This window comes from Scyliorhinus torazame, chromosome 5 (genome assembly GCF_047496885.1).
Source record: "Scyliorhinus torazame isolate Kashiwa2021f chromosome 5, sScyTor2.1, whole genome shotgun sequence".
Lineage (NCBI taxonomy): Eukaryota > Metazoa > Chordata > Chondrichthyes > Carcharhiniformes > Scyliorhinidae > Scyliorhinus > Scyliorhinus torazame.
In genome coordinates, this window is record NC_092711.1 from 144924181 (window position 1) to 144995663 (window position 71483).

The 71483-nt window shown below is 47.9% G+C and overlaps 2 protein-coding genes and 3 long non-coding RNA genes across 8 annotated transcripts in view; 2 read left to right on the forward strand and 3 right to left on the reverse strand.

The window, feature by feature from the left end:
- Nucleotides 1–24105: 24105 nt before the first annotated feature.
- Nucleotides 24106–28260, reverse strand: LOC140420012 (uncharacterized). The gene is made up of 2 exons (XR_011946133.1): nucleotides 28144–28260; nucleotides 24106–27254 (listed from the first exon to the last, which is right to left on the reverse strand). It is a non-coding gene; the product is annotated as an uncharacterized lncRNA (long non-coding RNA).
- On the forward strand, nucleotides 27971–36395 carry LOC140420011 (uncharacterized). 3 transcript variants are annotated; one of them, XM_072504037.1, is made up of 3 exons: nucleotides 27971–28447; nucleotides 30871–31903; nucleotides 34361–36395. In XM_072504037.1, the coding sequence occupies exon 3, from the start codon at nucleotides 34707–34709 to the stop codon at nucleotides 35799–35801; it is 1095 nt and encodes a 364-aa protein (XP_072360138.1). In that variant the 5' UTR covers nucleotides 27971–28447; nucleotides 30871–31903; nucleotides 34361–34706; the 3' UTR covers nucleotides 35802–36395. The 3 variants fall into 3 exon arrangements, with proteins under 3 accessions (XP_072360138.1, XP_072360140.1, XP_072360141.1); XM_072504039.1 differs by having other exon boundaries at nucleotides 30871–31195; XM_072504040.1 differs by lacking the exon at nucleotides 30871–31903.
- A 4491-nt stretch (nucleotides 36396–40886) lies between these two features.
- LOC140420013 (uncharacterized) lies at nucleotides 40887–45538 on the reverse strand. Its single transcript, XM_072504041.1, has 2 exons — nucleotides 45348–45538; nucleotides 40887–42747 (listed from the first exon to the last, which is right to left on the reverse strand). Exon 2 carries the CDS (start codon nucleotides 42385–42387, stop codon nucleotides 41464–41466), a length of 924 nt encoding a protein of 307 aa, XP_072360142.1. The 5' UTR covers nucleotides 42388–42747; nucleotides 45348–45538; the 3' UTR covers nucleotides 40887–41463.
- On the forward strand, nucleotides 45527–47319 carry LOC140420014 (uncharacterized). Its single transcript, XR_011946134.1, has 2 exons — nucleotides 45527–45673; nucleotides 46953–47319. It is a non-coding gene; the product is annotated as an uncharacterized lncRNA (long non-coding RNA).
- An 11457-nt stretch (nucleotides 47320–58776) lies between these two features.
- The window catches only part of LOC140420015 (uncharacterized), a 12975-nt gene continuing 268 nt past the window's right edge, over nucleotides 58777–71483 (reverse strand). For both annotated transcript variants that reach the window (XR_011946136.1, XR_011946135.1), the window contains exon 2: nucleotides 58777–70839. This is a non-coding gene — a long non-coding RNA (uncharacterized lncRNA). The remainder of the gene's footprint in view (nucleotides 70840–71483) is intronic.

Genomic DNA, 71483 nt, shown 5'->3' on the forward strand with positions numbered 1-71483 from the left:
TACAGGCCCCAATATTCTGGAGAACTTTTTATAGAACTCGATTGGGTACCCGTCCGGTCCCGGGGCCTTACCCGACTGCATGCCCTTCAAACCCTCCACTATCTCCTCCAGCCCTTCTACCAGCTCCCCATCCACCTTCGGGGAAGTCAACCCATCCAAACAGTGCCTCATCCCGTCCAGCCCCGCAGGGGGTTCCGACCTATACAACCTACTATAAAAGTCCCGAAAGGTCTTGCTCACTCCTGCCGAGTCCCCGAGTTCCCATCCCCGTCAACAACTTTCCCTATTTCCCTAGCTGCCTCTCTCTTTCTGAGCTGCTGTGCAAGCATCCTACTGGCCTTCTCCCTATGCTCGTAAATCGCCCCCTTCGCCTTTCTGATCTGCTCCACTGCCCTTCCTGTGGTTAACAAACCAAATTCCGCCTGCAGCCTCCGGCGTTCCCTTAACAGCCCTGCCTCTGGAGCCTCCGCATGCCTCCTATCCACTCGCAGAATCTCTTTTACCAGTCGGTCCGTTTCTGCCCTATCCGTCCTGTCCCTGTGAGCCCAGATCGAGATCAGCTCTCCTCTCACCACTGTCTTCAGCGCTTCCCAGACCACCGCTGCTGAGACCTCCCCCGTGTCGTTTACCTGCAGGTAGTTCAGCATGCACTTCCTCAGCCTCTCGCACACCAACAGCCCCACATCCAACCTCCATTGCGGGCGCTGCTTGCTATCCATAGTGACCTGTCCATCCAGCGCAGAGCATGGTCCGAGATCGTAATCGCCGAATAACCCGTGTCCACCACCCCCGCCATCAGAGCCCTGCCCACAACAAAGAAATCTATTCGGGAATACACCCCGTGTACGTGGGAGAAAGAAGAAAATTCCTTGGCCCTCAATTGCCTAAATCTCCATGCCCCCCCCCCCCATCTGCTCCATGAACCCTTTCAGCTCCTTTGCCATTGCTGGCACCTTGCCCGTTCTCGAGCATGACCGGTCCAGGCCTGGATCAATAACCGTGTTGAAATCCCCACCCCTAATCAGCCTGTGCGATTCCAGGTCTGGAATCTTCCCCAGCACCCTCTTTATAAAATCCCCATCGTCCCAATTTGGTGCGTATACGTTGACCAGCACTACCTTCATCCCCTGCAGCTTGCCACTAACCATGATATATCGACCTCCCACATCCGAGACTATCCTCCCGCCTCAAATGCCACCCGCTTGTTAATCAGAATCGCAGCCCCTCTTGTCTTTGAATCCAGCCCCGAGTGGAAAACCTGATAACCCAACCTTTCCTCAACCTGACCTGATCCACTACTTTAAGATGTGTCTCCTGCAGCATCACATCCACCTTCAGTCTCCTCAGGTGCGCAAACACACGTGCCCTCTTTACCGGCCCATTTAGCCCCTGGACATTCCAGGTGACCAGCCTAGTTGGGGGGCAAAGGGCCCCCCCCCACAAAGGGGCAAAGGCCCAACCACCTCCCGCCGGTCAGCCATCCCCTTTCTTGGGCCCGCCTCTAGCCCATGCGCCACACCAGCTATAAGCCTTCTTAACACCTGTTTCAACCTGCCTTGCCACCTTCAGAGAATTATGGACTAGAATGAGCTGGAAGCTCATTCTTCCAGCGGAGCGGGCAGAGAGTGTTAGGGAACTGGAGCTGGATGAACTGAGGTTCATTCGGGAAGCTGAGGGGATGATAGATAGAAGCAACAGGGACATAGTTACACCTGAGAACAAAGGTAACTGGGTAACTGTTCGAGGTGGGAAGAGGAGGATGCAGTCAGTGCAGGGATCCACCGTGGTCGTTCCTCTCAACAATTAGTATACCACTTTGGATACTGTTGGGGGGTATTACCTAGCAGGGGTAGGCTGCAGTGACCGGGTCTCTGGCACGAGGTCCGGTTCTGGGGCTCAGAAGGGAAGAGGAGAGATTAGGAGAGCAGTAGTTATAGGGGACTCAATAGTTAGAGGTACAGACAGGCGGTTCTGTGGGCACGAGCGAGACTCTTGGATGGTTTGTTGCCTCCCGGGTGCCAGGGTCCATGACGTCTCGGATCGTGCCTTCAGGATCCTTAAGGGGGAGGGGGAGCAGCCAGAAGTCGTGGTGCACATTGGTACCAACGACGAAGGTAGGAAAAGGGGTGTGGATGTAACAAACAACTTTAGGGAGTTATGCTGGAAGTTAAAAGCCAGGACAGACAGAGTTGTCATCTCTGGTTTGTTGCCGGTGCCACGTGATAGCGAGGCTAGGAATAGGGAGAGAGTGCAGTTGAACACATGGCTGCAGGAATGGTGTAAGAGGGAGGGCTTCAGGTATTTGGATAATTGGAGTGCATTCTGGGGAAGGTGGGACCTGTACAAGCAGCACGGGTTGCATCTGAACCAGAGGGGCACCAATATCTTGGGATGGAGGTTTTCTAGTACTCTTCGGGAGGGTTTAAACTAATTTGGCAGGGGAATGGGAACCGGATTTGTAGTCCAGCAACTAAGGTAGCCAATGTTCAGGACGCCAAAGTATGTAGTGAGGCAGTGGGGAAGGTAACACTGACAAAGGAGAGTACTTGCAAACACGGAGATGGGTTGAAGTATGTATACTTCAACGCAAGAAGCATCAGGAATAAGGTGGGTGAACTTAAGGCATGGATAGGTACTTGGGACTACGATGTGGTGGCCATCACGGAAACTTGGATAGAAGAGGGGCAGAAATGGTTGTTGGAGGTTCCTGATTATAGATGTTTCAATAAGATTAGGGGGGTGGCATTGTTAATTAGAGATAGTATAACAGCTGCAGAAAGGCAGTTCGAGGAGGATCTGCCTACTGAGGTAGTATGGGTTGAAGTCAGAAATAGGAAAGGAGCAGTCACCTTGTTGGGAGTTTTCTATAGGCCCCCCCAATAGCAGCAGAGATGTGGAGGAACAGATTGGGAAACAGATTTTGGAAAGGTGCAGAAGTCACAGGGTAGTAGTCATGGGTGACTTCAACTTCCCAAAAATTGAGTGCAAACTCTTTAGATCAAATAATTTGGATGTGGTGGTGTTTGTGCAGTGTGTCCAGGGAGCTTTCCTGACACAGTATGTAGATTCTCCGACCAGAGGAGAGGCCATATTGGATTTGGTACTTTGAAATGAACCGGGGCAAGTGATAGATTTGTTAGTGGGGGAGCATTTTGGCGATAATGGCCACAATTCTGTGACTTTCCCTTTAGTAATGGAGAGGGATAGGTGTGTGCAACAGGGCAAGGTTTACAATTGCGGGAAGGGTAAATACGATGCTATCAGACAAGAACTGAAGTGCATAAGTTGGGAACATGGGCTGTCAGGGAAGCACACAATTGAAATGTGGAACTTGTTCAAGGAACAGATACTACGTGTCCTTGATATGTATGTCCCTGTCAGGCAGGGAAGAGATGGTCGAGTGAGGGAACCATGGTTGACAAGAGAGGTTGAATGTCTTGTTAAGTGGAAGAAGGATACTTATGTAAGGCTGAGGAAACAAGGTTCAGACAGGGCGCTGGAGGGATACAAGATAGCCAGGAGAGAACTGAAGAAAGGGATTAGGAGAGCTAAGAGAGGGCATGAAAAATCTTTGGCGGGTAGGATCAAGGAAAACCCCAAGGCCTTTTACACATATGTGAGAAATATGAGAATGACTAGAGCGAGGATAGGTCCGATCAAGGACAGTAGCGGGAGATTGTGTATTGAGTCTGAAGAGAGGTCTTGAACGAGTACTTTTCTTCAGTATTTACAAATGAGAGGGGCCATATTGTTGGAGAGGAGACACTTGTTAGGAAGGAAGATGTGTTGGGCATTTTGAAAAACTTGAGGATAGACAAGACCCCCGGGCCTGACGGGATATATCCAAGGATTCTATGGGAAGCAAGAGATGAAATTGCAGAGCCGTTGGCAATGATCTTTTCAGCCTGACTGTCAACAGGGGTGGTACCAGGGGATTGGAGAGTGGCAAATGTCGTGCCCCTGTTCAAAAAAGGGAATAGGGATAACCCTGGGAATTACAGGCCAGTTAGTCTTACTTCGGCGGTAGGCAAAGTAATGGAAAGGGTACGGAGGGATAGGACTTCTGAGCATCTGGACACTGCTTCATTAGGGATAGTCAGCACGGATTTGTGAGGGGTAGGTCTTGCCTCACAAGTCTGATTGAATTCTTTGAGAAGGTGACCAAGCACGTGGATGAAGGTAAAGCAGTGGATGTAGTGTACATGGATTTTAGTAAGGCATTTGATAAGGTTCCCCATGGGAGGCTTATGCAGAAAGTAAGGAGGCATGGGATAGTGGGAAATTTGACCAGTTGGATAACGAACTGGTTAACTGATAGAAGTCAGAGAGTGGTGGTGGATGGCAAATATTCAGCCTGGAGCCCAGTTACCAGTGGCGTACCGCAGGGATCAGTTTTGGGTCCTCTGCTGTTTGTGATTTTCATTAATGACTTGGATGAGGGAGTTGAAGGGTGGGTCAGTAAATTTGCAGACGATACGAAGATTGGTGGAGTTGTGGATAGTGAGGAGGGCTGTTGTCGGCTGCAACGAGACATAGATAAGATGCAGAGCTGGGCTGAGAAGTGGCAGATGGAGTTTAACTCTGAAAAGTGTGAGGTTGTCCATTTTGGAAGGACAAATATGAATGCGGAATACAGGGTTAATGGTAGGGTTCTTGGCAATGTGGAGGAGCAGAGAGGTCTTGGGGTCTATGTTCATAGATCTTTGAAAGTTGCCACTCAAGTGGATAGAGCTGTAAAGAAGGCCTATGGTGTGCTAGTGTTCATTAGCAGAGGAATTGAATTTAAGAGCCGTGAGATGATGATGCAGCTGTACAAAACGTTGGTAAGGCCACATTTGGAGTACTGTGTGCAGTTCTGGTCGCCTCATTTTAGGAAGGATGTGGAAGCTTTGGAAAAGGTGCAAAGGAGATTTACCAGGATGTTGCCTGGAATGGAGAGTAGGTCTTACGAGGAAAGGTTGAGGATGATAGGCCTTTTCTCATTAGAACGGAGAAGGATGAGGGACGACTTGATAGAGGTTTATAAGATGATCAGGGGAATAGACAGAGTCGACAGTCAGAGACTTTTTCCCCAGGTGGAACAAACCATTACAAGGGGACATAAATTTAAGCTGAATGGTGGAAGATATAGGGGGGATGTCAGAGGTAGGTTCTTTACCCAGAGAGTAGTGGGGGCATGGAATGCATTGCCTGTGGAAGTAGTTGTGTCGGAAACTTTAAGGACCTTCAAACGGCTACTGGATAGGTACATGGATTACGGTAGAATGAGGGGGTGTAGATTAATTTGTTCTTAATCTAGGACAAAAGTTCGGCACAACATCGTGGGCCGAAGGGCCTGTTCTGTGCTGTATTTTCCCATGTTCTATGTTCTAACCCCAAGGTCCCTCTGCTCCTGCACTCCCCTCAAAGTTGTACCATTGACCTTATATTGTCTCCCCATGTTTCTTCGACCAAAATGCATTACCTCACATTTTACTGCATTGAAGTTCTACTGCCAGGTGTCTGCCCATTTGGCCAACTTATCAATGTCCCTCTGAAGTCGCTCAGCGTCATCCTCACAATTCACTATTCTCCTTAGCTTAGTATCATCTGCCCACTATAGGCCCAATATACACTCAGACTCGCATCACAAGGACCAATTTATTGACACTTTGCTGGTGAGCTAAGTATAATGAGAAAATCCATAAGATTCACACCACCCTCAGTGAATCCAAGTAAAATTCACTTAGATAGCACAGGGTTCAGTTTTACAAGATCCAAGTATAATGAGAACATCTTTTCCCCCGCAGAGAGTAGGTCTAAAATGCATTGTCTGAGAATGTGGTGATGCAGGTTCAAACGATGCAACCAAAAGGATTGTTATTTGAAAAGCAGCAATTTGCCAAGTTATGGGGAGAAGGCAGGAGAATGGCATTAATTGAAATGTCCATTCTGAGAGATAGTACTGACATAATGGCCCAAATAGCCTTCTTCTGTGTTGTATCAATGATGTGATTGGATGATATGGTCTCCAATGCAAATACACACTTTCTTAAATGTGCAATCTAATACTGCACCCAGTACTCCAGATGTGATCTATAAAAGTCCTGCACATCTTTATTCCTGTACTCCAATTCCCTTGCAACAAAGGCCAACATGCCATTTGCCTTTCGAATTGTTTGCTGTATTTTCACGCTAACTTTCTGTGTTCCTTGTCCCAGCATTCCCCAGTCCTAATGAACATCAAAACATACAAATTTCTCATCTCTTCACAAATATATTACTGTTCTTTTCTGACAACCAAAGTAAATAACTTCACACTTTCCTAAATGATACTCCATCTGCTATCTTGTTGCCCACTCCATTTACCTGTCCATGTCTCTTTGCAGTTTCCATACCCACCCACAGCTTACCTTTCCACTGAGCTTTGTATCATCAGAAAACTTGCACATTGTAATAATTCCAGGATGAGCGGAGTGAAAGGCCAAACGGGTTTATTTTAAACTGAAAATAAAACCGCTATCGCAGCACAAAACAAACGTCACAGCCCTGGACTATCGGCAACTGTCGGTCTGGTTCTGGGGGCTACATTTAAAGATCTGAACGAACCCCAGTGGGGCCAGCCTCCGCCCACTCACTACGGGAACTTGAATTCTACAAATCAGCGATCCCCCGTGGTCCTCGTGAGGTTTATCACACATACGTTACTCTGTCTCTTTTTCTAAGTAATAATATAAATGTAAATAGCCGAGACCCAGCACTGATTCTTGTGGTACGGAACGTTTACTGTCTGCCAACTTGGAAATGCTCTCCATATGCCCAGTTTCTGATTACTATTCTAACCAATCCTCAAACCATCTTGCCCCCAACTCCGTGAGCCCTTATTATGCCTTTTTACCATTTCTGTGCCACTTTATCAAATGCAGTTTGGAAATACAGTAGATTACATCTACTGTTCTTTATCTCACCTGTTATTTACATCCTCTAAAGAACTCGAATAACGTTGACTTACAGGGTTTCCTTTGGTAAAACCGTGTTGACTTGTTCTAATCATACAATACAAATTGCACTGTTAAGACTTCCTTAATAATTGATTCCAGAATTGTAACAACAACTGATGACATTTAGCAAGGACAGGAGGTAGGAAACATTGGCTGGGTGGCTCTGTTAATCAATGGTGGTATTAGCACAGTAGAGAGGGAAGACAACGTACAGGAAAAGGGTTTTGTGTAGCGATCAGAAATGATGAATGCCAGAAGTCATTGTGGGAGTGGTGGCCAGGCCGCCTAACAGGACCCAAACCATACACGGAGTATAAAGGAAGAAATACTGGGAGCTTGACAAGAAGGTTACAGACATTGGGCGGTATTAAGAGACCGAAGACAGTTACTGGGATGGAGAGGGGTTTATGGCTATTGGGGATTTCAGACAAAGGGGAGCATTTGAAAGCAATTGAGGAGATACAACAATAGTGAGTATTTTTAGAGGCTGGGGAAGATTACAGCTCTGTGGGCAACGTGGGGAAACAGAGGATTTTACGGGAGATAGGGAAGGTTGGAGGGGCTGGAGGAGATTACAGAGGTAGGTAGGGTTGTCGGGACTGTAGGGTTATAGGATTTGAAGGAGATTGCTGAGATAGGATGTGCTATCTCAGAGGAGAGCTACAAGAGAATACACATAGCAGGCAGGAAGAGCTTAAAACTGGGGGTGTTCTTACAGTATTGCAGATGTTGTACCGGTTGTAGGAGGTGCAGAATATTACAAAGATAGAGAGGGTTATAGTCTCTGAATGAGATTACAGAAATAGGGACAGTTATAGGGATTGGTGGATTTTACAGAGCTAGGAAGGGTTGTAGGAGCTGGAGGATATAGGTTGTAGCCATGAATGATGAACGCAGATCAGAAGGGCCGTAGGTTTGGAGAATCTTAAAGAGAAATGGAGGGATCAAGGGGTGAAAATGTTAATTGATTGGGAGGGTTGTAGTGGTTGGAGTTGGGAACAGAGATCGATGGTCTGGAGGTGGTAATAGAGATAGGGGGCGGAGTTCTCCATTCCTGAGGCTAAGTGCCGGTGCCAACGGAGGATCTGCAGATTTTTGACGATGGAAAAATTGGCACGAACCCCTCAACGATTCCGGTCCCGGGGAGAGGCTAGCACCAGCATCACGTGGAGCACCCATGGATCGTGCAAGAGTAAAAACAACAGGGTTGTGGTGATGGGAGACTTCAACTTCCCCAATATTGACTGGGACTCACTTAGTGCCAGGGGCTTAGACGGGGCAGAGTTTGTAAGGAGCATCCAGGAGGGCTTCTTAAAACAATATGTAAACAGTCCAACTAGGGAAGGGGCGGTACTGGACCTGGTATTGGGGAATGAGCCCGGCCAGGTGGTAGATGTTTCAGTAGGGGAGCATTTCGGTAACAGTGACCACAATTCAGTAAGTTTTAAAGTACTGGTGGACAAGGATAAGAGTGGTCCGAGGATGAATGTGCTAAATTGGGGGAAGGCTAATTATAACAATATTAGGCGGGAACTGAAGAACATAGATTGGGGGCGGATGTTTGAGGGCAAATCAACATCTGACATGTGGGAGGCTTTTAAGTGTCAGTTGAAAGGAATACAGGACAGGCATGTTCCTGTGAGGAAGAAAGATAAATACGGCAATTTTCGGGAACCTTGGATGACGAGTGATATTGTAGGCCTCGTCAAAAAGAAAAAGGAGGCATTTGTCAGGGCTAAAAGGCTGGGAACAGACGAAGCCTGTGTGGCATATAAGGAAAGTAGGAAGGAACTTAAGCAAGGAGTCAGGAGGGCTAGAAGGGGTCATGAAAAGGCATTGGCAAATAGGGTTAAGGAAAATCCCAAGGCTTTTTACACTTACATAAAAAGCAAGAGGGTAGCCAGGGAAAGGGTTGGCCCACTGAAGGATAGGCAAGGGAATCTATGTGTGGAGCCAGAGGAAATGGGCGAGGTACTAAATGAATACTTTGCATCAGTATTCACCAAAGAGAAGGAATTGGTAGATGTTGAGTCTGGAGAAGGGGGTGTAGATAGCCTGGGTCACATTGTGATCCAAAAAGACGAGGTGTTGGGTGTCTTAAAAAATATTAAGGTAGATAAGTCCCCAGGGCCGGATGGGATCTACCCCAGAATACTGAAGGAGGCTGGAGAGGAAATTGCTGAGGCCTTGACAGAAATCTTTGGATCCTCGCTGTCTTCAGGGGATGTCCCGGAGGACTGGAGAATAGCCAATGTTGTTCCTCTGTTTAAGAAGGGTGGCAGGGATAATCCCGGGAACTACAGGCCGGTGAGCCTTACTTCAGTGGTAGGGAAATTACTGGAGAGAATTCTTCGAGACAGGATCTACTCCCATTTGGAAGCAAATGGACGTATTAGTGAGAGGCAGCACGGTTTTGTGAAGGGGAGGTCGTGTCTCACTAACTTGATAGAGTTTTTCGAGGAGGTCACTAAGATGATTGATGCAGGTAGGGCAGTAGATGTTGTCTATATGGACTTCAGTAAGGCCTTTGACAAGGTCCCTCATGGTAGACTAGTACAAAAGGTGAAGTCACACGGGATCAGGGGTGAACTGGCAAGGTGGATACAGAACTGGCTAGGCCATAGAAGGCAGAGGGTAGCAATGGAGGGATGCTTTTCTAATTGGAGGGCTGTGACCAGTGGTGTTCCACAGGGATCAGTGCTGGGACCTTTGCTCTTTGTAGTATATATAAATGATTTGGAGGAAAATGTAACTGGTCTGATTAGTAAGTTTGCAGACGACACAAAGGTTGGTGGAATTGCGGATAGCGATGAGGACTGTCTGAGGATACAGCAGGATTTAGATTGTCTGGAGACTTGGGCGGAGAGATGGCAGATGGAGTTTAACCTGGACAAATGTGAGGTAATGCATTTTGGAAGGGCTAATGCAGGTAGGGAATATACAGTGAATGGTAGAACCCTCAAGAGTATTGAAAGTCAAAGAGATCTAGGAGTACAGGTCCACAGATCACTGAAAGGGGCGACACAGGTGGAGAAGGTAGTCAAGAAGGCATACGGCATGCTTGCCTTCATTGGCCGGGGCATTGAGTATAAGAATTGGCAAGTCATGTTGCAGCTGTATAGAACCTTAGTTAGGCCACACTTGGAGTATAGTGTTCAATTCTGGTCGCCACACTACCAGAAGGATGTGGAGGCTTTAGAGAGGGTGCAGAAGAGATTTACCAGAATGTTGCCTGGTATGGAGGGCATAAGCTATGAGGAGCGGTTGAATAAACTCGGTTTGTTCTCACTGGAACGAAGGAGGTTGAGGGGCGACCTGATAGAGGTATACAAAATTATGAGGGGCATTGACAGAGTGGATAGTCAGAGGCTTTTCCCCAGGGTAGAGGGGTCAATTACTAGGGGGCATAGGTTTAAGGTGAGAGGGGCAAAGTTTAGAGTAGATGTACGAGGCAAGTTTTTTACGCAGAGGGTAGTGGGTGCCTGGAACTCACTACCGGAGGAGGTAGTGGAGGCAGGGACGATAGGGACATTTAAGGGGCATCTTGACAAATATATGAATAGGATGGGAATAGAAGGATACGGACCCAGGAAGTGTAGAAGATTGTAGTTTAGTCGGGCAGTATGGTCGGCACGGGCTTGGAGGGCCGAAGGGCCTGTTCCTGTGCTGTACATTTCTTTGTTCTTTGTTCTTTGTTCTTTGTGCAGAAACCGGCTGGAGAATGGCCGGGTCCCGGTCCGCCCATGCGCAGGGCTGACAAGCTGCACCGGTCGTGCTGGAAAACATGCCGCCGGCCGTGCTGGACTGCATACCCACCCACCTCAACCCCACAGCCCACCCCCTGGCCACCCCCCACCACTCCCTCCAGCCCTAGCAGACGCCCCCGGCCAGAGGCACGGATCCTGGCCCAATGTGGCGGCGCAGGACACTGCTCGCAGCCGGCACACCAGGTTCACGACCGCTGGGACCACACGTGGCCCGTGCCGTTTGGAACTGGGCCCATCGGAGACGGATCATCGCGGGTGGGCCGGCTGATGATGTGGCAACGGCCTTGCGACTGTGCGTGCCATGCATCCCAATGACGCCAATTTGGAGGGGGCGAAGCATCGTGAACCAGCGTCAAACCGGCGCCTGCCCCGACTCTGGCGTCGGAAGCCATTCTCCACCCGATAGCGAATCCCAATTTTGGCGTCGGGCTATAGAGAATTCCGCCCAGGGAGTGTAATAAGGGCTGAAGAAGCTGACGCAGTTGTTGAGGATCGTTGGCTCTGTATCAAGTTACAGTTATGGGGAGGGTTGCAAGAGCTGAGGATAAAATCAGGGGTTGGAGAATATTAGAGAGACATTAAAAAACATCCACTAAAGAGGCAATTGAGCGCGGCCAATCCACCTGCCCTGCACAGCTTTTAGTTGTGGGGATGAGACCCACACTGACACGGGGAGAATGTGCAAACCCCACACAGGTAGTGACCCGGGGCCAGGATCGAACCCAGGTCCTTGGCTCTGTGAGGCAGCAGCAGTGTGTTAGAGAGAATTGGTCATTAGGACAGGAGGCAGCTTGTCCAGATCTGACAGAGGGAGGGGCACAAGTGTTCAGAAGTGGGAGCACACTGAGAACAGTCACACTGCCACAGGCCATTACTCCATTTTCATCATCGGACCTGGCTGCACTTCCTCGCAAGTCAAGACTGGGATGTGATTGGATATATTTCAGTGCGGTGTTGAACCATCAAGGTGAGGCTTTGCTCAATCCACTGCAAAGTGGTAATCTAATTGTGAGGGTCATTGGTCTCGATACACTCGGGGGGGTGGGGAGGGGGTACCACCCTGGATGGCCGGCACTGTCAGATGAGGAGCCTGCAGGAGAATGGACATATGTGGTCAGTGGGAGGGATGGGTCAGGCTGTATGGCATTAACAACTCACGTGTGACAGGTCATCTGGGTGAGGGCCGGTGGAACGGAGATCTCTGCGGCAACCTCTACGTCGATGACAGATCTGTCCACAGCAGCCCCGGCGACCTCCGGGGCCTGTTCCTCGTAGGAGGTGAGGACTCTGATATCCGACACCCCACCGCCTGTCTGGGAATTCTCCCATCTGTTGTGGGCCAACTTCTCCTGCCTCATACTGTGGGTGACAACCTCCTTCCCACCTCAGGGAACAGCGTGTCCTACCTCTCCTCCATGGCATCCAGTAAAAGCTCGAGCTCTGTATCCGTGAATCTTGGGGCCTGCTTTGGCATTGCACTAGTGCCACGTGGTGTGAGTGCTGCCACATTAGCATGTCCTAAATGGCTCCGGCAGTCACGCCCCCATCAGGACCGGGGAACACCTCCCATTCAGTCCTGGTGTCTACACTTAGCCTCTCAAACAGAGAATTCTGCCCCTTGTTCTTTGCTTCCTGACTTGATTCTCTAAATTGGGGAATTGTGGTCCCTGTGACATCACACTGTCGGGTATGATGCTATTGTGACAGAGTTCTGTGATGTCACGGTACCCACCATGTTTGTTTACGTCATTCCGCATCACCTCTTTCCATAGTTACCCAGTTTAACTCACTGTTGACAGAATCTTTACCATTGAGCCAACTGCTCATACAGAAAACTATTGCTAAGAGTGAACATTATATCCAAGCACTCAGAACAATGATCGTGACTACGTGGATTATATATTGTTGGGCAAATGGTAAAATACACGGAGCAGTTTGTTCCGTTTCTACCGCAAAGATTGATGAAGTGAATACTGTTGAAATTGAAGAAATTATCCCCGGTGGAGATCAGGCACAACGTGTCAACAGTCAAAATACCTCAGCTGCTGTTGTGTCTGCAGAGGAGATCGAAGTTGGAACCTAACAGCCAGAAGAGGAGCTGAGCCTCTAGGCCCTCGTGTCAGAGATCAAAGGTCAGCTGTTGTGGAGGAGGGTGATCCTGGTACCGAGCGGCCAGAATGACCAGCAGGATCTGGGAGTTTCCCTGGAGATCAGCGAAGGTGTGAGAGACTGTAAAATGATCGACGTGGACAAGCAGCGCACCTGAACCAATGGTTGAATCTCTTACTCCAGCTGTTAATCTTGATGACATTGAATGCCCCATTGAACGGCAGGAAAATAGCGTCAATGGCAGTAGTGATGTGGAAGACAGATCTGCCGGTGAGGTCTCCTCTGTTGCCATCGATCACCATCCAGAGGACCAAACCTCACTGCTCAGCAACACTGAGGGAGCCACTGTGGACAATACCCCAGTTGGAGCCGTTGCAAATTTTATAGATGATGAAGAAATGGACAGTATCGATCTAGAATCTTCGTCGGACGCTGGGAGCTTCAGGTCCACCGGATTTTTATTCGTGCAATTCCCGAGCAGCGGTGAGAATGACTCACTGCTGAGCAACATTGAGGGAGCCATAATGGACAATACCACAGCGAGAGGAATGGACGACAACATCGACCTGGAATCATTATTGGACTCAGAGACCTACAATTTCACCGGACATTTACGTTTGCAGTTCCCGAGTGACACTGAGAGTGAGCAGTCTACTCGGAGACCATTACTGACACATTCTGTTGAGAGAATGCAGTCTTGGTTGGCTGACAAATCAGCTCAAGTGAAGAAAGGACTGAAAAAAAGTCAAGTCGCTTCAGACACCAGGAACATCGTTGAATGCTCGGCAGTTTGCGTCAGAAGGTGGAAGGCTGAAGTTGAAGAGAGGATCCGAGGGCGGCTGGGAAGAGGACCGAAGAATTAAACTCGTCAGAGGCCCAGACTGGAATGGGGAAATGCCCAACAGGAAAGTGAATTTTAACTTTGAATATTATTGTTTCAGTGCATTTGTAGAAAAATATTGATCATTGAGAATAGTAATAGGTTGTGTTGTTTTGGCGTTGGCGAGTTTCTCCCCAGTCTTGCCCACATGTCTAATTTGCTGCAGCCGGTGCCGATCAGTGCTGGTCCACACAAACGTGGACCAGGCGGAGTGGCCCCTGCGGGGGCCACCGGAGACCCCTGGGAGGTCAGGTAAGTACAGGTGAATCCCTGGCCCTCCCCTGGAACGTGGGCACATTCGCACTGCCCAGCTGGCACCTTGGCACTGCCACCCTGCAGAAACCGTTCAAGGGTGCCCGAGTGTGAGAGTGGCACTGCCAAGGGTCAGGGGGCGAGGGGCCATGCCCATGAAATGAGGGTGGAGGGCGGTTTGAAGGGTGGAGGAGTGCAGGGCAGGTACATAGGGGCTGATGGGTGGGGGTCACGGAAGGGAAGGGATGTTCTAAGGGGGCTTGGGGGGACCTGAGCAGGGGAGACCCCCAGCACCACAGAGTGGGGTGTTTTCACTTGGGGGGTTTGGGGTATTGTCCATGTGTGTGGGGTTGACATTGCCAATGAGTGGGGGTGTGGTGAACCTCCAGCTCTCTTGGAGTTCAGGGCACCTCTTTAAAATGGCAGCCCGATCTCGGAGTTCAGCTCCCCAGTGCTAAAAACATTCTGCACAGGATTCTCCGTCCGCCAGCCAGCCAACGGGATTTCCCAGTGTGGGCAACCCCACGCCGTCAGGAACTGCCCGGGCACGGGAGCGCTTCCGGCGGAACGGAGAATCCCGCCCTCGAAGGGCAGGACTCTCTGGCTACGTCCGCCCAGCGACTGGAGCATCCCGCCTGAGGACAATGGACTTTTCCATTGTACCCGGCCCGCCCGTGGCATTCGTGGCCCTAAGTGTGGGCTAAACCGGTGAGAAACTCCCCAGCACACGAAAAAGTGTCTAAGTGTCATTGAATAGCAGTGGGGAACACGCTGGCAGAGCCGGAGGGAAATTCCCTGAAAAACCTGCCACAAATTAACTTAGGGCACGATATTCCGCCCTCGTTATGCTCTCGCTCAAGCCTAACATGGCCGGTGAATAGCGGGTGAGGTGAAAAAGGGGATCCATGCCAGGCACCAAACAGTTTGTGATGCAGGGCCTGCTCCCGTAGGTGGATTTAGAATCTCGCCGGAGTGTGGCAGAAACCAATTATCACCACTTCAGGCCCATTTCCACACAATTAACGAGAGCCACCTGTCATCCAACGGCCTCCTGTCATTCACCGGCAAGTGGTCACGCTGGTCCGATTGGTACTCCTTTTTTAAAATGGGAGCCCAACGGAGGGCTTTTGTTGGGCGCCGAGGAGGGGAGTAGCAATCTTTGTGCCAAGGCAAAGTGACCGGGGGTGCTTGCCTTACCACCCCAGTGCTCGGCGGGGGGTGGGGGACGCCATGGGAGGGGGCACGAGGGGTGCAATCACTCACGGCACCACCATGCCAACCCTTAGATCCCAACCGCATGCCGGGCGCAGCCCCTGTCCCTGTCCGGCTGCCCCACTGATCACCCATAACCCCCACCGACTGGTGAGGCCTCTGGCTGTGTAGCTGAAGGCTGTCAATAATAGGGAACTGGCAATTGTGGTTAAGTGAGCACTTGACACATGCCAAGTGGGTTCACGTGGGTAGGCGGCCATGTAGCATGTGGGAGTCATTGCCCAGCATTCCAATCAAATCTTGATGCCTGGAGACTGTGTGGGGGTCAACACCACTCACGCAGCAGCCAACATCCGAACACCCAGGGGCTGGGACACAGCTCCCGGGAGATGATCACGGCCGGAGGGTGGTTTGGTGCCAGGGGGAGGGGGGTTTGTCTGGAGAGACGGGCAAAGTGTCCGGGGGTCAGCCCGCATTGCGGAGGAAAGTGACAGAGGCATCAAAATGTTTGTGCAGAGAGTTGTTTAATGTGCTGCACAATATCCCATTTCCGAGAGTGCTTTCCGCCCCGAATGCCGGCTCGCCAGTTGATTCGCCGAGGTAGAGCTCGGAGGGCCAGGCACGTTGAGGATCAGAGGGCACTGGGGTATGGGGGAGGGGCCAGGTAGAGGGTGATGAGGGAGTGGGGTCGGGGGTCGGGAGGGTTGGGTGGGGGGGGGGGGGGGGGGGGGTGCTCTCTCGGAAATGGGATATTGTGCAGCAAATTAAACAACTCTCTGCACAAACATTTTGATGCCCCTGTCACTTTCCTCCACAATGCGGGCTGACCCCCGGACACTTTGCCTGTCTCTCCAGACAATCCCCCCGCCCCCTGGCACCAACCCACCCTCCGGCCGTGATCATCTCCCGGGAGCTGTGTCCCAGCCCCTGGGTGTTCGGATGTTGGCTGCTGCGTGTGTGGTGTTGACCCCCACACAGTCTCCAGGCATCAAGGTTCGATTGGAATACGAGGCAATGACTCCCACATGCTACATGGCCCCACTTGGCATGACACATGGGATTGGGATTCAAGGGTTGGCATGGGATTGGGATTCAAGGGTTGGCATGGTGGTGCCTCAAGGGATTGTCCCCCCCAGTTTCCCCTCTACCCTCCCATCATGGCCCACCCCTGCGGAGAGTCCCCACACCCCGCCGAGCACTGGGGTGGCAAGACCAGCCCCCCAGTCTCTTTCCTGTGCACAAAGATTGCTGCTCCCCTTCTCGGCTCCCCACGGAAACCCTTCCGCCAGGTTCACGTTTTGAAAAAGGAGTATCAATGGGCGCCGGCGTGACCACTTGCTGGGGAGGCCGGGAAATGACAGGAGGCCGTTGGATGACAGGTGGCTCTCATAAATTGTATGGAAATGGGCCTTAAATCAGTGATAGTTGGTTTCTGCCACGCTACGGCGGGATTCCGAATTCACCGACGGGAGCAGGCCGGTTGCATCGCAAACTGTTTGGCACAGAGCGGGGTTACCGTTTTTGGCCTTTCCCGCTATCTCTCGGCCTTGTTACGCTTGAGCACAGGTGTAATGAGGCCGGACGATTAGGCCCAGAATTTCTGTTGGCACTGGGGAGCTGAACTCAGAGATCAGGCCGCCATTTTGAAGAGCATCGTCTCCCTTTCAGGACCCCCACCCATCACCCACTCCCAACTTCCCGTAGGCCCCTACTTACCTGCCCTGTACTCCCCCTCCCTCCGCCCTCATATTATGGGCAAGGCCCCCTTGCCCCCTGGCAGTGCCACCCTGGGGTGGACCAGGCAGAATGGCACCCAGGGGGTCTCGCGGGTCATCAGAGACCCCAGGGTGGTCAGGGTAGCTGCAGGGTCGCTCAGCGAGGAGGATAACGGAGCAGTGAGAGCAGCGATCGCTGGATCAGGGAGGAGGATAACGGAGCGGTGAGAGCAGCGATCGCTAGATCAGTGAGGAGGCTAACGGAGCGGTGAGAGCAGCGATCGCTCGATCAGCGAGGAGGATAACGGAGCAGTGAGACAGCGAGCGGGAGACCAGCAGCGTGGATAAACGCTCCACTGAAACAGATTATTTGCTCAAATTCAACTTGTGTTTAATCCAATTTCTTCATACAAATGTAGTTGTATGTAGACAAACTCAAAATGTTTACTGATATAATTTGCCTTTGTTCATAGATATACAATGTGTAAAATAGAAATTTTAATGTTATGTATTTAATTAAGTTTACTTTTTAATTAGGTTTACATTTTTGTTTTTAATTAATTAATTGATCGAGCTTGCATTAGCGTTGTTTATATTAAATTCAATGTTTACAGATTTAACCCTACAAGCCTCCTTGTGTTGTGATGATCGATGTGAATGTTTCTTCCAGCTCCAATCACACACTCACAGAGAGAAAAATGAGAAAGAGAAGGAGAGAGAGTGAGAGTGTGGGAGAAAGACTCAAGGCCTCGGGCCCTGTTGACAGAACTCTGCTCACAGCCTGCTCAGTGTCTGCTCCCTCATGGCCTCTGTTTCAGTGCCCGCTCTGCTCAAAGTCTCACCCACTGTCACCACACTTTGTCCCAGGGTAGAGGGGTCAATTACTAGGGGGCATAGGTTTAAGTTGCGAGGGGCAAGGTTTAGAGGAGATGTACGAGGCAAGTTTTTTTACACAAAGGGTAGTGGATGCCTGGAACTCGCTACCGGAGGAGGTGGTGGAAGCAGGGACGATAGTGACGTTTAAGGGGCATCTTGAAAAATACATGAATAGGATGGGAATAGAGGGCTACGGACCCCGGAAGTGCAGAAGATTTTAGTTTAGACGGGCAGCACGGTCGGCACAGGCTTGGAGGGCCGAAGGGCCTGTTCCTGTGCTGTACTTTTCTTTGTTCTTTGTTCACACCGCTCACAGACTCCGACTTTATGAATGCTCTGCTCATTGCATCAGCCTCCGTCACCACTCGGCTCAGGGCCACGGCCTCTGTGGCTCCACTACTCCCATCCCCCCATCCCACCACTGAGCCGCTCACAGCCTCGGCCTCAGTCACCACTCGGCTCAGGGCCACGGCCTCTGTGACTGCACTACTCCTATCCCCCCATCCCATTACTGAGCCACTCACAGCCTTGGTCTCAGTCACTACTGTTTGGGGCCTGAGCCTCTGTGACCGCACCACCCACTGCCTCGGTCTGAGAACATTCTGCTCACAGCACTGCCTTCTCCGAGGCCAAAATACTGTGGGTGGTGACTGCCAGTTAGCATGCAAATCAACACAAAAAACTTCAACTGGCATCTAAAAAGTGACAGGGTGGAAACATAGAAAATAGAAGCAGGAGGAGGCCATTCAGCCCTTCGAGCCTGCTCCACCATTTATTATGATCATGGCTGATCATCAAGTTCAATACTCTGATCCTGCCTTCCCCATATCCCTTTATCCCTTTAGTCCCAAGAGCGATATCTAATTCCTCTCGAAATTACACAACTACCTTTTGGCCTCAACTACTTTTTGTGTTAGCGAATTCCACACATTCCCCACTCTCTGGGTGAAGAAATTTCTCCTCACCTCAGTCCTAAAAGGTTTACCCCTTATCCTCAAACTAGGACCCCTAGTTCTGGACTCGCCCACCATTGAGAACATTCTTTCTGAATCTACCCTGTCTAATCCTGTTAGAATTTTGTAATTTCTATGGAATCCTCTCTCACTCTTTTAAACACCAATGAATTTAATCCTAACTGATTTAGTCTCTCCTCATATGACAGTCCCGCCATCCCTGGAATCGACCTGGTAAATCTTCGCTGCAATCTCTCCACAGCAAGAACATCTTTCCTCAGACCACCATCATACCGGTACCAAAGAAGAACCAGGCAACGTGCCTCAATGACTACCGACCAGTGGCCCTGACTTCAGTCGTAATGAAGTGCTTCCAGAGGTTGATCATGAAGCGCATCACCTCCATACTCCCAGAACGCCTTGATCCACTGCAATCCGCATACCGCTGCAACCGGTCCACATTAGACATCATTTCCCTGGCCCTACACTCATCCCTGGAGCATCTCGAAAACAAGGACTCCTACATTAGACTCCTATTTATTGACTACAGCTCAGCCTTCAACACCATAATCCCAGCCAAGCTCATATCAAAGCTCCAAAACATAGGTCTTGGCTCCCCACTCTGCAACTGGATCCTCGATTTTCTGGCCAACAGACCACAATCAGTAAGAATGAACAACAACACCTCCTCCACAATAGTCCTCAACATCGGCACCCCGCAAGGCTGCGTACTTAGCCCCCTACTCTACTCCCTGTACACACACGACTGCGTGGCAAAACTTGGTTCCAACTCCAGCTACAAGTTTGCTGACGATACAACCATAGTGGGCTGGATCTCGAATAACGATGAGTCCGAATACAGGAAGGAGATAGAGAACCTAGTGGAGTGGTGTAGCGACAACAATCTCTCCCTCAATGCCAGCAAAACTAAAGAGCTGGTAATTGACTTCAGGAAGCAAAGTACTGTACACACCCCTGTCAGCATCAACAGGGCCGAGGTGGAGATGGTTAGCAGTTTCAAATTCCTAGGGGTGCACATCTCCAAAAATCTGTCCTGGTCCACCCACGTCGACGCTACCACCAAGAAAGCACAACAGCGCCTATACTTCCTCAGGAAACTAAGGAAATTTGGCATGTCCACATTGACTCTTACCAACTTTTACAGATGCACCATAGAAAGCATCCTTTCAGGCTGCATCACAGCCTGGTATGGCAACTGCTCGGCCCAGGACCGCAAGAATCTTCAGAGAGTCGTGAATACCGCCCAGTCCATCACACAAACCTGCCTCCCATCCATTGACTCCATCTACATATCCCGCTGCCTGGGGAATGCGGGCAGTATAATCAAAGATCCCTCCCACTCGGCTTACTCACTCTTCCAACTTCTTCCATCGGGCAGGAGATACAGAAGTCTGAGAACACGCACGAACAGACTCAAAAACAGCTTCTTCCCCACTGTCACCAGGCTCCTAAATGACCCTCTTATGGACTGATTTCATTAACACTACACCCTGTATGCTTCATCCGATGCCAGTGCTTATGTAGTTACATTATATATGTTGTGTTGCCCTATTATGTATTTTCTTTTATTCCCTTTTCTTCTCATGTACTTAATGATCTGTTGAGCTGCTCGCAGAAAAATACTTTTCACTGTACCTCGGTACACGTGACAATAAACAAATCCAATCCAATAAGGAAACCAAAACTGCACACAATATTCCAGGTGTGGCCTCAGCAATGCCCTATACAATTGCAGTAAAACATCTCGATTCCAATAATTAAATTCTCTCGCTATGAAGGCCAACATACTATTTGCCTTCTTTACTGCCTTCTGTACCTGTGCGCTTACTTTCAGCGACTGATGCACGAGGACACCAAGTTCTCGCTGAGTACCCACCTCTCACAATTTACACCCATTCAAATAATAATCTGCTTCACTATTTTTGCTCCCAAAGCTGTAAAAGGAGCATGGAGCTGAATATGGAACTGAAAGGGGATTGAGACATGAAGGGAGGGAGACTGGTACCGAACGAGTATCTGCCTTTACCACAGAACTTGGTGTCCAAGGCATTGCTGACTCACGGCACCGAGGACCCTGGTTCGATCCCGGCCCCGGGTCACTGTCCGTGTGGAGTTTGCACATTCTCGCAGTGACTGTGTGGGTCCCATCCCCACAACCCAAAAAAAGATGTGCAGGGTAGTTGGATTGGCCATGCTAAATTGGCCCTTAATTGTAAAAAAATAATTGGCTACTCTAAATTTATTTTAAAAAAGAACTTGGTGTCCAAGCCAGAGTGAAAAAGGAGGTAGTCGAGACACTGATGGGTTAAACGTTGACAGTGAGGTATTTGATAGGCTGAATTTACTGAAAATCGGTAAGTTACCAGAACCGGATGAGACAGATTTAAGGATACGGAGTTTATATTAACTACAAAGGAGAAGAACACAGCAGGAGAACAGCAGAGGTTACAGAGATAGGGAGGGTCACAGGGGCTGAAGGAGGTTGCAGAATTCAGGAGTGTTGTAGGGGTAGACAATGTTACAGAGATAGAGAGGGTCGTCGGGGCTAAAATAATTTTTACACAGAGAGGGAAACCTATATGGATAGCAGGGTGCCGGGGCAGAGGGAGGGCTGTGGGGATGTAGGGTAATGCATGACGGTTAGGTTAAATCACCACAAGTTAGCTCTCCCCCTCAAAAGGGAAAGCAGCCTATGGTCATCTGCAACTATTGCGACTTACTTACTTTACTGTAGGGGAGGGAACGATTATAGAGATAGGGAAGGTTGTTGGGGCTGTATGATGTATGAAAGTTCAGGTGGGGTGTAACATCAATAGGAGGTTTCAAAGATAGGAAGTGGTGTAGGGATGGGAGGAAGCTCCAGAGATAGAGAGAGTTGTTGGGGCTGGAGGATGTTACAGAGACAGGGAGAATTGTACAGTTGAGAGAAGGTAACAGGCATGGGGTGGTATTAAGAGTCTCAACACAGTAACTGGGATGGAGAGAGTTTTATGGTTATTGGGATTGTCTGACAAGGGAGCAATTGAGGGGATACAGCAATAGTGAGTATTTTTAGAGGCTGGGGAAGATTACAGCACTGTGTGCATTGTGGAGGCATCGAAGATTGAACAGAAAAAAGAGGTTGGAGGGGCTTGAAGAGGTGACAGGGATAAGGGAGGGTCACAGGGGCTGTAGGGGTGCAGCATCTGGAGGAGACTGCTGTAATTTGATGTGCTATCTAAGAGTTGAGCTAACGGGTGTTATGGAGGGTGGAGGGGATGTAGGAACGGAAAAATATTACAACGATAAACAGGGTTATACCTCTTAATGAGGTTGGAGAAATAGGGATAGTTTTGGGATTGGAGGAGGTCACAGAGATAGGAAGGGTTGTAGGAGCTGGAGGATATAGATTGTAGCCTCTGAATGACAAACTCAGATCGGAAGGGGCGAAGGTTTAGTGGATCGTAAAGAGAACTGGAGGGTTCTAGTGGGAGGAAAATGTGAGATTGATGGGAGCGTTGCAGAGATTGGAATTGGTAACAGAGATAGGGCGAGTTAGATGGTCTGGATGTACCGAGAGAGATAGGGCGTGGGGGTTCTGCGGTTCCCCAGCCGCGTGGTTCTCGGCGGCGCGCCATTCGCCGGCGGCGGGATTCTTTTTGTTTAAATATTTTATTGGAGGCATTTTCAAATATATACTTAACAAAGAAGAAAAACACAAAATAACCATGGCAACAGCGAACAGCCACAACATCCTTACACCACCCCCCCCCCAGAAATCTCCCCCCCCACCTCAACTTGGTGCCACCCCAAGGCCTCCCCGCCCCCCCTCACCCCGTTTTTTTAAAAGAAACATTTTATTGAGGTATTTCTTTGGCATTGTAACAGCAACAAAATAACAATGTACATAACAAGGAAAATATTAACCTAGTGCAAATACCACCTCCCTCTCCCACAGGTCCTACAATTACTTACCCCCCTAATCTACGCGAGCCTAACCCCCTCCTCCCCCCCCCCCCCCTTCTGCTGATGATTAATTCTCCGCGAAGTCGACGAATGGTTGCCACCTCCGGGTGAACCCTAACAGAGACTCTCATGGCAAACTTAATTTTCTCCAGGCAGAGGAAGCCAGCCATGTCCGAAAGCCAAGTCTCCGATTTCAGGGGCTTTGAGTCTCTCCATGCCAGTAATATCCGCCTCCGGGCTACCAGGGAAGCAAAGGCCAGAACATCTGCCTCTTTCTCCTCCTGGATTCCCGGATCCGGCGACAACCCGAAAATCGCCACCTCTGGACTCATTGCCACCCTCGTATTTAATACCTTGGACATGACGTCGGCAAACCCCAGCCAAAATCCCCTCAGCCTTGGACATGCCCAGAACATGTGGACATGGTTCACTGGCCCCCCCCCGCACATTTCGCACACCTGTCCTCCACCCCAAAGAATCTGCTCATCCGAGCCACTGTCATGTGGGCCGGTGAACGGCCTTGAATTGGATCCGGCTGAGCCTGGCACATGTTGCGGTCGCGTTGACCCGACTCAACGCGTCTGCCCAAAGGCCCTCCTCTATCTCTCCCCCCAGCTCCTCCTCCCACTTTTGCTTTGGCTCCTCAGTCTGCGTCTCCTCCAATCCCATAAGCTCTTTATATATGTCCGAGGCGCTTCCCTCTCCTATCCATCCTCTAGAAACCACCCTATCCTGAATCCCCCTTAGCGGCAGGAGTGGGAAGGTTGGTACCTGCTTCTGCAAAAAGTCCCGCACCTGCAGATATCGAAATTCATTTCCCCCCGCCAATGCAAACTTCTCCTCCAGCGCCCTCATACTCGGAAAACTCCCCTCTATAAACATGTCGCCCATCCTCTCGATCCCCGCTCTCCGCCAAATTCGGAACCCCCCCCGTCCATCCTCCCCAGGGCAAAGCAGTGATTATTGCAGATTGGGGACCACACCGATGCCCCCTCTGCTTCCACATGTCTCCTCCACTCCCCCCAGACTCTCAGGCCGCCACCACCACTCGGACTGGTGGAGTACCGCGCTGGCGGGAATAGTAGAGGCGCTGTTACCAACGCCCCCAGACTTGTGCCCTTCCAAGAAGCCGTCTCCATGCGCACCCACGCCGGCTTCCCCCCCCACCAGTCACCTCCTCACCATGGCTATGTTAGCCGCCCAGTAATAACTGCTGAAATTCGGCAGCGCCAGCTCACGATCCCCCTGACTCCACTCAAGCATTGCCCTCTTCACCCGCGAGGACTTGCCCCCCCCACACACAGCCCACAATAACTTTATTGACCCGCTGAAAAAAGGACTGCGGGATGAAGATGGGAAGACATTGAAAAATGAATAGGAATCTTGGGAGGACCGTCATTTTTACCGTTTAATCTCTGCCCGCCAGAGACAACGGGAGCGCATCCCATTTCCGGATCCCTCCTTCATCTGATCCTCCAGTCGGGCCAAATTCTATTTAGTCGCAAATCCATCGCCACTCGGATACCTAGGTACCTGAAACTGTCCCCTACCACTCTGAATGGCAGATCCCGCAGTCGTCTCTCCTGATCTCTCGCCTGGACCACAAACATCTTGCTCTTCCCCATATTGAGCTTATACCCCGAAACCATCCTGGATGACCTGCATCAACTGCTCCGATGGTCGCAGCGCCACCACCCCAGGCGTCCGGTCCTCGGCCATGCTGTCTCCTGCTGCAGCTTCAACACAGCTCTTGGCTAACTTTTTATTTCTGCCTTTTCGTGCACTTCTGGTTCTTTGCTCCATACACGAATACGTGGAAACAGTGCCCAATTGATTCAGCCTTTGAATTTACCGTTTAAAACCAGAAAAAAGTCCAGGGGAAAGGTCCGAAAGTCCGACCAGAGCGGGAGCCACCAAATGTGCAACTTACTCCTTCACAGCCGCCACCGGAAGTCTCCCTCCATAGCCGCAACCGGAAGTCCAGAGTTGGTGAATTGGCCACTCTACATTGCTCCTTAATTGGAAAGAATGAATTGGGTACTCTAAATTTAAAAAAAAAACACTCCTGTCTCTGCCTGGAATGGACCCACATTGGTCTTTGCTAATCTTTTCCTTTTCACATTCCTATAGGAGCTTTTCCAGTCGTTTTTTATGTTTATCGCTCTCATATTCTATTTTCTCTTGATCAGTTTCTTGATCCTCCTTTGCTGAATTCTCAAACAAGTTCTCAATCCTCAGGCTTATGACTATTTTGGCCACTTTATGAGTCTCCTCCATTGATCTAATGGAATCTTTAACATTTCTTGTTAGCCACGGTTGCATCACTTTTCCTGTTGGATTTTTGCTCCTTAAAGGAATCTATGTTTGTTGTATTTGTGTGAAATAAGAGTCGCCAAAGTCCCAGAGGACCAGAGTCTGCTTTGCCCTCTTGAGAGAGAGAGAGCTGACTGGTGGTGATTGAATCTGACGGTCACCACACCTCAGGCAAGGGGCAATGTTGAAAAGGTGGGGCCTTCATGGATAACCTCAGCCGGTACGGGAGTTGAACCCCCTGATGTTGGAGTCGCTTTGCATCACAAACCAGCCATCCAGCCAACTGAGTTAATTCTCCCTGGTGTGAACTCGTTGGTGTTTCCGCAGGTTGGATAACACGGTGATGGCCTTCTCACACGGAGAGCAGGTGAACGGCCTCTCCCCAGTGTGAACTCGCTGGTGTGTCTGCAGGCTGGATAACTCAGAGAATTTATTTCCACACTGAGAGCAGGTGAACAGCCTCTCCCCAGTGTGAATTCGCTGATGTCTCCACAGGTGAGAGAAACCGTGGATATGCGGGGACTGCAGGTGGGATAACTGAGTGACTCCCTTCCCACACTGAGAGCAGGTGAATGGCCTCTTCCCAGTATGAACTCGCTGGTGTATCTGCAGGTTGGATGAGGAAATGAATCCCTTCCCACACTGAGAGCAGGTGAACGGCCACTTGCCGCTATGAACTCGCTCGTGTATCTGCAGGCTGATCAACTGAATGAATCCCTCCCCACACTGAGAGCAGGTGAATGGTCTCTCTCCAGTGTGAACTCGCTGGTGTATCTGCAGGCTGATCAACTGAGTGAATCCCTTCCCACACGGAGAGCAGGTGAACGGCCTCTCCCCGGTGTGAACTCGCTGGTGTGTCTGCAGGTCAGAATACTGAGTGAATCCCTTCTCACACTGAGAGCAGGTGAAGGGCCTCTCCCCAGTGTGACTACGTTGATGAATCTCCAGCGCAGATGGGACTCTGAATCCCTTCCCAGTCCCCACATTTCCATCGTTTCTCCATATTCTGGGTCTATCGTGTCTCTCCAGGGCGGACAATCAGTTGACGCCTTGTTCACACACAGAACACGTGTACGGTCTCTCCCCACTGTGAATGGTGTGATGTTTTTTTCAGGCTGTGTAACTGGTTAAAGCTCTTTCCACAGTCAGTGCTCTGGAACACTCTCAGTCGGGTGTGTGTGTCTTGGTGCTTTTCCAGTCATACTGATGTTCAAAATCTTCTCAAGCTGACAGACGAGGCAAACATTTCTCCTTCTAGATTTAAAGTCCGATGACGTTCAGGCCCTGATGAATCGAGTGACCCAGTCTGATCGAGACGTTTAGTTTGAGATATCTGTCTGTAATTCCTCCTTTTCTAATATCTTGTAAAAACAATTTACAAAAGACATCAGTGTCAGTACAGCAGAAATTAAGAACAGACGGGGACTTCGGTTGCGACATGTCGGGAGCGGCCGCATGTGAGGCAGCTCTCATCCGGGGACTTTGTTTTCCATCTTTCTCAGGCCTCTCCGCAGTGTGAACTCACTGGTGTGTCTGCAGGCTGGATAACTCAGAGAATTTATTTCCACACTGAAAGCTGGTGAACAGCCTCTCCCAGTGTGAACTTGCTGATGTCTCCGCAGGTGAGATAACTGAGTGAATCACTTCCCACACTGAACAGTTGAATGGCTTATGCCCAGTGTGAACTCGCTGGTGTGTCTGTCGATGGGATAACTGAGTGAATCCCTTCCCACCCTGAGCAGTTGAACGGCCTCTCCCCAGTGTGAACTCGCTGGTGTGTCTGTAGGCGGGATAACACAGTGAATCCCTCCCGACACTGAGCACAGGTGAACGGCCTCTCCCCTGTGTGACTGCGTTGATGAATCTCAAGTTGAGATGGTGCATTGAATCCCTTCCCACAGTCCCCACATATCCACGGTTTCTCCATGTTTTGTGTCTCCTTGTGTCTCTCCAGGTCAGAAAATTAGTTGGAAGTCTCGTTCACACGTGTCACTCCCCGCTGTGAATGGCACAATGTTGATTCATGGGGGGGGGGGGGCAGGGGGTCTCAGTGCTTTTCCAGTCACAATGATGTTTAAAATCCTTTAGAGGCTGTCAGATTAGGCAAACAGTTCTTCTTCCCTTGTAGATTCAAAGGCTGATGAGAGTCAGATTCCCAGGGAATCTGGTGACTGTCAGATCGAGACGTTACGTTTGAGATTTCTGTCTATAATTCCTCCTCTTCTCATATCCTGTAAAAGGAGTTTACAAAAGACATCACTGTCAGCACAGGATAGAAATTCAGAACAGACAATTCTAGTTTCTGGAGAACATTCTTTCCTCTCTCATTCCCCAATACCGAGTCTCTGACGCCTCTTTCTCCCTGTCTTCAGGGAGCGGACTTGGAGGGGCAGAGTCTCGGAGCAGTCAGTATAAAGACCTTTCCTCGGGGATTCACGGCCTAGTTTCCAGGGAGTGGACTGAGAGGTCCGGATTTTCAGAGCTCAATGAAAAAACCTTTCCTTGGGGATTCACGGCCTACTCGCCAGGGTGTGATTTTGGAGCCGGAATTTGAATATCTTACGTTGGGAATGCGCTGCCCAGTCTCCAGGTAACGGATCGGAGCTGGAGGACTGAGAGCCGACTGGTCCTCCAGCCAATCAGAGTGAATGAGAGGCGGGGCTGGATGACTGAGAGCCGACTGGTCCTCCAGTCAATCAGAGATAATGAGGGGCGGGCCTGGAGGACTGAGACTGCCGCTTGGCCCTCCAGCCAGTCAGAGTTAATGAGGTGCGGCGCTGGAGGACTGAGACAGACGCATGGTCCTCCAGCACGCAGTGAATGAGGGGCGGGTCTGGAGGACTCAGAGAGCCGCTCGGTCCTCCAGTCAATCAGAGAGAATGAGGGGCGGGGCTAGAGGACGGAGACAGCCGCTCGGACCTGCAGCCAGTCAGAGTGAATGAGGGGCGGGGTCTAACCTGATTGTTTTCCCCTCCCCATCCTCCACTCACTGAACAAATATTTTGGGCATTAACTTGAGCCTGGACCTGGGAAAGAATTTCCCGAACCAGAATCAGGGAGCTGACAACTATTCATCAGGTTTTGCGGCTCCACAGAGTATTTCCAAATCTTTCCACCCACCTCCTTAGTTTTGCTCGGGCTTTCCAAAACGAACAGGCCCATTATTCCGAATGCGCATGCTCCAAACACCGACAATTCCGCTTGCTTCCAAACGTCGACCGGTAATGCGCATGTCCATAACAGAGAGGCAGCTGCGCATGTGCAGAGACCCTCCCCCCGCCCTGACTTCCCGCTGAAATGTTGACGAAAGGAAAGAGTGGGCCACCGGAAGGACTTTTGCCCTCCAGCCAATCAGAGCGCGGGCTTTGTGTGAATGAATATTGAGCTTTACCCAGACTGATACTTCCTCTTGTCTTCAACATCTGTGAGTAAAACAGTTTCTTTCCTCCCCCTTTCCATTTATTTTCTCATTCTGATCTTTAATTGGTGACTTGCAGCAACTGAAGGGAAAGGAAGTGAATCCAGGGAGGGTGCAGACTCTGCAAAGCTTGGCCCAGGTCTCTCTCTCTCTCTCTCTCTGAAAGACATTGACATCCTTTGCTCCCTCAGCTTGACACATTTATTTGTCTGGCTAAAAGGATGGTACCTTTTATGATTCGCCAGACCCGAGAACACCAAGCTCACCTGTCTTCCACCCCCGAGAACAAAACCACACAACCTAGTCAGATGCCCCCTGTCAAGCTCCACTTAACACAGGAGGAGGTTGTGTTGACCCTGTACATTCTCACTCCACACCCCCTCCACAGAAACCAGATCCAATTCACCCTTCCACTTTCTCCTCACCTCATTCAGTGGAGCTTGCTCTGCAGACTGTAGATATCTGAAATCCTACCCTCACCCACGTCAGCAAGAGATAGAATCCAAATCATCAGAGACGGCAGGGGTGCTAAAGGAAACGCCGAGATCTCCTTACGTAGGAAATCATGCATCTAAGAAAATTAGAGCTCGCGAGTTGTAATTTTTCCACCAGTTCATCAAAACCAATAAACCTGCCGTTCACAAACAAGTCACCAAACTTCTCCAGAGCTTCCCTCCTCCAGGACCTAAATCTAAATCCGTAGGCAAAAAGTGGTGAGTCCCATAGAGAGGGGCCAACAACAATATTGAGCTGAGCCAATAGCGTTGCCTGAACTGTCTCCAAACCTTCAGTGTAGCCACCACCACAGGGCTCAAGGTAAATTTCATAGGAGAAAACGGAAGCAATGCATTAACCAAGGCCCGTAAACTGGACCCTGACAAGTGCCTGTCTCCATCTGCCCCCATATAGAATTCAGATCTCTGAATAACCCCAGCACCCTTTCAATATTGGCTGCCCAATAATAGAACAAAGAGAAGTACAGCACAGGAACAGGCCCTTCGGCCCTCCAAGCCTGTGCCAACCATGCTGCCCGACTAAACTACAATCTTCTACACTTCCTGGGTCCGTATCCCTCTATTCCCATCCTATTCATGTATTTGTCAAGATGCCCCTTAAATGTCACTATCGTCCCTGCTTCCACCACCTCCTCCGGTAGTGAGTTCCAGGCACCCACTACCCTCTGTGTAAAAAAACTTGCCTCGTACATCTACTCTAAACCTTGCCCCTCGCACCTTAAACCTATGCCCCCTAGTAATTGACCCCTCTACCCTGGGGAAAAGCCTCTGACTATCCACTCTGTCTATGCCCCTCACAATTTTGTAGATCTCTATCAGATCGCCCTTCAACCTCCGTCGTTCCAGTGAGAACAAACCGAGTTTATTCAACCGCTCCTCATAGCTAATGCCCTCCATACCAGGCAACATTCTGGTACATCTCTCCTGCACCCTCTCTAAAGCCTCCACATCCTTCTGGTAGTGTGGCGACCAGAATTGAACACTATACTCCAAGTGTGGCCTAACTAAAGTTCTATACAGCTGCAACATGACTTGCCAATTCTTATACTCAATGCCCCGGCCAATGAAGGCAAGCATACTGCATGCCTTCTTGACTACCTTCTCCACCTGTGTTGCCCCTTTCAGTGACCTGTGTGTGGACCTGTACACCTAGATCTCTCTGACTTTCAATACTCTTGAGGGGTCTACCATTCACTGTATATTCCCTACCTGCATTAGACCTTCCAAAATGCATTACCTCACATTTGTCCGGATTAAACTCCATCTGCCATCTCTCCGCCCAAGTCTCAAAAACAATCTAAATCCTGCTGTATCCTCTGACAGTCCTCATCGCTATCCGCAATTCCACCAACCTTTGTGTCGTCTGCAAACTTACTAATCAGACTAGTTACATTTTCCTCCAAATCATTTATATATACTACAAACAGCAAAGGTCCCAGCACTGATCCCTGCGGAACACCACTAGTCACAGCCCTCCAATTAGAAAAGCATCCTTCCATTGCTCCTCTCTGCCTTCTATGACCTAGCCAGTTCTGTATCCACCTTGCCAGCTCACTCCTGATCCCGTGTGACTTCACCTTTTGTACTAGTCTACCATGAGGGACCTTGTCAAAGGCCTTACTGAAGTCCATATAGACAACATCCACTGCCCTACCTATATCAATCATCTTTGTGACCTCCTCGAAAAACTCTATAAAGTTAGTGAGACACGACCTCCCCTTCACAAAACCATGCTGCCTCTCACTAATACGTCCATTTGCTTCCAAATGGGAGTAGATCCTGTCTCGAAGAATTCTCTCCAGTAATTTCCCTATCACTGATGTAACGCTCACCGGCCTGTAGTTCCCTGGATTATCCTTGCTACCCTTCTTAAACAGATGAAATATGGCTAAGCCTGTCTCTCTCTCTCTGCAGGAATGTCCTGCAAATCCTCGGGGTCCTTCCCACCCAAATGAAAGAAGTAATCAGCGTATTGATTTTAACATTGGATGATTTGGGAAGAAAGATAAAAGATAGGGAGACATTGGAAAGGAAACAGCAACCTCGGAAGGATGTTCATGTTAACCATCTGAACCCTGTCGGCCAAAGACAGTGGGAGGTTGCCACCTCTGCAAATCTGCCCTGACCTCATTAACCAGCCGAGCAAACTGACATTTCTGAAGAGAGGCCCACTCGTGGGCTACCTGGATTCCCAGATAACCAAGCTGGATCTGGCAAGGTTAAAAGGCAACATCCCCAGGTCAGCCCCCCTCTCTGGGGGATCACCAGATAATATGAGCTCTTGTCCGGATTTACTCTGTACCCAGAAAAGGAGTCAAAACTCCACAGAAGCTTCATTATCTCATCCATCATGGAGACTGGGTCCATGATATAAAGAAGCAGATCATCTGCATACAGGGACACCCTGTGCTCTCTCCCTCGCCGCTCTAACCCTGTCCATCACCCGGAAAACCTCAACATAGTAGCCAATGGCTTTTTTCACAGTATTATCGAATTCCTACAGTACAGAAGGAGGCAATTCGGCCCATCAAGTCTGCACCGCCCCTCTGAAAGAGCATCCTACCTAGGCCCACACCTCTACCCTATTCCTGTAACCCAACCACCCCCTTTTGGACACTAGGGGGATGTTTATCACGACCGGTCCACCTCACCTGAACATCTTTGGACTGTGGGAGGAAACCGGAGCTCCAGGAGGAACCCCACTCAGATACGAGGAGAAAGTGCAAACTCCACACAGACAGTCACCCAAGGCTGGAATTGAACCCGGGTCCATGGTGCTGTGAGGCAGCAGTGCTAACCACTGTGCCACCATGCCACCCCAAGGCAAGCAGAAGCAGAGACAGTGGGCAACACTGCCTTGTGCCCCTATCCAACTGAAAATAACCTGAGCTCAGCATATTTGTATAAACACTAGTGGTGGGAGGCCTTTATAACAAACGGATCCAAGGTATGAATTTCTGCCCCCCAATCTGCTCCATTAAGTTAGATGGGTTCTTGATTAATAAGGGGATCAGGGGTTATGGGGAGAACGCAGGAGAATGGGGATGAGAAAATATCAGCCATGATTGAATGGCGGAGCAGACTCGATGGGCCGAGTGGCCTAATTCTGCTCCTATGTCATATGGTCTTATGAAAGTCACCACCACTTTGGCCACCCCGAAGGAATCACAGACCTGGGCATAGATCGGTCAGACTAGGATCCAAAACACAATTAAAGTCTCCCCCCAAGATTAGCTGATGTGTGTCCAAGTCAGGAATAGAGGTCAGTAATTTATTAATATAAACTGTGATCGTCCCAATTCGGAGTGGACACATGTACTGGGACTATCAAGGTGCCCACCAAAGACCCACTGACAATCACGTGTCTCCCATTCGGATCTGTCAGAATTCGAAAAGCTGAAAAAGAAACGCTTTTACTTATCAACACTGCGGTCCCCTGGGACCTACATCTGTCCCACCCAAGCCTTCCGTAACCGTGTCTGGTCCTGACCCGCAAATGGCTCTCCAGCAAAAAAACCACATCCGCATTCAAACTCCTCACATAAGCGAATATCCCTGATCTCTTCACTAGACCGTTCAACCCCCTCACATCCTCACATTCCAAATGGCCAGTCGGATTGAGGGTTTACCCCCACCCACCCCATACCCCAGTCAGCCATATCCACCAAAAGAGATCATTCTAAAATGACTGAAAAAGTATCGGCATTGAGCCCACCTGAGTCGGCCACCAGGCCCCCAACAAAACAGAGCAAAGAGCAAGCTGTAGTCGCTGTCGATAAACCTTCCCCAGCTCCCCATCCCCCAGCTCCCCATCCCCCAGCTCCCCATCCCCCAGCTCCCCATCCCCCAGCTCCCCATCCCCCAGCTCCCCATCCCCCAGCTCCCCATCCCCCAGCTCTCCATCCCCCAGCTCCCCATCCCCCAGCTCCCCATCCCCCAGCTCCCCATCTCCCAGCTCCCCATCCCCCAGCTCCCTGCCTCTCATTAAAACCACAACCAAAAGCCCGAAGAACCCCCCCAGACCCTTAGCTCAACAATCCTTAACCCCAAACAGAACCAGCGCACTCAGCCCATTATCTAAAACCTATACTATGTTAATGAGCTGCAGTTACCCCCACCACTTCGTTCCCATTAACTACCTTCTTCAGCTCGCAGGGCAGCTCCCCCCGGGGCATATAAAACTGAATAACCATAACAACCCCCCCCCCCCTCCCACCTGCACCCAACTTTAAATAAAGGAAACCCCCACCCCCACAAAAAAAACAGTCAAATACAAACTGGTACAAGAAACCCCAACAAGACCCCAAAACCACAATCCCTCTCCAAAAACAACAAGACCCCATATATAATACAAACTATACCGAGCCTGAGCTTCCTCACAAAAGCATCGGCATCATCCAGCGCCTCAAAAGTAGTGGTCTTTTGAATTACAACTCACTGGGAGGTGTGCGGGGTAAACCACCCCAAACCGAACACCACGTATGAAAAGTGCAGCCTTGGCCTTGATAAATGCCGCCCTCTTTTTTGGCAGCTCCGCCCCCACATCCTGATGGGGCCTGATGGCATGGCTATCCCATTTGTAGTTACGGTGATCATTCGCCCACCTCAGGACTTGTTCCTTATCCCGGTAACTGTGGAACCTGACGGTAATTGCCCGAGGTGGCTCTCCTGGGCAAGGCGTCTGACAGAGCGAGTGATGGGCCCCAACCAGCTCAGGAAGGAACAACTGTTCACCCTCCCCACCATCTTCCCAAACATCCTGGACGTGTATTCAGTCGGGTGCGGGCCCTCCAATCCCTCCAGCAGCCCCATAACGCAAAGAGTTTGTCTCCTGAAGCGATTCTCTAAGTTGTCTACTTTGGCACATAGAGATTTGTTATTATCAGCCAAAAGACCATTTTAGCCTCTAAAGAGACAATCCGCTTGCTCTTCATCGAAAGAGCCACCCCCATGCCCTGCACCCTTTACCGTTTATCAATTGAATAGGAGCTGGGGGCTCCTCGGTTGATATAGGGAAATCCTCGGAGATAGTCGGCTGTTGCTAAGATGCCCATGAGCATCTCAACTGACAACACTATAACTTTCGCTTCGGCAGCAGCCGCCGCCATTTTGTTTTCAATGAGCCTGGAAAAGAATCTGAATCGGATGACAATTCTTTGCCCGCTGGCTTCTTCAAACTTGGTTTCTTGGACATTTCCACAGTAATTGAGCTTTATCCCATTGACAAATTTGAAATATCCCCAAACCCCCTCAAAGACCGGGTGAAAATGATGGAAAACAAAGTCCCCGGATGAGAGCTGCCTCATATGCGGCCGCTCCCGACATGTCGCAACCGGAAGTCCACGTGTGTTCTGAGTTTCTGTCCTGTACTGACACTGATGTGTTTTGTAAATTGTTTTTACAGGATATTAGAAAAGGAGGAATTACAGACAGATATCTCAAACTAAGCGTCTCGATCAGACTGAGTCACTCGATTCATTAGGGCATGAACATCATCGGACTTTGAATCGAGAAGGAGAAATGTTTGCCTCGTCTGTTGGCTTGAGAAGATTTTAAAACATCAGCGTGACTGGAAAAGCACCGAGACACACACACCCGAGTGAGAGTGTCCCAGAGCACTGACTGTGGAAAGAGATTTAACCAGTTACACAGCCTGAAAAAACAGCAGGAAGAGACCGTACACGTGTTCTGTGTGTGAACAAGGCGTCAACTGATTGTCCGCCCTGGAGAGACACAAATAGACCCAAAATATGGAGAAACGATGGAAATGTGGGGACTGTGGGAAGGGATTCAGAGTCCCATCTGCGCTGGAGATTCATCGACGCATTCACACTGGGGAGAGGCCATTCACCTGCTCTCAGTGTGGGAAGGGATTCACTCAGTTGATCAGCCTGCAGATACACCAGCGAACTCACACTGGGGAGAGGCCATTCACCTGCTCTCAGTGTGGGAAGAGATTCACTCAGTTGATCAGCCTGCAGATACACCAGCGAACTCACACTGGGGAGAGGTTGTTCACCTGCTCCCAGTGTGGGAAAGGATTCACTCGGTTCGATAACTTGCAGTCACATCAGCGAGTTCACACTGGGGAGAGGCCGTTCACCTGCTCCCAGTGTGGGAAGGGATTCACTCAGTTGATCAGCCTGCAGATACACCAGCGAACTCACACTGGGGAGAGGCCATTCACCTGCTCTCAGTGTGGGAAGAGATTCACTCAGTTGATCAGCCTGCAGATACACCAGCGAACTCACACTGGGGAGAGGTTGTTCACCTGCTCCCAGTGTGGGAAAGGATTCACTCGGTTCGATAACTTGCAGTCACATCAGCGAGTTCACACTGGGGAGAGGCCGTTCACCTGCTCCCAGTGTGGGAAGGGATTCACTCGCTTATCCCACCTGCAGACACACCCGCAAGTTCACACTGGGGAGAAGCCATTCACCTGCTCCCAGTGTGGGAAGGCATTCACTCGGTTATCCCACCTGCAGACACACCAGCGAGTTCACACTGGGGAGAGGCCATTCACCTGTTCTCAGTGTGGGAAGACATTCACTTTGTTATCCAACCTGCGGGCACACCGTCGCGTTCACACTGGGGAGAAGCCATTCGCCTGCTCTCATTGTAGGAAGGGATTCACTCGGTTATCCAACCTACAGAGACACCAGCGAGTTCACATTGGGGAGAAGCCATTCACCTGCTCTCTGTGTGGGAAGGGATTCACTCAGTTATCCCATCTGCAGGCACATCAGCGAGTTCACACTGGGGAGAGTTTGTTCACCTGCTCTGAATGTGGGAAGGGATTCCGTGATTCATCGCAGCTGCTGAGACACAAACAAGTTCACAAGTGATTACAGGGGTTGGATTCTACCGCCCCCTCAACATTGTCCCTCGTCTGAGGTGTGGTGACCCTCAGATTAAATCGCCACCAGTCAGCTCACTCTCTCCCTCACAAAGGGGGATGCTCTTATGGAATTCTGACAATGGTACCAGCCAGTAACAAGGTTAAGATAAGTGAGTTATGTATACACGAGACCCAAGGATGGTCGATGAGGGGGTCTGGAAGGCATCATGAGTTCATGAGTAACCCCCTAGCTGTCCATGAGCTGATCACGCAATTCCCTGCTGCCCAGTAACCACTTTCATTGGATCTACCAGTCAATGTGTGTAATCTACAATCATTGTGATTGGATCGTGTCCGGCTGAGTTGGGCTGACTAACTATTTGAAATTGTATAAATGATGATGATTCCCTTTGTTCAGTGGAGAGGTATCTGCCTTTGCCCAGAGAATTACTCCCCGCCGGCGTTACAACAATAAACTGTTTGATGTTTGAAGCAGACCTGAATGTCGAGGGATTCTTTTGGATTCATTCCCGCTCACAGGAGCATAACCTACTTTTGTATTCAATTCCCCCACAATAAACAATAACATTCTATTAGCTTTCCTAATTACTTGCTGTACCTGTATACTCGCCTTTTGTGATTCAGGCTCTCGGACACCCAGATCCCTCTGAATCTCAGAGCTCTGCAATCTCTCACCGTTTAGATAAGAAGCTTTTTTATTCTTCCTGCCAAATGGACAATTTCACATTTTCCCACATTATTCTCCATTTTGCATATTTTTTCCACTCACTTAACCTATCTATATCACCTTGTAACCTCCTTATGTCCTCTTCACAATTCACTTTCCTACCTTTCTTTGTATCATTGGAACATAGGAGCAGGACTTGGCCATTCAGCCCATCGAGCCTGCGCCAACATTCAATACGATCATGGCTGATCATCCACTTGAGTGAGTCTGTGTGAGTGAGTGAGTATGTGGGGGTGAGTGAGTATGTGGGGGTGAGTGAGTCTGTGTGAGTGAGTGAGTCCGTGTGAGTGAGTGAGTGAGTCTGGGTCCCCCACACTATCCCCATATCCCTTTGTGTTATTGGTATTTAGATATCTGTCAGTCTCTGCTTTAAACACACTCAATGACTGAGCTTCCACAGCCCTCTGGGGTAGAGAATTCCAAAGATTCACAACACTCACAGTGAGTAAAAAAATATCTCCTCCAAGACCGGTCCTAAGTGGCTTCCCCGTTATTTTGAAATTGTGTCCACTGGTTCCAGACTCCCCAACCAGGGGAAACATCTCACCTGCACCTCCCCTGTCTATTCCTTTCAGTATTTTGTAGGTTTCATTGTGATCACTTCTCATTATTTGACACTAGAGGATACAGGCCAGGTTTCTCCAATCTCTCCTCTAAGGGCAGTCCTGCCATCCCCGGAACAAGTCTGGTGAACCTTTGTTGCCCTTTCCCTCTGGCGACAAGGGCAGTAAAACTGCACACAGTCCTCCAGCTGCGGTCTGACCAAGGTTCTATACAACAGGTACATTCTGGACAGTCTCACGACTTTGCATTTATTTTATCCTGGATAGTATGGGGGAGGCGGTGGCCTAGTGGTATTGCCGCTGGACTAGTAATCCAGAGACCCAGGTATTATTCTGGGGTTCGAATCCCACCAGGACAGATGGTGAAATTTTAATTCAATAAAAATTTGGAATTCAAAGTCTAATGATGACCATGAAACCATTGTCGATTGTTGTAAAAACCCATCTGTTTTACTAATGTCCTTCGGTGAAAGAAATCTGCCATCCTTACCTGGTCTGGCCCACACGTGACTCCAGAGCCACACAGATGTGGTTGACTCTTAACTGTCCCCCACTGTCATGACCTAGCAAGCCACTCAGTTCAAGGGCAATTATGAATGGGTAACAAATGCTGACCCAGCCTGTGATGCCTCCATCCCAAGAAAAGAGTTTTATCAGGTGGATCTAAAATAAATACATTTGTCTCTGTTCCATTGAGTCTACAGCACAGGGCCAGGCCAGTCGGCTCAATTGGTCTCTGTCAGTATTTATGTTCCGCATGAGCCTCCACCCAGCCCTCTTCATCTCCCCCCATCAGCATATCCTTCTATTCCTTTCTCCCTTGTCAAGATACAGCTGTTCATGCAGCATTCATGCTGTTCACCTCAACCACTCACTGTGGTAGTGAGTTCCACATTCTCACAACTCGCTGGGTAAAGAGGTTTCACTTGAAATCCCTATTGGATTATTGAACCCCTGAAAATGGATTGAAAATGCACGCAGCATTTGACAGAGATTGGATGAATTGTCAGCGCAGATGGGGCAGCACGGTGGTGCAGTGGTTAGCAGTGCTGCCTCACGGCGCCGAGGTCCCAGGTTCGATCCTGGCTCTGGGTCACTGACATGTGGAGTTTGCACATTCTCCCCGTGTTTGCGTGGGTTTCACCCCCACAATTGAAAGATGTGCAGGCTAGGTGGATTGGCCATGCTAAATTGCCCCTTAATTGGAAAAATGAATTGGGTACTCTAAATTTAAAAAAAAGAATTGTCAGCACGAATAGAGATAAATGTGTGTCCTGATAGACATTACAGAGACTTGTTTGAAAGGGGACCAAGGCTGGAATCTAAATGTTGAAGGGTATTTGACATATTGGAATGCATGAAGCTCGGAAAAGATGATGGGATTGCTCCTGTTCGTTAAGGATTACATTAGTTCAGTACAGAGAGATCAACTTAGCCTGAACGTTAAGGGTGTGGAATCAGCTTTGCTCGAGATAAGAACTAATAAGTTACAAGGTCTCTTGTGTGAGTAGTTAATGGGCCTCCTAACAGTAGTTACATTGTAGGTAGAGTGTACAGGAAGTATTAAATAAGGCTTGTAATTAATGTACCACAATAATCATGGGTGACTTTAGGCATCAGTTAGGACGATGAGCCTGACGAATATTAATCATGAGGAAATGACACCACAATGAGAAACTGACATCACACATCAGCAAGGTGACCGATATCCTTCAGAGAGCAATCAGACATTGATCGTGCCCCATTTAACCAATCAGGGACTGATCATGGGCTGCTTGGGCCAATCAGAACCACAGGAAACTACCAGCCATGCGTAGAGGTAGGTACTAGAAAGGGTTAATGAGCTACAATTCTCTGGAGCTCGGTGCACAACTCAACATGAAGTAAGAGGATAGACTTCAGTCAACAGAACAAGAGACAGCTCCACAGTCACCTGGAAGCTGAGAGCTGGTGATCCAGAGTGAACGGACTGATCCACTGCTTTTGTTAATTATTGTGATTTTGTACTTATTACAATTAACTTAATAAATTCTGTGACAATATTCTTGTACCTGGAATGGTCTGTAACTAGTCAGGAGCTGCAGGTAACTTTCACAACACAGTCTGACATGTAATTGATTTGAGTGTTACAATTGAGATTGGAGCCAAACCCGGATCTTACAATAGGATCAAATTTCACATTTCATTTGGGTATCCTGCACTAACAGTGATGGCTTTTGTAAACTCCTTTTACAGGATATTAGAAGGGGAGGAGTTACAGACAGAAATTTCACACCAAACACCACATCAAGATGTGACAGAGTCACTCGATTCATGGGAGCTGAATATCATCGACCTTTGAATTTAGAATGAGAAATGTTTGTCTGTTCTTCTGCTGAAAGAGATTTTTAAACATCACTCAGTGTACAGGCACTGAGCCAGGCTCATCCGAGTGAGGCATCACTAAAAAAATCCATTTTATATTTTGCAGCTCACTCAAAGATGGAAATTTCAGCACACATTTCTCCATCTTGTATTTTTTAATGTTTTGTTTGCCCGTTAAATATCCTTGCCCTCTGGATGTTTCATTACAGAACTCAGCTCGAAGACATCAAAACTTGTATCCGGCCTTGCCTGTGGGCCCCATTCATCAATTCAACTTTGCAGCAGCTCAGTCCCAGCTTTGGAAACATCTTCATCTTTCTGTGAGGCCCCGGCCCCATTGACTGTGACAGGGTTCATACTGTCTCCATGAGATTCTTGATGTAAAGTCACGTCAGACCCACACTTCCCGATTTCCAATCCAATTTATTTAAAGGTCCCAGAAGTCTGACTCCAACCTTAAATGTTGTTCTGATCCTGTCAGTAACATTGTTTTGGAACTCACTAGTACCACCACATAGGCAGTCATCAACATGCATCATAAAGATGCCCGAGAGTTTCCTGCCTTCGTACCAATAAAGCACGGCAGCTTCTGCCTTCAGGTAGGGACAACCTGACTTGGACAAAACTGATCTAACTGAGAAGTGCCATACACTTGAAACATTGTTCAAAACATAGACAAACTTATTGAACTTCCAAAGTCTTCGATCTCCATCTGGCACCGTAGGTAGTTGCAGAAACACTGCCCTCTGGAGGTGATCCCCCAGCGCAAATGCAGCTTTTATGTTTCTTGACTGAAGGTTCCGAGAAAATGTCACGAAAAGGGCCAAAGAAATTTCAAAATTACCTTTCCCGCTGTGGGTGAGTCCACTCTGACCTCTTTCTCTCCGAAGACTTCTTCAAATTCCCGCGTCACTGACCTCACCTTGGGCCTTATAAGTTCCATCTGGTTGGACCTTTTCTGTGCAGATCCATCGATGTGATGATGCTGGCTGACCCCTATCTGGGACCTCTGAACACACGCCAAACTCTGTCCAACTGCCTAACTCTTTCTGTTTCACCTCCCGTACGCCTTTATCCCCTCATATTTTGGCAGCTACAAAACCCTCTCGGTCACGGGGACTTCAGTCTCGCCCCCAAACATATCCTTGGTATAAAACCGACAATTCCCTGCCTGAAATGTTCCAGTTATTGAAATTGCATTGAATTGATGTCAAAGAAACAGACCAGAAACAGCTCCCTGAGGTTCTGAGGAGTCCCCAATGGTCAGTCAAACTGAACTAAACACGGGTGGTATAAAACAAACAATACTCACCCCGGTATCTGCTGTCCACGGGGACTTTCCTTTAATCAGAGCCGTCAGTGGATCCTGTTCCTGACACCAGGTTGTTTTGGGACAAATGTCACTCGGAGTCTAGAGTTGGGTAAAGTTTAGGAATCTTTATTACAAACACGCAGGGAATGCTTCAGCGAACTGAAGCACCTCAAGGAGTAGTTACAATAACACACGTTTATACACAGTACAGTTGCAGCTGTTTTGTCTGCAGGTTAGTGGGAAAGTACAGGACGTACTTTAGCACCTTGATACTGCCGATACTTCCAGTCAAGGATGTTGGGGTCCCTGTCGGGACAGGAGATGTGTTGGTGAAATTTTGGCAGTACACTCGAGGTTGGCCTGGTTGAAGTCCCCGGCCACGATGAACAAGGCCTCCGGGTATTCTGCTTCATTGTTATTTATAGCAGTGTGGTGTACAATTCATCAAGCGCCTTCTTCACTTCCGCCTGGGGTGGGATGTAGACCGCCGTGATGATGGCAGAAGAGAATTCCCATGGAAGGTAGTTTGGACGGCGCTTCACAGTCGGGTATTCCAGATCCGGGGAGCAGTAGTTCGCCAGGGTCACCACGTCCGAGCACCAGGAGTTGGCGAGGAGACAAACACTTTCACCCACTCCAGGTTCAGTCCTGGATGTGATTAACAGCAGAATCTAACCCAACATCACTTGTGAACCCTTTGGTGTTTCAGCATGTTGGACAACTGAGTGAATCCCTCCCCACAGTGAGAGCAGGTGAATGGCTTCTTTCCAGTGTGAACTCGCTGGTGTCTCCGCAATCTGGATGATGTTTGAAACCTCTTTGTGCAGTGAGAGCAGCTGAACGGTCTCTCCTCAGTGTGAATGCGCTGGTGGGACATCAGTAGCTGAGCGCTTTTGAAACCCTTCCTGCAGTGAGAGCATTTAAAGGGCCTGCTCTTGGTGTGAGTGACATTGTGGCTACGCAGGTTGGATAATTGAGTGAATCCCATATCACACACAGAGCAGATGTATGGCTTCTCCCCGGTGTGAACTCGCTGGTGTCTCTGCAGGTGGGGTAACCGAGTAAATCCCTTATCACACACAGTGCAGATGAATGGTCTCTCCCCGGTGTGAACTCGCTGGTGGGTCTGCAGGTTGTGTAAATGAGTGAATCCCTTATCACACACAGTGCAGATGAATGGCCTCTCCCCGGTGTGAACTCGTTCGTGTCTCCGCAGGCTGCCAATGTCAGTGAATCCCTTATCACACTGAGAGCAGGTGAAAGGCCTCTCTCCAGTGTGGACTCTTTCGTGTCTCCGCAGGCTGCTAATGTCAGTGAATCCCTTATCACACACAGTGCAGATGAAAGGCCTCTCCCCGGTGTGAACTCGTTCGTGTCTCCGCAGGCTGCCAATGTCAGTGAACCCCTTTTCACACACAGTGCAGATGAATGGCCTCTCCCCAGTGTGAATACGTTCGTGTCTCCGCAGGCTGCCAATGGCAGTGAATCCCTTTAAACACTGAGAGGTGAAAGGTCTCTCTCCAGTGTGACTGTGTTGATGCCTTTCCAGCTCGTGTGGGGCTGTGAATCCCTTCCCACAATCCTCACATTTCCATGGTTTCTCCATAGTCCAGGTGATCTTGCATCTCACCGCGTTGGCCAATCAGTGAAGCCTCGTCCACACACAGAACACCTATACAGTCTCTCCCTGCTGTGAATGGTGTAGTACTTTTTCAGACTGTGTCACTGGTTAAAGCTCTTTCCACAGTCAGTGCTCTGTAACAGTCTCACACGGGTGTGTGTGTGTGTGTCTCAGTGCTCTTCCAGACACACTAATGTTTAAAATCTCGTGAAGCAGACAGAATAGACAAACATTTCTCCTTCTAGATTCAAAGGCCGATGATCCCAAGAATTGAGTTACTCAGTCAGTTCTTGATGTGATATTTAGTTTGCGATATCGGCCTCAAACTCCTCTCGTTCGAACTTCCTGCAAACAGATTTTACAATAGTAATCATTGTCAGTACAGGATAGAAACTCAGAACAGACAATTCTAGTTTATATCGAACATTCTTTCCTCTCTCTTCCCCTGAAATGCTGTAAATCTCAATCCCACACACTCCAAGGCAGGCCAGCAGCACGGTTCAATTCCCGTAATAGCCTCCCCGAACAGGCGCCGGAATGTGACGACTAGGGGCTTTTCACAGTACCTTCATTTGAAGCCTACTTGTGACAATAAGCGATTTTCATTTCATTTTCATTGTATCTAATATTCACCCTCCCAATTCTCCTGAAAGTGCTGATTCAGGCTCATTGACAGATCCAAGCTCACTGCTTCCTGTCCTGGACACAGAGACCTGAAAATCTTCATGCAGGCTGCCAGACAGATATATGTCGATATTACTGGATGAAAAATGTGTGTAATATACAGATTGTATTCACTTATTTTCCCTCCCAGTTTTCGTGAAGGCGCTGATCAACAAATCTAAACTCGCTAAAACCTGTACAAGAGTAGAGAATCTCCATATAAGTATATTTACTGATTAGAGGTAGGGAAATTCTGAGGAAGAATTTTATTTAGTCATGACAGGGAACTCACTGCCCACAAGGGTTGTGGAAGTCGAGATGATCAATAATTTAAAGTAAAATAGGATGGTCACGTGAAGAAAATAAACTTTCAGGTGAACAGGGATATCGAGGGGGAATGGGACTGACTGGATTGCTGTACAGAGAGTCAGCATTGAGTTGAGTTCCCAAATGGATTCTGTCAGTGCTGCAATGACTGTATGACTGGAAATATATAATGTAGGTACAGTACTACGTTACAAAAGTAGAAATAATAATCCATGTATTTTATTACAGAACCATCAATAATACCATACAATACATACCATATAACAACACTAGACATATCTCTGTCCAATATTAAATTTTTAAAAATTAATTTACGGGATGTGGACAATGCTGGTTAGGCCGGCATTTATTGCCCTTCCCCAGTTGCCCTTCCGAAGTAGTGGTGAGCTGCCTTCTTGAACTGCTGCAGTCCTGGAGGAGTAGGTACATCCCCTGTGCTGTTAGGGAGGGAATTCCAGGATGTTGCCCCAGGGACAGTGAAGGAATAGCAATATATTTCCAAGTCACGGTTGTGAGTAACTTGGAGGAGAACTTCCAGGTGGTGAGCTTCCCAGGTTTCTGCTGCTCTTGTCCTTCTAGATGGTAGTGGTTGTGGGTTTGGAAGGTGCTGTCTGAGGAACCTTTATGAGTTACTGCAGTGTATCTTGTAGATGGTATACACAGCTGCTACTGTTTGTCGATGGTGGAAGGTTTGAATGTTTATGGAAGGGGGTGCTATCAATTAGGCTGCTTTGTCCTGGATAGAGTAGAGCTTCTTTGTTGTTGGAGCTGCACTCATCCAGCAAAGTGGAGCGCATTCGATTACACTCCTGACTTGTGCTTGTAGATGTCTGGTGGACAGGCTTTGGGGTATCAGGAAGCGTGTTACTCGTCGTAGGATTCCCAGCCCTTGATCTGCCCTGGTAGCTACAGTATTAATATGGCTAGTCCAGTTCAGTTTTTGATCAATGGTAACCCCCAGGATGTTGGTTGTGTGGGTGTCAGCGATGGGAATGCCACTGAATGTCAAGGGGTGGTAGTTAGATCCTCTCTTTTCAAAGATGGTCATTCCCTGGCACTTGTGTAGCGCAAATGTAACTTGCCACTTATCAGCCCAAGTCTAGATATTGTCCAGGTCTTACTGAATTTGGACATGGACTGCTTCATTATCTGAGGAGTTGAGAATGGTGCTGAACATTGTGCAGTCATCCGCAAACATCACCACTTCTCACCTTATGATGGAAGGGAGATCATTGATGAAGCAGCTGAAGATGGTTGGGCCTAGGATACTGTCCTGAGGAATTCCTGCAGTGATGTCATGGAGCTGAGATGATTGACCTCCAATCACCACAACCATCTTCCTTTGTGCCAGGTATGACTCCAACCAGTGGAAAGTTATCCCCCGATTCCCATTGACTCCAGTTTAGCTGGGGCTCCTTGATGCCATACTCGGTCAAATGCTGCCTTGATGTCAAGGGGAGTCACTGTCACCTCACTTTTGGCATTCAGCTCTTTCGTCCAAGTTTGAACCAAGGATGTAATGAGGTCAGGAGCTGAGTGACCCTGGCGGAACCCAAACTGAGCGTCCAGGAGCAGGTTATTGCAGAATAAGTGCCACTTAATAGGACCTTTGATGACTCCTTCCATCACTTTGCTGATGATGGAGAGTATTCCGACAGGGAAGTAATTGGCTGGGTTTGATTTGGCCTGTTTACTGACCCCATCAATGCCAGCCATCTCCTGGAGAAACCAGCCCTTTAATTGTGAACATCCTTTTAGCCAGACAAATAAATGTGTCAAGCTGAGGGAGCAAAGGATGTCAATGTCTTTAAGAGAGAGAGAGAGAGAGAGACCTGGGCCAAGCTTTGCAGAGTCCGCACCCTCCATGGATTCACTTCCTTTCCCTTCAGTTGCTGCAAGTGACCAATTAAAGGTGAGAATGAGACTAGGGGGAGAAAAGAAAGTGTTTTACTCACAGATGTTGGAGACTGGAGTCTGTGTGCAGCTCAAGCTCATTCAGGGTTCAAGGAACAACAGCTTTGCTCCGCAGAAACCTCCTTTTCCAACTTCCGCATCTGATTGGCGGAGGGGCAGATCCTTTCCGGTCCTCCCAGTCTTTCCATTGGTCAACATCTGAGTGGAAAGGTCAGCGGAAGTGAGCTCTCCTGCGCGTGCGGAGCTTCCCCTCTCCCTGAGACATGCGCAGTCCCGGGTCAGGGTAGGGGGAACACCGACAGTCGGAACTGTCAGCCGGTTGCCTGGAAACCGTTTCGAGGATGTGTTGGGGAAGAGAGAACAAAGGGTGGGGACGGGGCTCGCGTGTCCGCGCGCCGGCGTGTGCGCACTAATGCATTGACGTCACCGCGGAGCGGATCGATTCCTATTGGCTGATTTAGAGGATGAGCTCCTTTGTGATGTCACAATGTGGAGGTTGGACAATGAGTTTCAGACTGAAACTTCCTCCTCTGGGCAACATCTGGGAATCAAATCAATGTCTCCCCCTTTCATAAAGTCATAATGTGGAGACCGGCGTTGGACTGGGGTGGGCACAGTAAGAAGTCTTACAACACCAGATTAAAGTCCAACAGGTTTGTTTCGATGTCACTAGCTTTGGAGCGCTGCTCATTCACCTGAGGAAGGAGCAGAGCTCCGACATCGAAATAAACCTGTTGGACTTTAACCAGAAGTTCATAAGATATAGGAGCAGAATTAGGCCATTTGGCCCATCGAGTCTGCTCTGCCATTCGGTCATGGCTGATCTCATCCTGGCCTTATCTCCACTGTCCTGAGAGTTCTTCAGAATCATTGAACCCGATTAAAAATCTGCCCAACTCTAAATTTACTCACTGTCCCAGCTCCACCGCACTCTGGGGTAGTGAATTCCACATATTCACAGCCCTTGGTAGAAACAGTTTTTCTTCAACTCTGTTTTGATTAGGGCAGCACTGTGGACCAGTGGTTAGCACTGCTGTCTACGGTGCTGAGGACCTGGGTTCGATCCCGGCCCCGGGTCACTGCCTGTGGAATTTGCACTTTCTCCCCGTGTCTGCGTAGGTTTCACCCCCACAACCCAAAGATGTGCAGAGTTGGTGAATTGGTCACACTAAATTGCCCCTTAATTGGAAAAAAAAATAATTGGTTACTCTAAAAAAAAATTTTTTTTAATTAAAACTGTTTTGAATTTGCTACCGCTTACCGTAAGACTATTGCCTCTCGTTCTGGAATGCCCCACAAGAGGCAGCAGCCGCTCCAAGTCTACTTTATCTTTCCATTTCTTTTCTCATCCTGAGGGGTCATTGGTAACTTGCAGCAACTGTAGAGAAAGGAAGTGAATCGAGTCTATATGTTCCACACATTTTGAGTTCAGTAATATAGACATATTTATGTCTGGCAGTCTGCATGGAGATTTTCAGGCCTCTCCAAGATGGGAAGCAGTGAGCAGGGATCTGTCAGTCAGCCTGAATCAGCACCTTTAGAGAATTAGGAGGATGAACATTACAGAGTGAGAATGGAGGGAGTGTGTGTTGCATGGAAACTAGAATTGCCTGTTCTCAATTTCCATTTATAAATTCCTTTTACAGGATATTAGATGAAGATTTGCAGAAAAAAAACGAACGTCACTTCAGGATTTGGAAGAGTCACTTGGTTTATCAGGACCTGAATATCATCAGGAAAACTATCACTGCAAAAGACACATCTGGGGTTAAGGATTGCCAGTCAGGCGAAGGAACAGAATGGAAGTAAACACAGGAATGAAGAATCACATTGGGCTGGTACCAGGAGAATTGAGTGACAACTTCAGCGACAAAACCATGGAGTGTGATTTTTGATTGTCTTAAAAGTAAAAGGGCAACATTCTATTTATAGTTCAAGGGATACGTTCCCTATAAAAATAGTGTTAAGGCATTGTTGCTTCTAGTTTGTTGCAGTAAAAATCATAAAACATGATGTTTTTGTCTTATGACTCATTAATTTGTTCACTGGGTATAGAATTTATCTTTTAAAATTCCTGATCTTTTCAGAGATCTTACACAGTTGGTTTTGAGTCACAAGTTTCAACTTCCCATTCAGCCTCAGGCAACTTGCTGTCTCTTTGTTGCTCATGTCAATGACAGCCCAGTAACAGAGCTGAGGGCTGGAGATGCTGTGACCCATTGTAGGAGCTGGGATCAGTAGAAAGAAGAACCGTTGTTTCTGGTTGAGCTTTGTGTGAGGTGTCTGACCATGATGATATATGCAATAGCTAACCAGGTAATATGTTGTGATGAGGGTTTAGAAACAGACCCTGGGTAGACGAGTTCAGTGAAGCTGTGGGCTCGTCAGCTGTCCAGTGAAACCAGGCATCCAACAGCCACAGAGACCTGTAATAATGGACACTGGGTTTAATCCTGTTCTGTATTAAACAGAAGACCTAGTTGATACTGGGTGATTGTGATATAGTTAATCTTACCCTTTATTCAAAATTGAATAACATTGATTCAAGTAAAGTAACTACCATGTCAATCTGTCAGTAAAGTGGTGTCAGTTCATGCAGATCCATGTCTGAACTCAATTCCATTACTTATTTTTGTTACTGACTAGACTGTCTCTCTCTTCTCTCCTCTCTCTCTCCTGCCTCTCTCAGTCTCTGGTGCTCCTTTCTCTCTGGTGCCTCTCACTCCCTCTGCTTCCTCTCTCTCCCTCTGTCTCTCTCAGCTGCCAATCACTCTCTCTCTTCCGTGCTTAGGAAGGCAGGTGGGATAGTTTCCTTTGGTAGCCGAGGGCTGAGATTATGAGAACAGGGAGATTGTGCTGGAACTGCATCAAACACCAGTTAGACCACAGCCATATTACATGAAGGATGTGATCACACGAGAGAGACGGCAGAGGAGATTTATTTATTTATTTATTTAAATTTAGAGTTCCCAATTAATTTTTCCAATTAAGGGGCAATTTATTTTGGCCAATCGACCTACCCTGCACAACTTTGTGTTGTGGGGGCGAAACCCACGCAAACGGGGGGAGAATGTGCAAACTCCGCACGGACAGTGACCCAGAGTCGGGATCGAACCTGGGACCTCATGCTGCCTGCTGCAGAGGAGATTTATGATGATGTTACCAGGGATGGAGAATTTTAACTATGAGGAAATATTGGATCTCCCCAGTGTGAATTCGCCGGTGTACAGTGAGTTGCTCCGATCGCATGAATCTCGTCCCACAGTGAGAGCACCTGAACGGTCTCTCATCAGTGAACAAGCTGATGGGGCATCAGTTCCCCAGACGTTTTATAGAATTTCCCACAGTTTAGACATTTGAAAGATCTGTCTTTAATAATAATCTCTTGTCACAAGTAAGCTCACATTTACATTGCAATGAAGTGAAAAGCCCCGAGTCGCCACATTCTGCCGTCTGTTCGGGTACACGGTGGGAGAATTCAGAATGTCCAAATTACCCAACAGCACGTTAGATAAACTCGGTCAGTTCTCACTGGAACGACGGAGGTTGAGAGGCGAGCTGATAGAGGTTTACAAGATTATGAGTGGTATGGACAGAGTGGATAGTCAGATGCTCTTTCCTAGGGTAGGAGAGTCAAGTACTCGGGGACATAGGTTTAAAGTGCACGGGGAAATGTTCAGAACAGATGTGCGGAGCAGGTTTTTTACACAGGGTGGGAAATATATGGAACGTGCTGCCTGGGGAGGTGGTGGGAGCCGGTACCTTCGCGGCATTTAAGGGACATCTAGATAAATATATGAATAGGGTGGGAATGGAAGGATATGGACTCCATAAGTGCAGACAGTTTTAGTTTAGGCAGGTACCAGGGTCGGCGCAGGCTTGGAGGGCCGAAGGGCCTGTTCCTGTGCTGTATTGTTCTGTTTTTTTTAAAATTTAGAGTACCCAATTCACCTTTTCCAATTAAGGGGCAATTTAGCATGTTCAATCCACCTACCATGCACATCTTTTGGGTTGTGGGGGTGACACCCACGCAAACACGGGAAGAATGTGGAAACTCCACACGGACAGTGACCCAGAGCTGGGATTGAACCTGGGACCTCGGTGCCGTGAGACTGCAATGCTACCACTGCGCCATCGTGCTGCTCTTGTATTATTCTATGTTCATCTCTTTCGGGACTCATGGGAGGAAACTGGAGCACCCGGAGGAAACCCACGCAGACACGGGGAGAACGTGCAGACTCCACATAGACAGTGACCCAAGCCGGGAATCAAACCTGAGACCCTGGCGCTATGAAGCAACAGTGCTACCCACAGTGCTACTGTACCACCCCAATATGATCCCACTAGTATTTCAGCAAGGCGGATGACTGCATGAATCCCTTCCCACAATCAGATGAATGGCCTCTCCCCAGTGTGAATTCGCTGGTGGACAGTGAGTTGAGATGATCGCCTGAACCCAGTCACACAGCGAGAGCACCTGAACGGTCTCTCATCAGTGTGAATATGTTGATGGGCCATCAGCTCCCAGGAGACTTTATAACATTTCACATAGTCTGGGCATTTAAAATGTCTCCCATCAGTGTGAACATGTTGATGGTACATCCGTTTTCCAGAGCTTTTAAAGAACTTCCCACAGTGCAGACATTTAAAAGGCATTTTGTCAGTGTGAACTCGCTGGTGTCTCAGCAGGGTGGATAAATGAGTGAATCCCTTCCCACACTCAGTGCAGACAAATGGTCTCTCCCCGGTGTGAACTCGCTGCTGTTTCAGTCGCTTGGATGAATCAGTGAATCCTTTTCCACACACACAGCAGGTGAACAGCTTCTCTCCAGTGTGAACCCGCTGTTGTGTCAGCAAGTTTGATGACCAAGTAGATCTCTTCCCACTCACGGAGCAGATGAATGGTCTCTCCCCAGTGTGAGTGCGTCGATGAGTTTCCAGCTCAGACGGGAAACCAAATGCCGCCTCACAATCCCCACATTTCAACGGTTTCGCGCCAGTGTGAATGCGCTTGTGTCTTGACAGGCCAGAAGATTGGCTGAAACCTCGTCCACACACACAACACATGTATGGTTTCTCTCCACTGTGAACGGTGTTTTTTCCTTCCATGTGAATTGATGGAATTCCCTGCCCAGTGAAGCAGTTGAGGCTCCTTCATTCAATGTTTTCAAGATAAAGATAGATAGTTTTTTGAAGAATAAAGGAATAAAGGGTTATGGTGTTCTGGCGGGAAAGTGGAGCTGAGTCGACAAAAGATCAGCCATGATCTCATTGAATGGCGGAGCAGGCTCGAAGGTCCAGGTGGCCTACTCCTGCTTCCAGTTCTTATGTTCTTATATTATGTTCAAAACCTGTGAGGCCGGCACTAGGAAAAGGTGACCTTGAAAACTGCCAGATTTTCACAAAAGAACAACTGATTCACTGATGTCGTTCAGGGAAGGGAACCTTCCGCAGGTCTGGGCCAGAAACGTTTCGGGCCTCTGTGGTGGGAGGAGAGTGAGAAAAGATTGAGAGCAGAGGCGGAGAAGGAGAGGGAATTTATATTTCCAAAATTCAACCAGAACATTGACAGAATCTCCCAAACCCTCAACCTCTGCCTCCTTGAAGGACCAAGATATCGGGTCTGTGAACACCATCACATCCAGGTACCCTCCAAGGCACACACAGTTCTTTCTGACAGTAAGTAATGGGTGAGCAGAAACTTTCTCCACTTCAGTATTGGGAAGACATTGCGTTCAGCCCCTGTAACAAACTCCTTTATTAGCCACTGACTCCATCCCTCACCCTGGTCATTGTTTTGAGATTGAGATTGAAAGACATTGTCCAAATGGTTGGTGTGATATTTGACCCCGTGACTTGCTCCCAACCACATATTTACATCATCTTGAAGACTGGATTCCACCTCAGTAACATCGCCTGACTCCACCCAAGGCTCAGAGCATCTGTTGCTAAAACTCTGATCTATTCCTTTGTTATCTCTGAGACATCTATGATCCTCAAATTGATACTTCCTGAGTATTCCTGATTTTATTTGCTCTGTCTTAGGTGGCATCACCTGAAGGTGCCAAGACCTCAAGACTTTGTAAGGTGCACCTTGTACACCACCTTCAGCGGTATCAGCCCCAGCCTCACACACAAAATCGAGGCGTTTAGCCTCCGCAGCACACAACCCTCCTCCAGCGCCACAGCCAGCTTTTCCTCCCACTTCGCATTAACACCTCCATGGACACCCCATCCTCCTCCAAAACCCTCCTGTAAATCACCGAGACGATCCCCTGTCGCCACCCCCCGCCCCCCCCCCCCCTCACCCCGTCCGCTGACAACACCACCTCCAACAGCGAGGAGACAGGCACTATTGGGAAGGTCGGGAAGACCTTCCTTGCAAAGTCCAGCACCCGCATATACCTAAAACATTCTCCCCATGCCAACCCAAACAGCTCAGTAAGCCCGTCAAAGCTCGTAAACGGCCCTTCCAGAAACAGAGATTCTATAATTCTAACTTTAAAAAAATATTTTAGAGAAGCCAATTATATTTCTTTTCCAATTAAGGGGCAATTTAACGCGGCCAATCCACCCAACCAGCACATCTTTGGGTGTGAATATAATTCTAACTTAGGATGACCACTCGTGTGCCCTACTGAACTGAACTTTACCCCTTGTCATTGTCAGCAGTCCCTTCTTGGTGCAATATATAGATAGTCCAACGAGGGAAGGGGCAGTGGATCTGGTATTGGGGAATGAGCCTGGACAGGTGGTTGAGGTTTCAGTGGGGGAACATTTTGGGAGTAGTGAAGATAATTCCATATGTTTTAGGGTACGTTTGCCACAGATTTCTGGGCACATAAGGCAGGACGTCCCTTGAGGTAGTAGGATCCAGAGAGCAGGAGTTACATCCTTTTCTTTCCTTCCCTGCTTCCACCCTGCCTCCTCATTAAGACACTGGGACACAAAGGGTGACCCAGTTTGATGGACAGGTTGTCTCTATTCGAAACAATGGGGGACAAGCTCCACCCAGCTATGAAAATATTGCCCCCAACGTGGCGGCCGCACATGCTCAGTGCTGCACATTGCCCCCAATAAAGATGGTGATCATTAACCGGGACGACTTTAGGGATCTTTGGCCCCGCTCAGTACAAATGGGATTGCTGAGTTTTTGAGGGAGTTTGTAGATGACAGAACCTTTATAGAAATTGTCCCGTCCACACGCCGGCTCCATCGTACGCTCCGATCTGCAATTTGCCGCTTACAAATTACAGATCCAAGAAAAAAAGCATCCACCCCTCACCATTTCCCGCATTGTGCATGCTTCATTCACTGCCCCTCATTCGCTCCGATTGGTTGGAGGACCAGCTGCTCCCATTCGGTCCTCCAGTCCCGCCCCCTATTACTAGTGGTCCGGAGCCGCCATCAATCATTCCCATTGTGATCTGGAGCATGCGCAGTGCGGTTGATGAGGTGAGACAGTAGCGCGCAGGCGCAATGCTGTTGTTCGTCTGGAGGAGAGTCCTTTGTCCCGCGGAAGCAATGTTAGCATCAGGCGGTGGGAGGGAGGATCCGCAAACCCTTCACAATCATTGTCAGCTCCCTGATTTGCAGCTGCGGGGCTTCTCCCTCCTAGGAACAGGCCCAGGTTAAAGGTCACCATCCTGCTTCAGCGACTGGAGGATGGTTCACATCAGAGGATGGGGGAGGGGAACAATAAATAAGAGTTGTCACTTTGCACTCAAATCAATGAGGATTCTGATCTCTGGGAAGGAAGGAAACCCTGGGAGGTGGGCGGGGAGGATTCACAAACACCCGCTGGAGGCCCCAAACTGCCAAGAAGAACCCACAGATCCTGATTTTGCAGCTCCCGGGGCTTGTTTGCTTCAGCTGCGGCCGTCTTGGTGAAACAACAGAGTGGGCGGGGCATCAGGATTCCAGTGACCAGGAGAGAAAATTACCGATTTATTCTCACTCTACACAGAGGGACTTGAGAACTGAACCCAGCCAGAGTGGAGGGAGCGGGTAAACTGTAAGGAAAGGAATTTTGAAGGTGGTTTGAAAGGTTTGGCAGACTGACAAACTCTCATGGTGAAAATTAAAGGTAAGCCTGCATGGGTCTGTGTGAAGAGGTGGGCGGTGTTGGGTGGGCTGCTGACAGAAATGTGAGGCCAGGGAGGGGGTGGTTGGCTGCCAGAACGGTTGGAACAGAGTTCTACATAGGTCCAGTTGACGAGTCAGACACCCAAGCAGCAAATCTCAGTGGATTCAAATATGGCCCATAAAATGTGGGCTGGTCTGTCACCCTGGGGTTTGGATTCCAGCATAGGAAAGAGGAAGAACGTATGTGATGAGGATTTACTGTTTCGCAGAAAGAAGTGCAGAAAACCTGTTCCATACAAACGAGAATTGTCTGTCCTTTATTTTTATTCGGTGTTGACAATGATGATGTTTATAAACTCTTTTTATGGGAAATTTGAAATCTACAGGTGTGAAATCGTCCAACCTGGAGAGACACAAGGACATCCACACCATAGACAAACCTTGGAAATGCCGGGCCTGTGGGAAGGCATTCATATCTCCATCCCAACTGGAAACTCATCTGCGTAGTCACTCAGGGGAGAGACCTTTCACCTGCTCCATGTGTGGGAAACAATTTAATCGATTGTTCAACCTTCGCACACACCAGCGAATTCACACTGGAGAGCGACCATTCATCTGCTCTGTGTGTATGAAGGGATTCAGCAGTTCATCACACCTGCTGAAACACAAGCGTGGTCACACTGGGGAAAGACCGTTCATCTGCTTCAAGTGTGGGAAGAGATTTACTAATTCACCTGACCTTCCAACACACCAGCGAGTTCACACCGGGGAGAGGCCTTTCAACTGCTCCATGTGTGGGAAGGGATTCACGCAGTCACAAAACCTAATGAGACACAGGCGAGTTCACAAATAACTTTTGGAAGTAGATTCAGCTGAACGGGTGATCTCAGTGTCAGTGACAAAGAAATCAATGAGCTCCTTGCACTTGTTCGAAGTCAGGAGAGAGATTTAAGAAGATGATCATGAAGAACAGAATCTGGGTTGTCCTTGCTTCCAGGAACAATCCAGAAATAGTGACCAGTTTAGGCAGAGGAGAGCAGGGCCAGGTAGAGCTGGATGTGTTGCTGCTGCCTCTGGTAATCAACAGTTCAACCAGTTGATAAGACTGCGCCAAGTGAAAAGGGAATTGGTAAGAGTGAGAAAATGGGCAGCAAATTATCTCAAGTTTACAGATGAGAAAAGTTGGGATGCTGGTCAGGAGTATGTTGCAATCATCAAGTTTAAAGATAACAGTTGCATCGATGTTGGTTTCAGAGCAGACACACTGAGGTGAGGGCTAGGGCGGGCAGTATTATTGAGCTGGATATAAACAGTCTTAGTGATGGTGCAAATATGTAGTCAAAAGCTCATCTGGTCAAATATGACATTGAAATCTGCATTAGTCGCACACAGTGCGTGTATCACCTACAAGATGCACTGCAGCAACTCATCAGGCTCTTTAGACAGTACTTTTCAACCCTTGACCACCTCATACGACAAGCACAGCAGACACATGAGAACACCATTACCTGCAGGTTCCCCTCCAAGCCACACAACATCCTGACTTGGAACTATGTCACTGTTCCTTCACTGTTGTTGGGTGAAAATCCTGGAACTCCCACCCTGGCCACACTGTGGCCCAACCTACAGATCATGTTTTCCATCAGTTTGAGAGGACAACTGACCACCATCTTCTCGAGAGCAATTAGGAGTGGGCAATGATTTCTCCCAGCAATATCCACTCCCTGTGAAAGGATAAAATAAACACAGTTTCCAGGGAGGTGGATGGTGACTAGAGAATGGAGTTTGTAGCAGGGCCATAAGACAATGGCTTCACTGTTTCTTTTTTAAAATAAATTTAGAGTTCCCAATTATTATTTTCCAATTTAGCGTGGCCAATCCACCTACGCTGCACATCTTTGGGTTGTGGGGATGAAACCCACGCAGACACTGGGAGAATGTGCAAACTCAATGACTTCACTATTTCCAATGTTTAATTGGAGGAAATGTCTGTTCACCCAATTCTGGATGTCAGACAAGTCAGGACGATATGTGAATTGGAGGTGGTGGTTTTCATATACACCCCTTACTTTGGGGAAGTTGGGGGTTTGAGATTCTGTCAAAGTTATTGTTCAAGTTGTAATTGTATAACATTTGTCTCCTTCACCTCCTGCCTCTCCACTTCTATTTGTCCCCTTCTGCTCCCAAAGTGTCCAGAGTCTAGTGTCGGCCCACTGACCCAGGGTGACCGGCCGCCATCTTGGTAGAAACAAAGTAGAAACTTGGTAGAAACGGCGCATGTGTGGCCATTTTGGTGGAGGAACAGGAAGTGGAGGCTTCAGGGTCCCAGTGACCAGAAGAAAAATCATTCTGAACCCTGGACCAGCTCTACCCTCCCATCCAATAATTTTAATATTCAAACATATTTTTCTGTTGATATTTTTGAAATACTCTCATACTGCCCACTGAAAAACCTTCATTGAACTACCTGTATCACAATGGCAATTGAGCAAAACTCAGTGAGTTCCAGGATCTGCCTGAAAAGGCAGCGATACGATTCACTAATTAATTTTACAAGAGAGGTGAAGATGAGAAGGTGCATGGTGAGGGACATGAAACGGGAATGAGGGACTGAACAAGTCCGTTCTTTCGAAAAGGCAGCACAAGAAAGATGGGCTGAACAACCCCCATCGCCCCCTCTTGTGCAATGCACCTCTACGATTCTCGGAACCTGAATGGAATCAAAATAAAATCCGAAATCGTTATTGGTCATTTTACTAAATGTAAAGGGTACACTGTCCATCAAGAGCAGAATAAACAGGAGCAGTTGGAGGACATAGAGCCTGCTCCACTTTTTCTCCTTGTCGCCATTTTCCTTCTTTCCCTCTGTATCCAATAATCTCTTGAATTCAGTCTTGAATATACTCAGCGACTGAGCATCCACAGCCTTCAAGGGTGTCGAATTCCAATTGACAAACCTGAATGAAGAAACACCTCATCCTATTCACATATCGCCATTAACATCTCAAGATGTTTTACCGGAGGATAGGCAGACAGTGGTTCCTACAAATAGTTGTTTGCGGTTCATTGCAGTTCTTTGACAAGGTATCGGCTTTATTCTGAGTGTTGTGAAGGCTGAGCTGACTTTGCTGGTACGCCTGCTTTCCAGAGATGATCAGACAAGAGTAATGCTGCTGGGCTCAACGCTTTTTCATCAACAATGATTCAGCCTCTGCAGGAAATTGAGAGAAGAGGCAGCATTGCTCTGCGGCCACACAGGATAGTACTGGTTAGATTCAATGTCTTTATCCAGAGGGTGTGGAACTTGCTGCCACAGGGACTGGTTGAGGAAAACAGCATGAATGCACTTAGCAAGTTGCAGACACAAGAGAGAAAGGAATAGAAAGACCTGCTGACAGAGAGAAGCGATAGGCTCATGGGGAATATATACACTGACACTGGGTAAAATGACCTGTTTTTGTGCTGTCTATTGAGTTTCATTCTACTTCGATTCTTTTTACAGGGTATTGGAATGGAAAGACTTACAGACAGCAAATCAAGGTTTTTGAGAGCCTTTGATTTGTCAGGATATGAATATCATCGGCCCCTGAATGTGGAAGGAGAAATGTTTGTCTTCTATCTGTGGGAAGGTCAGTGTGACTGGAAAAAGCACCGAGACACATACATAGGCAAGTGAATGTGTTCCAGTGAGCTGACTGTGAAAAGAGCCTTAACCAGTTACACAGCCTGAAAAAACATCACATCATTCACAGCAGAGAGAAACTGTACACGATGTTCTGTGTGTGAATGAGGTTCCAATCTGGAGAGACACAAGGTCATCGGCACCATGGAGAAACGGTGGAAATGTGGAGGCTGTGGGAAGGGGTTCAAATCTCCATCCCTGCCGGGAGCTCATCAACGCAGTCACACTGGGGAGAGACCATTCACCTGCTGCCTGTGTGGAAACGAATTTACTCAGTCAGCACACCTTATGAAACATCAACTTGTGCACAGTAATACGAGATCTTTTAAATGTTCTGACTGTGAGAAGAGCTTCAAAAGTGAAATGGATCTGCTGAGACACCAGCGAGTTCACACCGGAAAGAGGCCATTCACCTGCTCCGAGTGTGGGAAGGGATTCACTCAGTCAGCCAACCTGCTCACACACCAGCAGGTTCACACTGGGTAGAGGCTGTTCCCTTGCTCCGTGTGTGGGGAAAGATTTAATCATTTATCTAACCTACAGAGACACCAGACAGTTCACACTGGAGAGAGGTCGTTCACCTGCTCCAAGTGTGGGAAGAGATTCCTTCACTTATGGCACCTTGCTACACATCAACTTGTTCAGTGATCATAAGAACATAAGAACTAGGAGCAGTAGTCGGCCATCTGGCCCCTCGAGCCTGCTCCGCCATTCAATGAGATCATGGCTGATCTTTTGTGGACTCAGCTCCACTTTCCGGCCCGAACACCATAACCCTTTATTCTTCAAAAAACTATCTATCAGAAACCTTTTAAATGTTCTGACTGTGAGACGAGCTATAAAACTACATCTGATCTGCTGAAACACCAACGCACTCACACTGGGGAGAGGCCGTTCATCTGCTGTGTGTGTGGAAGAGATTCACTTGGTCATCCCACTGAGACACCAGAGACTTCACGAGTGACTGCAGGGGTTGGATTCTGCTGTTATTGCTGCTGTTAATCACATCCAGGACTGAACCATGTTCATTCTGACAGTTGGAGTTTGTTGCTGCTGATAATAATCCCTGTAACCAGTTGGAATTTAATATTTTGATATTTGTCAAATGAATTAATGTTTCAGACACACACTTTGTTGGGACCTTAATTTCTCCAGGATAAGAGGCAACTAATTTGTGTCCCGTCACAGATTGCTCCATTTTGGGGACTTTTCTCCTTTCTAACTCTAGATTATTTCAATTCTCATACCTTATTACTTCCTTGGGTTTGGGGGTGAGACCCACGCAGACACAAAATACTGTGTTTTCTGTATTGGACAATTACATTAAAATCTGGAATACATGGATAGGGATTGGTGTCTCCATATCATGTGTATAAAGTATTGATTTTCTCTAGCTATGCTCTTCCCCACATTCTCTCCATATCCTCTCTCACAAAACCTTCCATTATTTTAAAGATTTCTATTAGGTTATCCCCTCCGCCTTCATTTCTAAGGAGAGAGGAGATCCAGCCTGTCAATCTTTTCCTGATATTTTATATGTACCTACACATTTCTGGTTTCACCATTATAAATCTTCTTTGCACCCTCTTCAGTACCTCGGTATCATTTTATAATATGGTGACTAGAACAGCATGCAGTGATCGGTGAGATACTTGATCCAGGAGTCACAGATAACCCAAAACAAATGGGACCAAGCTAATATGTGATTTTACGCTGGTTTATTAAGAAACAAATTTTAAAATGATGCACAATGGACACAAAAAACATCATACAGCCTGAGAATGATTTCCCAGTCCCAGAGGACAGACGGATGATGCAGAATGAGTACTGGTCTCCATTACTAGTGGCTGCAGTCTCCTCTGGATGGTTCACTGCTGTGAGCCAGTGTGGATGTTGGGTGAAGCCAGTATGGATCTTTTTAGAAATCTCTTCCTGTTTTAACCTTTACACAGACAAATGGTTTGCGGATGGATCCTGACATCCAATCATATCAGGGTTAGAAATGTCAATTTAAGAGCCTGTGTTAGAGACCAGTCCTGGGCAGAAAGAACAGGCCTGTCCTGTGTTTGTCACCCAGCAAGCTGCTGTGGAAGATTTCTTCACAGGCGAGAAAGGCAGTGAGCTATTCCTATAATATTCAATAAATGCCTTCATGTTTTATCATTTATTTCTTACAAATCTTCCCGTCTTGAGAAGTGAATATCCTTATTGACTTCTCTCAACTGATTTCTGATCAACCCACCTATTTCTACACTACAAGCTTGTTTTCATAATTTCTTGATTACATAGATACATAGAGCAGGACAGGAATGGATGTTGCAGGTTCCGGGGTTTAGGTGTTTTAGTAAGCTCAGAGAAGGAGGCAAAAGAGGGGGAGGTGTGGCGCTGCTAGTCAAGAGCAGTATTACGGTGGCGGAGAGGATGCTAGATGGGGACTCTTCTTCCGAGGCTGAAGTTAGAAACAGGAAAGGAGAGGTCACCCTGTTGGGAGTTTTTTATAGGTCTCCTAATACTTCTAGGGATGTAGAGGAAAGGATGGCGAAGATGATTCTGGATAAGAGCGAAAGTAACAGGGTAGTTATTATGGGAGACTTTAACTTTCCAAATATTGACTGGAAAAGATATAGTTCGAGTACAATAGATGGGTCGTTTTTTGTACAGTGTGTGCAGGAGGGTTTCCTGAGACAATATGTTGACAGGCCAACAAGAGGCGAGGCCACGTTGGATTTGGTTTTGGGTAATGAACCAGGCCAGGTGTTGGATTTGGAGGTAGGAGAGCACTTTAGGGACAGTGACCACAATTCGGTGACGTTTACGTTAATGATGGAAAGGGATAAGCATACACCGCAGGGCAAGAGTTATAGCTGGGGGAAGGGCAATTATGATGCCATTAGACGTGACTTGGGGGGGATAAGGTGGAGAAGTCGGCTGCAAGTGTTGGGCACACTGGATAAGTGGGGCTTGTTCAAGGATCAGCTACTGCGTGTTCTTGATAAGTATGTACCGGTCAGGCAGGGAGGAAGGCGTCGAGCGAGGGAACCGTGGTTTACCAAGGAAGTGGAATCTCTTGTTAAGAGGAAGAAGGAGGCCTATGTGAAGATGAGGTGTGAAGTTTCAGTTGGAGCGATGGATAGTTACAAGGTAGCGAGGAAGGATCTAAAGAGAGAGCTAAGATGAGCAAGGAGGGGACATGAGAAGTATTTAGCAGGAAGGATCAAGGAAAACCCAAAAGCTTTCTATAGGTATGTCAGGAATAAGCGAATGACTAGGGAAAGAGTAGGACCAGTCAAGGACAGGGATGGGAAATTGTGTGTGGAGTCTGAAGAGATAGGCGAGATACTAAATGAATATTTTTCGTCAGTATTCACTCAGGAAAAAGATAATGTTGTGGAGGAGAATGCTGAGCCCCAGGCTAATAGAATAGATGGCATTGAGGTACGTAGGGAAGAGATGTTGGCAATTCTGGACAGGCGTAAAATAGATAAGTCCCCGGGACCTGATGGGATTTATCCTAGGATCCTCTGGGAGGCCAGGGAAGAGATTGCTGGACCTTTGGCTTTGATTTTTATGTCATCATTGGCTACAGGAGTAGTGCCAGAGGACTGGAGGACAGCAAATGTGGTCCCTTTGTTCAAAAAGGGGAGCAGAGACAACCCTGGCAACTATAGACCGGTGAGCCTCACGTCTGTAGTGGGTAAAGTCTTGGAGGGGATTATAAGAGACAAGATTTATAATCATCTAGATAGGAATAATATGATCAGGGATAGTCAGCATGGCTTTGTGAAGGGTAGGTCATGCCTCACAAACCTTATTGAGTTCTTTGAGAAGGTGACTGAACAGGTGGATGAGGGTAGAGCAGTTGATGTGGTGTATATGGATTTCAGCAAAGCGTTTGATAAGGTTCCCCACGGTAGGCTATTGCAGAAAATACGGAGGCTGGGGATTGAGGGTGATTTAGAGATGTGGATCAGAAATTGGCTAGCTGAAAGAAGACAGAGGGTGGTGGTTGATGGGAAATGTTCAGAATGGAGTACAGTCACAAGTGGAGTACCACAAGGATCTGTTCTGGGGCCGTTGCTGTTTGTCATTTTTATCAATGACCTAGAGGAAGGCGCAGAAGGGTGGGTGAGTAAATTTGCAGACGATACTAAAGTCGGTGGTGTTGTCGATAGTGTGGAAGGATGTAGCAGGTTACAGAGGGATATAGATAAGCTGCAGAGCTGGGCTGAGAGGTGGCAAATGGAGTTTAATGTAGAGAAGTGTGAGGTGATTCACTTTGGAAGGAATAACAGGAATGCGGAATATTTGGCTAATGGTAAAGTTCTTGAAAGTGTGGATGAGCAGAGGGATCTAGGTGTCCATGTACATAGATCCATGAAAGTTGCCACCCAGGTTGATAGGGTTGTGAAGAAGGCCTATGGAGTGTTGGCCTTTATTGGTAGAGGGATTGAGTTCCGGAGTCGGGAGGTCATGTTGCAGCTGTACAGAACTCTGGTACGGCCGCATTTGGAGTATTGCGTACAGTTCTGGTCACCGCATTATAGGAAGGATGTGGAGGCTTTGGAGTGGGTGCAGAGGAGATTTACCAGGATGTTGCCTGGTATGGAGGGAAAATCTTATGAGGAAAGGCTGATGGACTTGAGGTTGTTTTCGTTGGAGAGAAGAAGGTTAAGAGGAGACTTAATAGAGGCATACAAAATGATCAGGGGGTCGGATAGGGTGGACAGTGAGAGCTTTCTCCCGCGGATGGAAATGGCTGGCACGAGGGGACATAGCTTTAAACTGAGGGGTAATAGATATAGGACAGAGGTCAGAGGTAGGTTCTTTACGCAGAGTAGTGAGGCCGTGGAATGCCCTACCTGCTACAGTAGTGAACTCGCCAACATTGAGGGCATTTAAAAGTTTATTGGATAAACATATGGATGATAATGGCATAGTGTAGGTTAGATGGCTTTTGTTTCGGTGCAACATCGTGGGCCGAAGGGCCTGTACTGCGTTGTATTGTTCTATGTTCTATGTAACACATTTGGATAACAGACTAAAACTGCTAAAGTTATCAGAATCAGCAACACAAATGCTTGAGCTGCCACCAAGAATAAAAGTAAAAACCTTTCCAGTAAAATGTGATAACTGTTCACTTAGATTCATCTTTCCCAGCTGCAGAGCATCTCACACCATTCCAAATTATTGGCATGTTGAAAATACATCAGCTTCAAACAGAAGTTCATGCACGGACTTTAAAGATTCTCCAGCTCTCTGTTCACCTACCTCCAGCTTGTGGATATTTTCTAAATCCAGATTCTAGATTCCTCTTCACTTTAATTTCACTCCCTCTGACAGATACAAGTGTGTATAATTAGATTCTGATTGTTTTAAGTCAGTTTTCCAGTGGAATATGTGTCAATATCATAATGATTTAAAATGTTGTCTCATTTTACTGACCACATTAATCACTCAATGTTGTTCTGTTATCGAATAGCTGAGTATGTCTGGGACCCGTTCTTCAGTGCAGCTTCACCATGCACTTCCACATCAGCACACCCACACTGGTATCCCAGTATCAGGCTCCATGTGCCATACACGTCACTCTTGGGCTTTCAGGTGATCTTACCAAAACATCTGGCGCGTGGGCCGGGGGAGGGGGGATCACTGTCGGAGGATCCGTACTTCTCTCTCCCTGCATGGCTCCAATGCCTCAGTCAATGGCCAATCAATTCAGTTTATCTTTTAAAGTTCAGAGGCAGGGACACATTTATCTCCAAGAGAAAGTTATCAATTTATTTGTCTGATCTACACTGATTTTCACGAGAATGTACATCGATATAACATTGATCTATTCTATTGAGCTCTCCCCGGGGTGAGTTATTCCAATTTCCATTGGGTAATGTGATTTTCTCGATCTTATTCTGAGTGGGCCATCCTATTAATTATTATTCAGTTTCATTCAGGAGTCCTGGAGAAACTTTACTGTCCATAGTATTGCATTCACACAATATTGTCTTTGTATATCAGAGACACAAATATTTGAAATCAGTTTGGAGATAACTCCCATATCTCCCGTTCTCAAACACCCTGTTTTGAAAGATAAGAAATGGGATAAAGCCAAATCTTTAAAAGGCAAATTATCACCGTGCTGTCAGTGGAAAGGGTTAACTTCTCTGTTTGTTTGCAAAGGGATTGGAGCAAACATTCCCAACTCTGTCCAATTGTGCTGACTTTAGGTGACTTTCCTTTTCAGATCAAAGATGAACCAAATACCATTTTAAACTTTGTTTTCCAATTCTTTTGGGAAGGAGGTTTCAGCTTTGCCCAATTGTAACTTTTTTCCCCCATTCTCCTTGAGGCACCTTTCCAAATCACAGGAATAAACCTGAAGAAAAATAAAGCAAGAACATTAGCTTTCACAGGTAAGCTTCAACCTTCTTAAAGAGGGTGGAGCCTCCCACAGTTTGTGAGTTCTGAAACATTACTTCAAGATCCAAGGACTAAGCATACAAATTGGCCAGGAGAAACAACAAACCTGAGGATTGGGAGCAGGTTAGAATTCAGCAAAGGAGGACCAAGAGATTGATTAGGAAGGGGAAAATAGCGTACGAGAGTAAGCTGGCGTGGAACATAAAAAACTGACTGCAAAAGTTTCTATAGATACGCGAAGAGAAAGAGATTGGTGAAGACAAATGGCTGAGCAACTCAATACATACTTTGCTTCTGTCTTCTCAAAGGACAACACAAATAACATACCAGAAATGTTGGGGAATGCAGGGTTCAGAGAGGGGAGGAACTGAAGGAAATCAGAGTAGAGAAATGGTGTTGGGGACATTGATGAGATTGAAGGTCGATAAATCTCCGGGGCCTGATAATCTACATACCAGACGACTTAAGGAAGTGACTCAAGGAATAGTGGATGTATTGGTGGTCATCTTCCAAGATTGTATAGACTCTGGAACAGTTCCTACAGATCAGAGGGAGGCTAATGTAACCTCACTATTTAAAAAGGGAGGTAGAAAGAAAATGCAATTATAGATTAATCGACGTGATTACGGCAGTGGGGAAAATTCTAAAGTCCATAATCAAAGATTTTATAGTGGAGTACTTAGAAAACAGTGGCAGAATTGGTCAGAGTCAACATGGATTTATGAAAGAACAAAGAGAAGGACAGCACAGGAACAGGCCCTTCGGCCCTCCAAGCCTGCGTCGACCATGCTGCTCGACTAAACTAAAATCTTCTGCACTTCCAGGGTCCGTATCCCTCTATTCCCATCCTATCCATGTATTTGTCAAGATGCCCCTTAAACGTCACTATCGTCCCTGCTTCCATCACCTCCTCCGGTAGCGAGTTCCAGGCACCCACTAGTCTCTATGTAAAAAGCTTGCCTCGTACATCTCCTCTAAACCTTGCCCCTCGCGCCTTAAACCTATTCCCCCTAGTAATTGACCCCTTCATTCTGGCCATCCACTCTCTATGCCCCTCATAATTTTGAAGATCTCTATCAGGTTGCCCCTCAACCTCCGTCGTTCCAATGAGAACAAACCAAGTTTATTCAACCTCTCCTCATAGCTTATGCCCTCCATACCAGGCAACATCCTGGTAAATCCCATCTGCACCCTCTCTAAAGCCTCCACATCCGTCTGGTAGTGTGGCGACCAGAATTGAACACTATACTCCAAGTGTGGCCTAACTAAGGTTCTATACAGCTGCAACATGACTTGCCAATTGTTACACTCAATGCCCCGGCCAATGAAGGCAAGCATGCCATCTGCCTTCTTGACTAGCTTCTCCACCTGTGTTGCCCCTTGCAGTGACCTGTGGACCTGTACACCTAGATCTTGCTGACTGTCAATACTCTTGAAGGTTCTACCATTCACTGTATATTCCCTACCTGTATTAGACCTTCCAAAATGCATTATCTCACATTTGTCCGGATTAAACGCTATCTGCCATCTCTCCGCCCAAGTCTCCAAATGATCTAAATCCTGCTGTATCCTCTGACAGCCCTCATCGCTATCCGCAATTCCACCAACCTTTGTGTCGTCCGCAAACTTACTAATCAGACCAGTTACATTTTCCTCCAAATCATTTATATATACTACAAACAGCAAAGGTCCCAGCACTGGTCCCTGCAGAACACCACGAGTCCACAGCCCTCCAATCAGAAAGGTACCCTTCCATTGCTACTCTCTGCCTTCTATGACCTAGCCAGTTCTGTATCCATCTTGCCAGCTCACCCCTGATCCCATGTGACTTCATCTTTTGTACCAGTCTACCATGAGGGACCTTGTCAAAGGCCTTACTGAAGTCCATATGGACAACATCCACTGCCCTACCTGCATCAACCATCTTTGTGACCTCGAAAAACTCTATCAAGTTAGTGAGACACGACCTCCCCTTCACAAAACCGTGCTGCCTCTCGTTAATATGTCCACTTGCTTCCAAATGGGAGTAGATCCTGCCTCGAAGAATTCTCTCCAGTAATTTCCCCACCACTGACGTAAGGCCCACCGGCCTGTAGTCTCCTGGATTATCCTTGCTACCCTTCTTAAACAAAGGAACAACGTTGGCTATTCTCCAGTCCTCCGGGACATCACCTGAAGACAGTGAGGATCCAAAGATTTCTGTTAAGGCCTCAGCAATTTCCTCCCTTGCCTCCTTCAGTATTCTGGGATAGATCCCATCAGGTCCTGGGGACTTATTCAGCTTAATATTTTTCAAGACGCCCAACAACTCGTCTTTTTGGATCTCAATGTGACCCAGGTTATCTATACACCCTTCTTCAGACTCAACATCCACCAATTCCTTCTCTTTGGTGAATACTGATGCAAAGTATTCATTTAGTACCTTGCCCATTTCCTCTGGCTCCACGCATAGATTCCCTTGCCTGTCTTTCAGTGGGCCAACCCTTTCCCTGGCTACCCTCTTGCTTTTTATGTACGTGTAAAAAGCCTTGGGATTTTCCTTAACCCTATTTGCCAATGACTTTTCGTGACCCCTTTTAGCCCTTCTGACTCCTTGCTTAAGTACCTTCGTACTTTCCTTATATTCTACACAGGCTTCATCTGTTCCCAGCCTTCTAGTCCTGACAAATGCCTCCTTTTTCTTTTTGACGAGACCTACGATATCTTTCGTTATCCAAGGTTCCCAAAATTTTCCATATTTATCCTTCTTCCGCACAGGATCATGCCGGTCCTGAATTCCTTTCAACTGACATTTGAAAGCCTCCCACTTGTCAGATGTTGATTTACCCTCAACATCCGCCCCCAATCTAGGTTCTTCAGTTCCCGCCTAATATTGTTAGAATTAGCCTTCCCCCAATTTAGCACATTCAACCGAGGTCCACTCTTATCCTTGTCCACCAGCACTTTGTATATTTAGATCCCACCCTGATCCCCTTGCAGCCACGTCTCTGTGATGCCCACAACATCGTACCGGCCAATTTCAATGTGCGCAACAAGCTCATTGATCTTATTCCGTATCTTGCGATCATTAAGGTACAATACCCTCAGTCCTGCATTGACCACCTCCCTTCTCACACTTGTCACCTTTTTTGTTCTGCCTGAGGGTGATGTTCTATTATTTTTGTTCTCTATTTCCTCTTCAGTTATGACAGCTTCTAAGCTAACGTTCTGGTCCCCACCCCCTGCCATATTAGTTTAAATCCTCCCGAGTGACACAAGCAAACCTCCCAGCCAGGATACTGGTGCCCCTCGAGTTTAGATGCAACCCGTCCTTCTTGTACAGGTCGCACCTGCCTCCGAAGAGATCCCTCTGGCCCAGAAATCTGAAACCCTCCCTCGTACACCACTGGTTTAGCCACGTGTTTAGCTGCACTATCCTCCTATTTCTAGCCTCACTGGCACATGGCACAGGGAGTAATCCCGAGATTACAACCCTAGAGGTCCTGCTTCTTAGCTTATTGCCTAACTCCCTGAACTCCTTCTGAAGGACCTCATCCCTTTTCCTGCCTATGTCATTCGTACCTATGTATACTACGACCTCTGGCTGTTCACCCTCCCCCTTCACAATGTCCTGTGTTCGTTCAGAGACATCTTTGACCCTGGCACCAGGGAGGCAATACACCATCCTGGGAAAGGGAAATCATGCTTGACAAATCTATTGCAATTCTTCAAGGATGTAACTGATGAATAGTTAATGAGGGAAAGCCAGTGGATGTGGTTTATTTGGACTTTCAGAAGGCTTTCAACAAAGTTCCACATCAGAAAGTTAAACCGCATGGGTTTAGGGATTGTATATTGAGATGGATAGAAAACTGGTCGGCAGGCAGGAAATAAAGAGTAGGAATAAACAAGTATTTTTCCGAATAGTAGTGACCAGTGGGGTACCGCTAGGATCGGTACCAGCACCTCAGCTATTCACTATATCCATGATTTAGATGAGGGAATAAATGTAATATCCCAAAATTTGCAGATGGCACAAAACTATGTGGTAGGATGAGCTGTGAAGAGGATGCAGGGATGCTTCAGTGCTATTTGGACAAGTTGAGTGGAAAAATGCACGGCAGATGTAGTACAATGTGGATAATACGAGGTTATCCAGTTTGGCAGCAAAAACAGGACGGCAGATTATTATCTGAATAACTATAAATTAAGAGAGAGGAATGTGCAATGAGACCTGGGTGTCTTCGCACACCAGTCACTGAAGGTAAGCATGCAGGTACAACAGGTGCTGAAGAAGAAAAATGGTATGCTGGCCTTATTAACAGGAGGATGTGAGTACAGGAGCAGGGATGTCTTGTTGCAATTATACAGGGCCTTGGTGAGACCACACCTGGGACATTGTCTGCAGATTTGGTCTCCTTATCTGAGGAAGGGTGTTCTTGCTATAGAGGGAGTGCAGTGAAGGTTTACCAGACTGATTCCTGGGATGGCGAGACCGATGTATGAGGAGAGATTCAGCCAGTTAGGATTATGTTCGCTGGAGTTCAGAAGAATGAAAGGGATCTTATGGAAACCTATAAACTTCTAACAGGACTAGACAGGGTAAATGCAGGAAGGATTCCCGATGGTGAGGGAGTCCAGCACCATGCGTCATAGTCGAAGGATATGGGGTAGACCACTTAGGACAGAAATTAGGAGAAATTTCTTCACCCAGAGAGTGGTCAGCCTGGGGAATTCACTACCACAGAAAGAGTTGAGGACAAAACATTGTCTGCTTTCAAGAAGCAGTTAGACACAGCTCTTCGGACAAAAGGGATCAAAGGATGTGGAGGGAAAGCGGGGAACAGGTTATTGAGTTGGATGATCAGCCATGATCATAATGAATGATGGCGCAAGCTCGAAGGGCCGAATGGCCTCCTCCTGCTTCTATTTTCTATGTTTCTATGTGAGGCTGGAGTTTGTCTTGAGGGAATCAAACATTTTGGTGCCTTTTCCAATTGTACAATTAAATTGTGATTCACACTGAAAGGTTCACTTTCACTCAGTAATGATAACGTTTCATTTTTCTCAGCATAGACATTTTAGATTAAATACCAATTGTTCACTTCTCTTGTAACTGGTGTGTGGAGATCATGTTCACTGCAGACCTGTCAGCAAAGAAACCGCACTGTGCTTCTGGATACATTCAATCTGCAAGTAGATGAATCTTTTAGACATGACCCTAGTGAAGGTCCTCCTAGCTAAGGAGTGAGATGTCCCTGTAGTTGTTGGAATCTCCTCTGTCACTGCTGATTTTATATATTGTGATGATTTTGCATCACACGTATGGAATGGTTCCTGTCACCCATCAGAGAGGTCATGAAGGTGTGACAGCCGAAGGGACTTTCCATGTGTGAGCAGATCAGCTGGAATCCCATCCTTGCCGGGTGCCTTTCTGCTTGCTCAGCGATCAATGGCCTTTTCCAGCTCAACTGGTGAGGGTTCCTTGTCCAACTCAACCATGGAAGCTGCAATAGAGGCAATCAGAGTCTGGGAGATGTCCAGCTCACAGTCGTGATCAACCCAGTAGGACATCTGTCTACTTCTGTTGGTGAGAACTTCACCAGCTGCCAATTTCAGTTGCACAACTTTGGTGATGGTCGGACAAAGATCCCTCTTCACCCCATCAGACATAGATTTCCATTGTCACAGGCAGCTTGGAATTATTGACAGAGGCTGGTCCAATGTTTATTTGCACAGGATCTCCCTGATATTTACACAACTGTCTTGGCTACGTTCAAGTAATGCAGTGTCCTAGCTGTTGGGTTTATGTTGCACATCAGGTCGACTTTGCTTTTTGCTTCAATGACAGATGTCATCTCGGCTGAGTGAGTCTGAACCAGTCTTTGTTGTGGGTTCCACCTTTACCAAATGTTGCTGCTGCTGTGTCAGAAATGATTCAACTCAGCGACTTCCAAACTTCATCAGTATCAATGTTGATGTTAAGGTTTTTATGTACGTTTTTACAGTACCTGTATAATATTTCACTGTTTGTTTTGCTTCCTTCACAATTTTAATATCATAATGGACATAACACTGAAGGAGTCAGTAATAATTGTCAGCAAGGATTAATCTGCACATGACAATCAGTGGAACCTTTTAGACACTGATTTGCATCAAAGGTCACGTTAGGATTGAAGTACAAGTTCATAATTTTACTGTAAATGTGTTCCTGTTGAGAGTTCTTGAATTGAGGAGAAAGATCACAGGGGGGCTTTTAAAAAGGGACATTTCAGCCCCAAAAATCAGTGACATTTTCAGAATATTAAACTGCAGCCAGTTATAGGGATTGTTAACATCAGCAGAATCAAACCAGATATTGTCAGACTATCAATCCTGGATGTGATTAGCAGCAGCAAAACAACAGATTCCAATCCGTGCAGTCATTTGTGAACTCGCTGGTGTCTCAGCAGGTGTTGTGACTGAGTGAATCCCGCTCCACACAAGGAGCAGGAGAACCGTCTCCCCCCGGTGTGATCCCACTGATGTGTCAGCAGTTGGGATGCCCAAGGAAATCCCTTCCCACACACGGAGCAGGTGAACGGCTTCTCCCCAGTGTGAGTGCCTTGGTGCTCACTGAGATCAGTTGACTGATTGAAAGTCTCTCCACAGGTGATGCACCTGAATGGTTCCTCGTTTGTGTGCATTTGGTGGTGTGTCTGGAGGGTGAATACCTGAGTGAATCCCTTCCCACACACAAAGCAAATGAATGGTTTCTGACCCGTGTGAATTCGCTGGTGTTCAGTGAGGATGGGTAAAGACTTGAATTTCTCTTCACAGGTTGTGCAGCTGAATGGTTTCTTCTCAGCGTGAACTCGCTGGTGTAAGCGAAGGGCAGATGACTGAGTGAATCTCCTCTCACACACAGAACAGTTGAACGGCCTTTCCCCAGTGTGAACGCGTCGATGGATTTCCAGCCGGGGTGAAGAATTGAATCCTTCACCACAGTCCTCACATTTCCACGGTTTCTCCATGGTGCCAGTTTCCTCATATCCCTCCAGTTTGGACAGTCAGTTGAAGCTTTGTCCACACACACAGAACACCTGTACGGTTTCTCCTTGCTGCGAATCGTGTGATTTTTTTACAGGCTGTTTTACTGGTTAAAGCTCTTTGTACAGTCAATGTACTGGAACACTCTCATTCCATTGTGTGTCCTGATGCTTTTCCAGTCACAATGATGTCTGAAATGGTGTCACACAGGCAGAACACGCAAACCTTTCTCCTTGCAAATTCAATGACTAATGATATTCTGGCCATGGCGACTCAGTGACTCTGTCAGATCATGCTGTGATGTTCAGTTTGAGCTTCCTGTCTGTAAATCCACCCATTCAGCCCTGGAAAAGAAGTTTACAAAACGTTATATAGAGAGAAATCCTGAAAATACAATTCTATTTTCTATACAACATATTTTCCTCATTTGTACCTGCAAAACAGTAAACCCATACACTCTTGCACCCCACGCTGAATGCAAATCCCAGGGTGACTAATAGTCCCATATTTTACAGAAATGTATTTGAGTTCACTGACCCAGTCTGCATGCTGCCTGGATGCTGGCTGTACTATAAACTGGATCTTTGTCACTGCACAGAACCATGTTCCTTACCGCTTCTATGTTCCAACAGCTCTGGCAGACGCCACCCTTAATTTTTACCATGAGAGTTGGTCAGCCCGTCAAACCCAGCACAGCACCTTCACAATTATTTTCCTTACAATTTACCTCCTGCCTCCACTCTGGCTGTGTTCAATTCTCAAGCCTCTCTTTGCAAAGTGAGAACAAAATCAATTAATCAATCATTTTCTGTCCTGGTCACTGGGACCCTGATGCCCGCTCACTTGGGCACACAAGTAAACAAGCCCCGGGAGCTGCAAACTCGGGACCTGCAGGTTCCTATTGGGGGTTTGGGGCCTCCAGCGGGTGTTTGTGAATCCTCCCCGCCCACCTCCCAGGGTTTCCTTCCTTTCCAGAGATCAGAATCCT

Excerpts from the sequence above, each read along its gene's own strand:
- LOC140420011 (XM_072504037.1), top strand. The coding sequence starts at position 34,707 with ATGGAGAAACGATGGAAATGTGGGGACTGTGGGAAGGGATTCAGAGTC.
- LOC140420013 (XM_072504041.1), bottom strand. The coding sequence starts at position 42,387 with ATGGAGAAACCATGGAAATGTGAGGATTGTGGGAAGGGATTCACAGCC.